This window comes from Schistocerca cancellata, chromosome 2 (genome assembly GCF_023864275.1).
Source record: "Schistocerca cancellata isolate TAMUIC-IGC-003103 chromosome 2, iqSchCanc2.1, whole genome shotgun sequence".
NCBI classification, from domain to species: Eukaryota; Metazoa; Arthropoda; class Insecta; order Orthoptera; family Acrididae; genus Schistocerca; species Schistocerca cancellata.
In genome coordinates, this window is record NC_064627.1 from 3,092,232 (window position 1) to 3,164,320 (window position 72,089).

Consider the following 72,089-nt stretch of genomic DNA (forward strand, 5'->3'; position numbering starts at 1 on the left):
AAAAACTGATTGTGAATTGTAACGTTCAGGGCCTCCTAATGACGATGGATCACTCAAATTGCGTCCCGATTCAATACATCGTCCCCAGCCGACTTGACTCCATGGGACTATTGCTGCCTCGGGCACCTTATGGCCGTTCTGCTGTGAGTCTAGATTATAGAATGGGATGAAAAACTGATAGTGAATTGTAACGTTCAGGGCCACCTAATGACGATGGATCACTCAAATTGCGTCCCGATTCAATACATCGTCCTCCGGCAGACTTGTCTCCATGGGTCTATTGCTGCGTCGGGCACCTTATGGCAGGCATGATGTGACTCAAAGATTTTCGAATCGGACGAAAAACTGATAGTGAATTGTAACGTTCAGGGCCTCCTAATGACGATGGAACACTCAAATTGCGTCCCGATTCAATACATTGTCCTCCAGCAGACTTGTCTCCATGCGTCTATTGCTGCCTCGGGCACCTTATGGCCGTTCTGCTGTGAGTCAAAGATTTTCGAATCGGACGAAAAACTGATAGTGTATTGTAACGTTCAGGGCCACCTAATGACGATGGATCACTCAAATTGCGTCCCGATTCAATACATCGTCCTCCAGCCGACTTGACTCCATGGGTCTATTGCTGCCTCGGGCACCTTATGGCCGTTCTGCTGTGAGTCTAGATTATCGAATGGGACAAAAAACTGATAGTGAATTGTAACGTTTTGTAACGTTCAGGGCCTCCTAATGACGATGGATCACTCAAATTGCGTCCCGATTCAATACATCGTCCTCCAGCAGACTTGTCTCCATGTGTCTATTGCTGCCTCGGGCACCTTATGGCCGTTCTGCTGTGAGTCTAGATTATCGAATGGGACGAAAAACTGATAGTGAATTGTAACGTTCAGGGCCACCTAATGACGATGGATCTCTCAAATTGCGTCCCGATTCAATACATCGTCCTCCAGCCGACTTGACTCCATGGGTCTATTGCTGCCTCGGGCACCTTATGTCCGTTCTGCTGTGAGTCTAGATTATCGAATGGGACGAAAAACTGATAGTGAATTGTAACGTTCAGGGCCTCCTAATGACGATGGATCACTCAAATTGCGTCCCGATTCAATACATCGTCCTCCAGCCGAGTTGACTCCATGGGTCTATTGCTGCCTCGGGCACCTTATGGGCGTTCTGCTGTGAAACTAGATTATCGAATGGGACGAAAAACTGATAGTGAATTGTAACGTTCAGGGCCACCTAATGACGATGGATCACTCAAATTGCGTCCCGATTCAATACATCGTCCCAGCCGACTTGTCTCCATGGGTCTATTGCTGCCTCGGGCACCTTATGGCCGTTCTGCTGTGAGTCTAGATTATCGAATGGGACGAAAAACTGATAGTGAATTGTAACGTTCAGGGCCACCTAATGACGATGGATCACTGAAATTGCGTCCTGATTCAATACATCGTCCTCCAGACGTCTTGACTTCATGGGTCTGTTGCTGCCTCGGGCACCTTATGGCCGTTCTGCTGTGAGTCAAAGATTTTCGAATCGGACGAAAAACTGATAGTGAATTGTAACGTTCAGGGCCACCTAATGACGATGGATCACTCAAATTGCGTCCCGATTCAATACATCGTCCTCCAGCCGACTTGACTCCATGGGTCTACTGCTGCCTCGGGCACCTTATGGCCGTTCTGCTGTGAGTCTAGATTATCGAATGGGACGAAAAACCGATAGTGAATTGTAACGTTCAGGGCCACCTAATGACGATGGATCACTCAAATTGCGTCCCGATTCAATACATCGTCCTCCAGCCGACTTGACTCCATGGGTCTATTGCAACCTCGGGCACCTTATGGCCGTTCTCATGTGAGTCTAGATTATCGAATGGGACGAAAAACTGATAGTGAATTGTAACGTTCAGGGCCTCCTAATGACGATGGATCACTCAAATTGCGTCCCGATTCAATACATCGTCCTCCAGCAGACTTGTCTCCATGGGTCGATTGCTGCCTCGGGCACCTAATGGCCGTTCTGCTGTGAGTCAAAGATTTTCGAATCGGACGAAAAACTGATAGTGATTTGTAACAATCAGGGCCACCTAATGACGATGGACCACGCAAATTGCGTCCCGATTCAATACATCGCCCTCCAGCCGAGTTGACTCCATGGGTCTATTGCTGCCTCGGGCACCTTATGGCCTTTCTGCTGTGAATCTAGATTATCGAATGGGACGAAAAACTGATAGTGAATTGTAACTTTCAGGGCAACCTAATGACGATGGATCAGTCAAATTGCGTCCCGATTCAATACATCGTCCTCCAGCCGACTTGTCTCCATGGGTCTATTGCTGCCTCGGGCACCTTATGGCCGTTCTGCTGTGAGTCAAAGATTTTCGAATCGGACGAAAAACTGATAGTAAATTGGAACGTTCAGGGGCTCCTAAGGACGATGGAACACTCAAATTGCGTCCCGATTCAATACATCGTCCTCCAGCGGACTTGTCTCCATTGGTCTATTGCTGCCTCGGGCACCTAATGGCCGTTCTGCTGTGGGTCAAAGACTTTCGAATCGGACGAAAAATTGATAGTTAATTGTAACATTCAGGGCCACCTAATGACGATGGACCACGCAAATTGCGTCCCGATTCAATACATCGTCCTCAAGCCGATTTGACTCCATGGGTCTATTGCTGCCTCGGGCACCTTATGGCCGTTCTACTGTGAGTCTAGATTATCGAATGGGACGAAAAACTGATAGTGAATTGTAACGTTCAGGGCCTCCTAATGACGATGGATCACTCAAATTGCGTCCCGATTCAATACATCGTCCTCCAGCAGACTTGTCTCCATGGGTCGATTGCTGCCTCGGGCACCTCATGGCCGTTCTGCTGTGAGTCTAGATTATCGAATGGGACAAAAAACTGATAGTGAATTGTAACTTTCAGGGCCACCTAATGACGATGGATCTCTCAAATTGCGTCCCGATTCAATACATCGTCCTCCAGCCGACCTGACTCCATGGGTCTATTGCTGCCTCGGGCACCTTATGGCCGTTCTGCTGTGAGTCTAGATTATCGAATGGGACGAAAAACTGATAGTGAATTGTAACGTTCAGGGCCACCTAATGACGATGGATCACTCAAATTGCGTCCCGATTCAATACATCGTCCTCCAGCCGACTTGACTCCATGGGTCTATTGCAACCTCGGGCACCTTATGGCCGTTCTGCTATGAGTCTAGATTACAGAATGGGACGAAAAACTGATAGTGAATTGTAACGTTCAGGGCCTCCTAATGACGATGGATCACTCAAATTGCGTCCCGATTCAATACATCCTATTCCAGCCGACTTGACTCCATGGGTCTATTGCTGCCTCGGGCACCTTATGGCCGTTCTGCTGTGAGTCTAGATTATCGAATGGGACGAAAAACTGATAGTGAATTGTAACGTTCAGGGCCTCCTAATAACGATGGATCACTCAAATTGCGTCCCGATTCAATACATCGTCCTCCAGCAGGCTTGTCTCCATGGGTCGATTGCTGCCTCGGGCACCTAATGGCCGTTCTGCTGTGAGTCAAAGATTTTCGAATCGGACGAAAAACTGATAGTGAATTGTAACATTCAGGGCCACCTAATGACGATGGACCACGCAAATTGCGTCCCGATTCAATACATCGTCCTCCAGCCGAGTTGACTGCATGGGTCTATTGCTGCCTCGGGCACCTTATGGCCGTTCTGCTGTGAATCTAGATTATCGAATGGGACGAAAAACTGATAGTGAATTGTAACTTTCAGGACCACCTAATGACGATGGATCACTCAAATTGCGTCCCGATTCAATACATCGTCCTCCAGCAGACTTGTCTCCATGGGTCGATTGCTGCCTCGGGCACCTTATGGCCGTTCTGCTGTGAGTCAAAGATTTTCGAATCGGACGAAAAACTGATAGTGATTTGTATCATTCAGGGCCACCTAATGACGATGGACCACAGAAATTGCGTCCCGATTCAGTACATCGTCCACTAGCCGACTTGACTCCATGGGTCTATTGCTGCCTCGGGCACCTTATGGCCGTTCTGCTGTGAGTCTAGATTATAGAATGGGATGAAAAACTGATAGTGAATTGTAACGTTCAGGGCCACCTAATGACGATGGATCACTCAAATTGCGTCCCGATTCAATACATCGTCCTCCAGCAGACTTGCCTCCACGGGTCTATTGCTGCCTCGGGCACCTTATGGCCGTTCTGCTGTGAGTCTAGATTATCGAATGGGACGAAAAACTGATAGTGAATTGTAACGTTCAGGGCCTCCTAATGACGATGGATCACTCAAATTGCGTCCTGATTCAATACATCGTCCTCCAGCAGACTTGTCTCCATGGGTCGATTGCTGCCTCGGGCACCTAATGGCCGTTCTGCTGTGACTCAAAGATTTTCGAATCGGACGAAAAACTGATAGTGAATTGTAACGTTCAGGGCCTCCTAATGACGATGGAACACTCAAATTGCGTCTCGATTCAATACATCGTCCTCCAGCAGACTTGTCTCCATGGGTCTATTGCTGCCTCGGGCACCTTATGGCCGTTCAGCTGTGAGTCTAGATTATCGAATGGGACGAAAAACTGATAGTGAATTGTAACGTTCAGGGCCACCTAATGACGATGGATCACTCAAATTGCGTCCCGATTCAATACATCGTCCTCCAGCCGACTTGACTCCATGGGTCTATTGCTGCCTCGGGCACCTTATGGCCGTTCTGCTGTGAGTCTAGATTATCGAATGGGACGAAAAACTGATAGTGAATTGTAACGTTCAGGGCCTCCTAATGACGATGGATCACTCAAATTGCGTCCCGATTCAATACATCGTCCTCCAGCAGACTTGTCTCCATGGGTCGATTGCTGCCTCGGGCACCTAATGGCCGTTCTGCTGTGAGTCAAAGATTTTCGAATCGGACGAAAAACTGATAGTGAATTGTAACATTCAAGGCCACCTAATGACGATGGACCACGCAAATTGCGTCCCGATTCAATACATCGTCCTCCAGCCGAGTTGACTCCATGGGTCTATTGCTGCCTCGGGCACCTTATGGGCGTTCTGCTGTGAAACTAGATTATCGAATGGGACGAAAAACTGATAGTGAATTGTAACGTTCAGGGCCACCTAATGACGATGGATCACTCAAATTGCGTCCCGATTCAATACATCGTCCCAGCCGACTTGTCTCCATGGGTCTATTGCTGCCTCGGGCACCTTATGGCCGTTCTGCTGTGAGTCTAGATTATCGAATGGGACGAAAAACTGATAGTGAATTGTAACGTTCAGGGCCACCTAATGACGATGGATCACTGAAATTGCGTCCTGATTCAATACATCGTCCTCCAGACGTCTTGACTTCATGGGTCTGTTGCTGCCTCGGGCACCTTATGGCCGTTCTGCTGTGAGTCAAAGATTTTCGAATCGGACGAAAAACTGATAGTGAATTGTAACGTTCAGGGCCACCTAATGACGATGGATCACTCAAATTGCGTCCCGATTCAATACATCGTCCTCCAGCCGACTTGACTCCATGGGTCTATTGCTGCCTCGGGCACCTTATGGCCGTTCTGCTGTGAGTCTAGATTATCGAATGGGACGAAAAACTGATAGTGAATTGTAACGTTCAGGGCCACCTAATGACGATGGATCACTCAAATTGCGTCCCGATTCAATACATCGTCCTCCAGCCGACTTGACTCCATGGGTCTATTGCAACCTCGGGCACCTTATGGCCGTTCTCATGTGAGTCTAGATTATCGAATGGGACGAAAAACTGATAGTGAATTGTAACGTTCAGGGCCTCCTAATGACGATGGATCACTCAAATTGCGTCCCGATTCATTACATCGTCCTCCAGCAGACTTGTCTCCATGGGTCGATTGCTGCCTCGGGCACCTAATGGCCGTTCTGCTGTGAGTCAAAGATTTTCGAATCGGACGAAAAACTGATAGTGATTTGTAACAATCAGGGCCACCTAATGACGATGGACCACGCAAATTGCGTCCCGATTCAATACATCGCCCTCCAGCCGAGTTGACTCCATGGGTCTATTGCTGCCTCGGGCACCTTATGGCCTTTCTGCTGTGAATCTAGATTATCGAATGGGACGAAAAACTGATAGTGAATTGTAACTTTCAGGGCAACCTAATGACGATGGATCACTCAAATTGCGTCCCGATTCAATACATCGTCCTCCAGCCGACTTGTCTCCATGGGTCTATTGCTGCCTCGGGCACCTTATGGCCGTTCTGCTGTGAGTCAAAGATTTTCGAATCGGACGAAAAACTGATAGTAAATTGGAACGTTCAGGGCCTCCTAAGGACGATGGAACACTCAAATTGCGTCCCGATTCAATACATCGTCCTCCAGCGGACTTGTCTCCATTGGTCTATTGCTGCCTCGGGCACCTAATGGCCGTTCTGCTGTGAGTCAAAGACTTTCGAATCGGACGAAAAATTGATAGTTAATTGTAACATTCAGGGCCACCTAATGACGATGGACCACGCAAATTGCGTCCCGATTCAATACATCGTCCTCAAGCCGATTTGACTCCATGGGTCTATTGCTGCCTCGGGCACCTTATGGCCGTTCTACTGTGAGTCTAGATTATCGAATGGGACGAAAAACTGATAGTGAATTGTAACGTTCAGGGCCTCCTAATGACGATGGATCACTCAAATTGCGTCCCGATTCAATACATCGTCCTCCAGCAGACTTGTCTCCATGGGTCGATTGCTGCCTCGGGCACCTAATGGCCGTTCTGCTGTGAGTCAAAGATTTTCGAATCGGACGAAAAACTGGTAGTGAACTGTAACATTCAAGGCCACCTAATGACGATGGACCACGCAAATTGCGTCCCGATTCAATACATCGTCCTCCAGCCGAGTTGACTCCATGGGTCTATTGCTGCCTCGGGCACCTTATGGGCGTTCTGCTGTGAATCTAGATTATCGAATTGGACGAAAAACTGATAGTGAATTGTAACGTTCAGGGCCACCTAATGACGATGGATCACTCAAATTGCGTCCCGATTCAATACATCGTCCCCAGCCGACTTGTCTCCATGGGTCTATTGCTGCCTCGGGCACCTTATGGCCCATCTGCTGTGAGTCTAGATTATCGAATGGGACGAAAAACTGATAGTGAATTGTAACGTTCAGGGCCACCTAATGACGATGGATCACTCAAATTGCGTCCTGATTCAATACATCGTCCTCCAGAAGACTTGACTTCATGGGTCTATTGCTGCCTCGGGCACCTTATGGCCGTTCTGCTGTGAGTCTAGATTATCGAATGGGACAAAAAACTGATAGTGAATTGTAACGTTCAGGGCCACCTAATGACGATGGATCTCTCAAATTGCGTCCCGATTCAATACATCGTCCTCCAGCCGACCTGACTCCATGGGTCTATTGCTGCCTCGGGCACCTTATGGCCGTTCTGCTGTGAGTCTAGATTATCGAATGGGACGAAAAACTGATAGTGAATTGTAACGTTCAGGGCCACCTAATGACGATGGATCACTCAAATTGCGTCCCGATTCAATACATCGTCCTCCAGCCGACTTGACTCCATGGGTCTATTGCAACCTCGGGCACCTTATGGCCGTTCTGCTATGAGTCTAGATTATAGAATGGGACGAAAAACTGATAGTGAATTGTAACGTTCAGGGCCTCCTAATGACGATGGATCACTCAAATTGCGTCCCGATTCAATACATCCTATTCCAGCCGACTTGACTCCATGGGTCTATTGCTGCCTCGGGCACCTTATGGCCGTTCTGCTGTGAGTCTAGATTATCGAATGGGACGAAAAACTGATAGTGAATTGTAACGTTCAGGGCCTCCTAATAACGATGGATCACTCAAATTGCGTCCCGATTCAATACATCGTCCTCCAGCAGACTTGTCTCCATGGGTCGATTGCTGCCTCGGGCACCTAATGGCCGTTCTGCTGTGAGTCAAAGATTTTCGAATCGGACGAAAAACTGATAGTGAATTGTAACATTCAGGGCCACCTAATGACGATGGACCACGCAAATTGCGTCCCGATTCAATACATCGTCCTCCAGCCGAGTTGACTGCATGGGTCTATTGCTGCCTCGGGCACCTTATGGCCGTTCTGCTGTGAATCTAGATTATCGAATGGGACGAAAAACTGATAGTGAATTGTAACGTTCAGGGCCACCTAATGACGATGGATCACTCAAATTGCGTCCCGATTCAATACATCGTCCTCCAGCAGATGGCCGTTCTGCAGTGAGTCAAAGATTTTCGAATCGGACGAAAAACTGATAGTGAATTGTAACTTTCAGGGCCACCTAATGACGATGGATCACTCAAATTGCGTCCCGATTCAATACATCGTCCTCCAGCAGACTTGTCTCCATGGGTCGATTGCTGCCTCGGGCACCTTACGGCCGTTCTGCTGTGAGTCAAAGATTTTCGAATCGGACGAAAAACTGATAGTGATTTGTATCATTCAGGGCCACCTAATGACGATGGACCACACAAATTGCGTCCCGATTCAGTACATCGTCCACTAGCCGACTTGACTCCATGGGTCTATTGCTGCCTCGGGCACCTTATGGCCGTTCTGCTGTGAGTCTAGATTATAGAATGGGATGAAAAACTGATAGTGAATTGTAACGTTCAGGGCCACCTAATGACGAAGGATCACTCAAATTGCGTCCCGATTCAATACATCGTCCTCCAGCAGACTTGCCTCCACGGGTCTATTGCTGCCTCGGGCACCTTATGGCAGGCCTGCTGTGACTCAAAGATTTTCGAATCGGACGAAAAACTGATAGTGAATTGTAACGTTCAGGGCCTCCTAATGACGATGGAACACTCAAATTGCGTCTCGATTCAATACATCGTCCTCCAGCAGACTTGTCTCCATGGGTCTATTGCTGCCTCGGGCACCTTATGGCCGTTCAGCTGTGAGTCTAGATTATCGAATGGGACGAAAAACTGATAGTGAATTGTAACGTTCAGGGCCACCTAATGACGATGGATCACTCAAATTGCGTCCCGATTCAATACATCGTCCTCCAGCCGACTTGACTCCATGGGTCTATTGCTGCCTCGGGCACCTTATGGCCGTTCTGCTGTGAGTCTAGATTATCGAATGGGACGAAAAACTGATAGTGAATTGTAACGTTCAGGGCCTCCTAATGACGATGGATCACTCAAATTGCGTCCCGATTCAATACATCGTCCTCCAGCAGACTTGTCTCCATGGGTCGATTGCTGCCTCGGGCACCTAATGGCCGTTCTGCTGTGAGTCAAAGATTTTCGAATCGGACGAAAAACTGATAGTGAATTGTAACATTCAAGGCCACCTAATGACGATGGACCACGCAAATTGCGTCCCGATTCAATACATCGTCCTCCAGCCGAGTTGACTCCATGGGTCTATTGCTGCCTCGGGCACCATATGGGCGTTCTGCTGTGAATCTAGATTATCGAATTGGACGAAAAACTGATAGTGAATTATAACGTTCAGGGCCACCTAATGACGATGGATCACTCAAATTGCGTCCCGATTCAATACATCGTCCCCAGCCGACTTGTCTCCATGGGTCTATTGCTGAATCGGGGACCTTATGGCCCATCTGCTGTGAGTCTAGATTATCGAATGGGACGAAAAACTGATAGTGAATTGTAACGTTCAGGGCCACCTAATGACGATGGATCACTCAAATTGCGTCCTGATTCAATACATCGTCCTCCAGAAGACTTGACTTCATGGGTCTATTGCTGCCTCGGGCACCTTATGGCCGTTCTGCTGTGAGTCTAGATTATCGAATGGGACAAAAAACTGATAGTGAATTGTAACGTTCAGGGCCTCCTAATGACGATGGATCACTCAAATTGCGTCCCGATTCAATACATCGTCCTCCAGCAGACTTGTCTCCATGGGTCTATTGCTGCCTCGGGCACCTTATGGCCGTTCTGCTGTGAGTCTAGATTATCGAATGGGACGAAAAACTGATAGTGAATTGTAACGTTCAAGGCCACCTATTGACGATGGATCTCTCAAATTGCGTCCCGATTCAATACATCGTCCTCCAGCCGACTTGACTCCATGGGTCTATTGCTGCCTCGGGCACCTTATGGCCGTTTTGCTGTGAGTCTAGATTATCGAATGGGACGAAAAACTGATAGTGAATTGTAACGTTCAGGGCCTCCTAATGACGATGGATCACTCAAATTGCGTCCCGATTCAATACATCGTCCTCCAGCCGACTTGACTCCATGGGTCTATTGCTGCCTCGGGCACCTTATGGCCGTTCTGCTGTGAGTCTAGATTATCGAATGGGACGAAAAACTGATAGTGAATTGTAACGTTCAGGGCCTCCTAATGACGATGGATCACTCAAATTGCGTCCCGATTCGATACATCGTCCTCCAGCAGAATTGTCTCCATGGGTCGATTGCTGCCTCGGGCACCTAATGGCCGTTCTGCAGTGAGTCAAAGATTTTCGAATCGGACGAAAAACTGATAGTGAATTGTAACGTTCAAGGCCACCTATTGACGATGGATCTCTCAAATTGCGTCCCGATTCAATACATCGTCCTCCAGCCGACTTGACTCCATGGGTCGATTGCTGCCTCGGGCACCTAATGGCCGTTCTGCTGTGAGTCAAAGATTTTCGAATCGGACGAAAAACTGATAGTGAATTGTAACATTCAGGGCCACCTAATGACGATGGACCACGCAAATTGCGTCCCGATTCAATACATCGTCCTCCAGCCGAGTTGACTCCATGGGTCTATTACAACCTCGGGCACCTTATGGCCGTTCTGCTGTGAGTCTAGATTATCGAATGGGACGAAAAACTGATAGTGAATTGTAACGTTCAGGGCCTCCTAATGACGATGGATCACTCAAATTGCGTCCCGATTCAATACATCGTCCTCCAGCAGACTTGTCTCCATGGGTCGATTGCTGCCTCGGGCACCTAATGGCCTTTCTGCTGTGAGTCAAAGATTTTCGAATCGGACGAAAAACTGATAGTGATTTGTAACAATCAGGGCCACCTAATGACGATGGAACACGCAAATTGCGTCCCGATTCAATACATCGTCCTCCAGCCGAGTTGACTCCATGGGTCTATTGCTGCCTCGGGCACCTTATGGCCGTTCTGCTGTGAATCTAGATTATCGAATGGGACGAAAAACTGATAGTGAATTGTAACTTTCAGGGCAACCTAATGACGATGGATCACTCAAATTGCGTCCCGATTCAATACATCGTCCTCCAGCCGACTTGTCTCCATGGGGCTATTGCTGCCTCGGGCACCTTATGGCCGTTCTGCTGTGAGTCAAAGATTTTCGAATCGGACGAAAAACTGATAGTAAATTGGAACGTTCAGGGCCTCGTAAGGACGATGGAACACTCAAATTGCGTCCCGATTCAATACATCGTCCTCCAGCGGACTTGTCTTCATTGGTCTATTGCTGCCTCGGGCTCCTAATGGCCGTTCTGCTGTGAGTCAAAGACTTTCGAATCGGATGAAAAACTGATAGTGAATTGTAACATTCAGGGCCACCTAATGACGATGGACCACGCAATTTGCGTCCCGATTCAATACATCGTCCTCCAGCCGAGTTGACTCCATGGGTCTATTGCTGCCTCGGGCACCTTATGGCCGTTCTGCTGTGAATCTAGATTATCGAATGGGACGAAAAACTGGTAGTGAATTGTAACGTTCAGGGCCACCTAATGACGATGGATCACTGAAATTGCGTCCCGATTCAATACATCGTCCTCCAGCCGACTTGTCTCCATGGGTCTATTGCTGCCTCGGCCACCTTATGGCCGTTCTGCTGTGAGTCTAGATTATCGAATGGGACGAAAAACTGATAGTGAATTGTAACGTTCAGGGCCTCCTAATGACGATGGATCACTCAAATTGCGTCCCGATTCAATACATCGTCCTCCAGCAGACTTGTCTCCATGGCTCGATTGCTGCCTCGGGCACCTAATGGCCGTTCTGCTGTGAGTCAAAGATTTTCGAATCGGACGAAAAACTGATAGTGAATTGTAACATTCAAGGCCACCTAATGACGATGGACCACGCAAATTGCGTCACGATGCAATACATCGTCCTCCAGCCAAGTTGACTCCATGGGTCTATTGCTGCCTCGGGCACCTTATGGGCGTTCTGCTGTGAATCTAGATTATCGAATTGGACGAAAAACTGATAGTGAATTGTAACGTTCAGGGCCACCTAATGACGATGGATCTCTCAAATTGCGTCCCGATTCAATACATCGTCCTCCAGCCGACTCGACTCCATGGGTCTATTGCTGCCTCGGGCACCTTATGGCCGTTCTGCTGTGAGTCTAGATTATCGAATGGGACGAAAAACTGATAGTGAATTGTAACGTTCAGGGTCACCTAATGACGATGGATCACTCAAATTGCGTCCCGATTCAATACATCGTCCTCCAGCCGACTTGACTCCATGGGTCTATTACAACCTCGGGCACCTTATGGCCGTTCTGCTGTGAGTCTAGATTATCGAATGGGACGAAAAACTGATAGTGAATTGTAACGTTCAGGGCCTCCTAATGACGATGGATCACTCAAATTGCGTCCCGATTCAATACATCGTCCTCCAGCAGACTTGTCTCCATGGGTCGATTGCTGCCTCGGGCAATTAATGGCCGTTCTGCTGTGAGTCAAAGATTTTCGAATCGGACGAAAAACTGATAGTGATTTGTAACGTTCAGGGCCACCTAATGACGATGGACCACGCAAATTGGGTCCCGATTCAATACATCGTCCTCCAGCCGAGTTGACTCCATGGGTCTATTGCTGCCTCGGGCACCTTATGGCCGTTCTGCTGTGAATCTAGATTATCGAATGGGACGAAAAACTGATAGTGAATTGTAACGTTCAGGGCCACCTAATGACGATGGATCACTCAAATTGCGTCCCGATTCAATACATCATCCCAGCCGACTTGTCTCCATGGGTCTATTGCTGCCTCGGGCTCCTTACGGCCGTTCTGCTGTGAGTCTAATTTATCGAATGGGACGAAAAACTGATAGTGAATTGTAACGTTCAGAGGCACCTAATGACGATGGATCACTCAAATTGCGTCCTGATTCAATACATCGTCCTCCAGCAGACTTCACTTCATGGGTCTATTGCTGCCTCGGGCACCTTATGGCAGGCCTGCTGTGACTCAAAGATTTTCGAATCGGACGAAAAACCGATAGTGAATTGTAACGTTCAGGGCCTCCAAATGACGATGGAACACTCAAATTGCGTCCCGATTCAATACATCGTCCTCCAGCAGACTTGTCTCCATGCGTCTATTGCTGCCTCGGGCACCTTATGGCCGTTCTGCTGTGAGTCAAAGATTTTCGAATCGGACGAAAAACTGATAGTGATTTGTAACATTCAGGGCCACCTAATGACGATGGACCACACAAATTGCGTCCCGATTCAGTACATCGTCCTCCAGCCGACCTGATCCATGGGTCTATTGCTGCCTCAGGCACCTTATGGCCGTTCTGCTGTGAGTCTAGATTATCGAATGGGACGAAAAACTGATAGTGAATTGTAACGTTCAGGGCCACCTAATGACGATGGATCACTCAAATTGCGTCCCGATTCAATATATCGTCCTCCAGCAGACTTGTTTCCATGGGTCTATAGTTGCCTCGGGCACCTTATGGCCGTTCTGCTGTGAGTCAAACATTTTCGAATCGGACGAAAAACTGAAAGTGAATTGTAACTTTCAGGGCAACCTAATGACGATGGATCACTCAAATTGCGTCCCGATTCAATACATCGTCCTCCAGCCGACTTGTCTCCATGGGTCTATTGCTGCCTCGGGCACCTTATGGCCGTTCTGCTGTGAGTCAAAGATTTTCGAATCGGACGAAAAACTGATAGTAAATTGGAACGTTCAGGGCCTCCTAAGGACGATGGAACACTCAAATTGCGTCCCGATTCAATACATCGTACTCCAGCGGACTTGTCTCCATTGGTCTATTGCTGCCTCGGGCACCTAATGGCCGTTCTGCTGTGAGTCAAAGACTTTCGAATCGGACGAAAAACTGATAGTGAATTGTAACATTCAGGGCCACCTAATGACGATGGACCACGCAAATTGCGTCCCGATTCAATACATCGTCCTCCAGCCGAGTTCACTCCATGGGTCTATTGCTGCCTCGGGCACCTTATGGCCGTTCTGCTGTGAATCTAGATTATCGAATGGGACGAAAAACTGGTAGTGAATTGTAACGTTCAGGGCCACCTAATGACGATGGATCACTCAATTTGCGTCCCGATTCAATACATCGTCCTCCAGCCGACTTGTCTCCATGGGTCTATTGCTGCCTCGGCCACCTTATGGCCGTTCTGCTGTGAGTCTAGATTATCGAATGGGACGATAAACTGGTAGTGAATTGTAACGTTCAGGGCCACCTAATGACGATGGATCACTCAAATTGCGTCCCGATTCAATACATCGTCCCCAGCCGACTTGTCTCCATGGGTCTATTGCTGAATCGGGCACCTTATGGCCCATCTGCTGTGAGTCTAGATTATCGAATGGGACGAAAAACTGATAGTGAATTGTAACGTTCAGGGCCACCTAATGACGATGGATCACTCAAATTGCGTCCTGATACAATACATCGTCCTCCAGAAGACTTGACTTCATGGGTCTATTGCTGCCTCGGGCACCTTATGGCCGTACTGCTGTGAGTCTAGATTATCGAATGGGACAAAAAACTGATAGTGAATTGTAACGTTCAGGGCCTCCTAATGACGATGGATCACTCAAATTGCGTCCCGATTCAATACATCGTCCTCCAGCAGACTTGTCTCCATGGGTCTATTGCTGCCTCGGGCACCTTAAGGCCGTTCTGCTGTGAGTCTAGATTATCGAATGGGACGAAAAACTGATAGTGAATTGTAACGTTCAGGGCCACCTATTGACGATGGATCTCTCAAATTGCGTCCCGATTCAATACATCGTCCTCCAGCCGACTTGCCTCCATGGGTCTATTGCTGCCTCGGGCACCTTATGGCCGTTCTGCTGTGAGTCTAGATTATCGAATGGGACGAAAAACTGATAGTGAATTGTAACGTTCAGGGCCTCCTAATGACGATGGATCACTCAAATTGCGTCCCGATTCAATACATCGTCCTCCAGCCGACTTGACTCCATGGGTCTATTGCTGCCTCGGGCACCTTATGGCCGTTCTGCTGTGAGTCTAGATTATCGAATGGGACGAAAAAGTGATAGTGAATTGTAACTTTCAGGGCCTCCTAATGACGATGGATCTCTCAAATTGCGTCCCGATTCAATACATCGTCCTCCAGCCGACTCGACTCCATGGGTCTATTGCTGCCTCGGGCACCTTATGGCCGTTTTGCTGTGAGTCTAGATTATCGAATGGGACGAAAAACTGATAGTGAATTGTAACGTTCAGGGTCACCTAATGACGATGGATCACTCAAATTGCGTCCCGATTCAATTCATCGTCCTCCAGCCGACTTGACTCCATGGGTCTATTACAACCTCGGGCACCTTATGGCCGTTCTGCTGTGAGTCAAAGATTTTCGAATCGGACGAAAAACTGATAGTGATTTGTAACATTCAGGGCCACCTAATGACGATGGACCACACAAATTGCGTCCCGATTCAGTACATCGTCCTCCAGCCGACCTGATCCATGGGTCTATTGCTGCCTCAGGCACCTTATGGCCGTTCTGCTGTGAGTCTAGATTTTCGAATGGGACGAAAAACTGATAGTGAATTGTAACGTTCAGGGCACCCTAATGACGATGGATCACTCAAATTGCGTCCCGATTCAATATATCGTCCTCCAGCAGACTTGTTTCCATGGGTCTATAGTTGCCTCGGGCACCTTATGGCCGTTCTGCTGTGAGTCAAAGATTTTCGAATCGGACGAAAACTGATAGTGAATTGTAACTTTCAGGGCAACCTAATGACGATGGATCACTCAAATTGCGTCCCGATTCAATACATCGTCCTCCAGCCGACTTGTCTCCATGGGTCTATTGCTGCCTCGGCCACCTTATGGCCGTTCTGCTGTGAGTCTAGGTTATCGAATGGGACGAAAAACTGATAGTGAATTGTAACGTTCAGGGCCTCCTAATGACGATGGATCACTCAAATTGCGTCCCGATTCAATACATCGTCCTCCAGCAGACTTGTCTCCAAGGGTCGATTGCTGCCTCGGGCACCTAATGGCCGTTCTGCTGTGAGTCAAAGATTTTAGAATCGGACGAAAAACTGATAGTGAATTGTAACGTTCAGGGCCACCTATTGACGATGGATCTCTCAAATTGCGTCCCGATTCAATACATCGTCCTCCAGCCGACTTGACTCCATGGGTCTATTGCTGCCTCGGGCACCTTATGGCCGTTCTGCTGTGAGTCTAGATTATCGAATGGGACGAAAAACTGATGGTGAATTGTAACGTTCAGGGCCTCGTTATGACGGTGGATCACTCAAATTGCGTCCCGATTCAATACATCGTCCTCCAGCCGACTTGACTCCATGGGTCTATTGCTGCCTCGGGCACCTTATGGCCGTTCTGCTGTGAGTCTAGATTATAGAATGGTATGAAAAACTGATAGTGAATTGTAACGTTCAGGGCCACCTAATGACGATGGATCACTCAAATTGCGTCCCGATTCAATACATCGTCCTCCAGCAGACTTGTCTCCATGGGTCTATTGCTGCCTCGGGCACCTTATGGCCGTTCTGCTGTGAGTCAAAGATTTTCGAATCGGACGAAAAACTGATAGTGTATTGTATCGTTCAGGGCCACCTAATGACGATGGATCACTCAAATTGCGTCCCGATTCAATACATCTTCCTCCAGCCGACTTGACTCCATGGGTCTATTGCTGCCTCGGGCACATTATGGCCGTTCTGCTGTGAGTCTAGATTATCGAATGGGACAAAAAACTGATAGTGAATTCTAACGTTTTGTATCGTTCAGGGCCTCCTAATGACGATGGATCACTCAAATTGCGTCCCGATTCAATACATCGTCCTCCAGCCGACTTGACTCCATGGGTCTATTGCAACCTCGGGCACCTTATGGCCGTTCTGCTGTGAGTCTAGATTATCGAATGGGACGAAAAACTGATAGTGAATTGTAACGTTCAGGGCCTCCTAATGACGATGGATCACTCAAATTGCGTCCCGATTCAATACATCGTCCTCCAGCAGACTTGTCTCCATGGGTCGATTGCTGCCTCGGGCACCTAATGGCCGTTCTGCTGTGAGTCAAAGATTTTCGAATCGGACGAAAAACTGATAGTGAATTGTAACATTCAGGGCCACCTAATGACGATGGACCACGCAAATTGCGTCCCGATTCAATACATCGTCCTCCAGCCGAGTTGACTCCATGGGTCTATTGCTGCCTCGGGCACCTTATGGCCGTTCTGCTGTGAATCTAGATTATCGAATGGGACGAAAAACTGATAGTGAATTGTAACGTTCAGGGCCACCTAATGACGATGGATCACTCAAATTGCGTCCTGATTCAATACATCGTCCTCCAGCAGACTTGACTTCATGGGTCGATTGCTGCCTCGGGCACCTTACGGCCGTTCTGCTGTGAGTCAAAGATTTTCGAATCGGACGAAAAACCTAATAGTGATTTGTAACATTCAGGGCCACCTAATGTCGATGGACCACACAAATTGCGTCCCGATTCAGTACATCGTCCACTAGCCGACTTGTCTCCATGCGTCTATTGCTGCCTCGGGCACCTTATGGCCGTTCTGCTGTGAGTCAAAGATTTTCGAATCGGACGAAAAACTGATAGTAAATTGGAACGTTCAGGGCCTCCTAAGGACGATGGAACACTCAAATTGCGTCCCGATTCAATACATCGTCCTCCAGCGGACTTGTCTCCATTGGTCTATTGCTGCCTCGGGCACCTAATGGCCGTTCTGCTGTGAGTCAAACACTTTCGAATCGGACGAAAAACTGATAGTGAATTGTAACATTCAGGGCCACCTAATGCCGATGGACCACGCAAATTGCGTCCCGATTCAATACATCGTCCTCTTGCCGAGTTGACTCCATGGGTCTATTGCTGCCTCGGGAACCTTATGGCCGTTCTGCTGTGAATCTAGATTATCGAATGGGACGAAAAACTGGTAGTGAATTGTAACTTTCAGGGCCACCTAATGACGATGGATCACTCAAATTGCGTCCCGATTCAATACATCGTCCTCCAACAGACTTGTCTCCATGGGTCGATTGCTGCCTCGGGCACCTTATGGCCGTTCTGCTGTGAGTCAAAGATTTTCGAATCGGACGAAAAACTGATAGTGAATTGTAACGTTCAGGGCCTCCTAATGACGATGGAACACTCAAATTGCGTCCCGATTCAATACATCGTCCACCAGCCGACTTGTCTCCATGGGTCTACTGCTGCCTCAGGCACCTTATGGCCGTTCTGCTGTGAGTCAAAGATTTTCGAATCGGACGAAAAACTGATAGTGAATTGTAACGTTCAGGGCCACCTAATGACGATGGATCACTCAAATTGCGTCCCGATTCAATACATTGTCCTCCAGCAGACTGTCACCATGGGTCTATTGCAGCCTCGGGCACCTTATGGCCGTTCAGCTGTGACTCAAAGATTTTCGAATCGGACGAAAAACTGATAGTGAATTGTAACGTTCAGGGCCTCCTAATGATGATGGAACACTCAATTTGCGTCCCGATTCAATACATCGTCCTCCAGCCGACTTGTCTCCATGGGTATATTGCTGCCTCGGGCACCTTATGGCCGTTGTGCTGTGAGTCTAGATTATCGAATGGGACTAAAAACTGATAGTGAATTGTAACGTTCAGGGCCACCTAATGACGATGGATCTCTCAAATTGCGTCCCGATTCAATACATCGTCCTCCAGCCGACTTGACTCCATGGGTCTATCGCTGCCTCGGGCACCTTATGGCCGTTCTGCTGTGAGTCTAGATTATCGAATGGGACGAAAAACTGATAGTGAATTGTAACGTTCAGGGCCTCCTAATGACGATGGATCACTCAAATTGCGTCCCGATTCAATACATCGTCCTCCAGCAGACTTTTCTCCATGGGTCTATTGCTGCCTCGGGCACCTTATGGCAGGCCTGCAGTGACTCAAAGATTTTCGAATCGGACGAAAAACTGATAGTGAATTGTAACGTTCAGGGCCTCCTAATGACGATGGAACACTCAAATTGCGTCCCGATTCAATACATCGTCCACCAGCCGACATGGCTCCATGGGTCTATTGCTGCCTTGGCACCTTATGGCCGTTCTGCTGTGAGTCAAAGATTTTCGAATCGGACGAAAAACTGATAGTGAATTGTAACTTTCAGGGCCACCTAATGACGATGGATCACTCAAATTGCGTCCCGATTCAATACATCGTCCTCCAACAGACTTGTCTCCATGGGTCGATTGCTGCCTCGGGCACCTTATGGCCGTTCTGCTGTGAGTCAAAGATTTTCGAATCGGACGAAAAACTGATAGTGAATTGTAACGTTCAGGGCCTCCTAATGACGATGGAACACTCAAATTGCGTCCCGATTCAATACATCGTCCACCAGCCGACTTGTCTCCATGGTTCTACTGCTGCCTCGGGCACCTTATGGCCGTTCTGCTGTGAGTCAAAGATTTTCGAATCGGACGAAAAACTGATAGTGAATTGTAACGTTCAGGGCCACCTAATGACGATGGATCACTCAAATTGCGTCCCGATTCAATACATTGTCCTCCAGCAGACTGTCACCATGGGTCTATTGCAGCCTCGGGCACCTTATGGCCGTTCAGCTGTGACTCAAAGATTTTCGAATCGGACGAAAAACTGATAGTGAATTGTAACGTTCAGGGCCTCCTAATGACGATGGAACACTCAAATTGCGTCCCGATTCAATACATCGTCCACCAGCCGACTTGTCTCCATGGGTCTACTGCTGCCTCGGGCACCTTATGGCCGTTCTGCTGTGAGTCAAAGATTTTCGAATCGGACGAAAAACTGATAGTGATTTGTAACGTTCAGGGCCACCTAATGACGATGGATCACTCAAATTGCGTCCCGATTCAATACATTGTCCTCCAGCAGACTATCACCATGGGTCTATTGCAGATTCGGGCACCTTATGGCCGTTCAGCTGTGACTTAAAGATTTTCGAATCGGACGAAAAACTGATAGTGAATTGTAACGTTCAGGGCCTCCTAATGATGATGGAACACTCAATTTGCGTCCCGATTCAATACATCGTCCTCCAGCCGACTTGTCTCCATGGGTATATTGCTGCCTCGGGCACCTTATGGCCGTTCTGCTGTGAGTCTAGATTATCGAATGGGACTAAAAACTGATAGTGAATTGTAACGTTCAGGGCCACCTAATGACGATGGATCTCTCAAATTGCGTCCCGATTCAATACATCGTCCTCCAGCCGACTTGACTCCATGGGTCTATTGCTGCCTCGGGCACCTTATGGCCGTTCTGCTGTGAGTCTAGATTATCGAATGGGACGAAAAACTGATAGTGAATTGTAACGTTCAGGGCCTCCTAATGACGATGGATCACTCAAATTGCGTCCCGATTCAATACATCGTCCTCCAGCAGACTTGTCTCCATGGGTCTATTGCTGCCTCGGGCACCTTATGGCAGGCCTGCAGTGACTCAAAGATTTTCGAATCGGACGAAAAACTGATAGTGAATTGTAACGTTCAGGGCCTCCTAATGACGATGGAACACTCAAATTGCGTCCCGATTCAATACATCGTCCTCCAGCAGACTTGTCTTCATGGGTCTATTGCTGCCTCGGGCACCTTATGGCCGTTCTGCTGTGAGTCTAGATTATAGAATGGGATGAAAAACTGATAGTGAATTGTAACGTTCAGGGCCACCTAATGACGATGGATCACTCAAATTGCGTCCCGATTCAATACATTGTCCTCCAGCAGACTGTCTCCATGGGTCTATTGCAGCCTCGGGCACCTTATGGCCGTTTTGCTGTGAGTCTAGATTATAGAATGGGACGAAAAACTGATAGTGAATTGTAACGTTCAGGGCCACCTAATGACGATGGATCACTAAAATAGCGTCCCGATTCAATACATCGTCCTCCAGCAGACTTGTCTCCATGGGTCTATTGCTGCCTCGGGCACCTTATGGCAGGCCTGCTGTGACTCAAAGATTTTCGAATCGGACGAAAAACTGATAGTGAATTGTAACGTTCAGGGCCTCCTAATGACGATGGATCACTCAATTTGCGTCCCGATTCAATACATCGTCCTCCAGCAGACTTGTCTCCATGGGTCTATTGCTGCCTCGGGCACCATATGGCCGTTCTGCTGTGAGTCTAGATTATCGAATGGGACGAAAAACTGATAGTGAATTGTAACGTTCAGGATCTCTCTAATTGCGTCCCGATTCAATACATCGTCCTCCAGCCGACTTGACTCCATGGGTCTATTGATGCCTCGGGCACCTTATGGCCGTTCTGCTGTGAGTCTAGATTATCGAATGGGACGAAAAACTGATAGTGAATTGTAACGTTCAGGGCCTCCTAATGACGATGGATCACTCAAATTGCGTCCCGATTCAATACATCGTCCTCCAGCAGACTTGTCTCCATGGGTCTATTGCTGCCTCGGGCACCTTATGGCAGGCCTGCAGTGACTCAAAGATTTTCGAATCGGACGAAAAACTGATAGTGAATTGTAACGTTCAGGGCCTCCTAATGACGATGGACCACGCAAATTGCGTCCCGATTCAATACATCGTCCACCAGCCGACATGTCTCCATGGGTCTATTGCTGCCTTGGCACCTTATGGCCGTTCTGCTGTGAGTCAAAGATTTTCGAATCGGACGAAAAACTGATAGTGAATTGTAACGTTCAGGGCCTCCTAATGACGATGGAACACTCAAATTGCGTCCCGATTCAATACATCGTCCTCCAGCAGACTTGTCTTCATGGGTCTATTGCTGCCTCGGGCACCTTATGGCCGTTCTGCTGTGAGTCTAGATTATAGAATGGGATGAAAAACTGATAGTGAATTGTAACGTTCAGGGCCACCTAATGACGATGGATCACTCAAATTGCGTCCCGATTCAATACATTGTCCTCCAGCAGACTGTCTCCATTGGTCTATTGCAGCCTCGGGCACCTTATGGCCGTTTTGCTGTGAGTCTAGATTATAGAATGGGATGAAAAACTGATAGTGAATTGTAACGTTCAGGGCCACCTAATGACGATGGATCACTAAAATAGCGTCCCGATTCAATACATCGTCCTCCAGCAGACTTGTCTCCATGGGTCTATTGCTGCCTCGGGCACCTTATGGCAGGCCTGCTGTGACTCAAAGATTTTCGAATCGGACGAAAAACTGATAGTGAATTGTAACGTTCAGGGCCTCCTAATGACGATGGATCACTCAAATTGCGTCCCGATTCAATACATCGTCCTCCAGCAGACTTGTCTCCATGGGTCTATTGCTGCCTCGGGCACCATATGGCCGTTCTGCTGTGAGTCTAGATTATCGAATGGGACGAAAAACTGATAGTGAATTGTAACGTTCAGGATCTCTCTAATTGCGTCCCGATTCAATACATCGTCCTCCAGCCGACTTGACTCCATGGGTCTATTGCTGCCTCGGGCACCTTATGGCCGTTCTGCTGTGAGTCAAAGATTTTCGAATCGGACGAAAAACTGATAGTGAATTGTAACTTTCAGGGCCACCTAATGACGATGGATCACTCAAATTACGTCCCGATTAAATACATCGTCCTCCAGCCGACTTGTCTCCATGGGTCTATTGCTGCCTCGGGCACCTTATGGCCGTTCTGCTGTGAGTCAAAGATTTTCGAATCGGACGAAAAACTGATAGTGAATTGCGTCCCGATTCAATACATCGTCCTCCAGCCGACTTGACTCCATGGGTCTATTGCTGCCTCGGGAACCTTATGGCCGTTCTGCTGTGAGTCTAGATTATCGAATGGGACAAAAAACTGATAGTGAATTGTAACGTTCAAGGCCTCCTAATGACGATGGATCACTCAAATTGCGTCCCGATTCAATACATCGTCCTCCAGCAGACTTGTCTCCATGGGTCTATTGCTGCCTCGGGAACCTTATGGCCGTTCTGCTGTGAGTCTAGAATATCGAATGGGACGAAAAACTGATAGTGAATTGTAACGTTCAGGGCCACCTAATGACGATGGATCTCTCAAATTGCGTCCCGATTCAATACATCGTCCTCCAGCCGAGTTGACTGCATGGGTCTATTGCTGCCTCGGGCACCTTATGGCCGTTCTGCTGTGAGTCTAGATTATCGAATGGGACGAAAAACTGATAGTGAATTGTAACGTTCAGGGCCTCCTAATGACGATGGATCACTCAAATTGCGTCCCGATTCAATACATCGTCCTCCAGCAGACTTGTCTCCATGGGTCTATTGCTGCCTCGGGCACCTAATGGCCGTTCTGCTGTGAGTCAAAGATTTTCGAATCGGACGAAAAACTGATAGTGAATTGTAACATTCAGGGCCACCTAATGACGACTGACCACTCAAATTGCGTCCCGATTCAATACATCGTCCTCCAGCCGAGTTGACTCCATGGGTCTATTGCTGCCTCGGGCACCTTATGGCCGTTCTGCTGTGAATCTAGATTATCGAATGGGACGAAAAACTGATAGTGAATTGTAACGTTCAGGGCCACCTAATGACGATGGATCACTCAAATTGCGTCCTGATTCAATACATCGTCCTCCAGCAGATTTGACTTCATGGGTCTATTGCTGCCTCGGGCACCTTACGGCCGTTCTGCTGTGAGTCAAAGATTTTCGAATCGGACGAAAAACTGATAGTGAATTGTAACTTTCAGGGCCACCTAATGACGATGGATCACTCAAATTGCGTCCCGATTCAATACATCGTCCTCCAGCAGACTTGTCTCCATGGGTGGATTGCTGCCTCGGGCACCTTATGGCCGTTCTGGTGTGAGTCAAAGATTTTCGAATCGGACGAAAAACTGATAGTGATTTGTAACATTCAGGGGCACCTAATGACGATGGACCACACAAATTGCGTCCCGATTCAGTACATCGTCCACTAGCCGACTTGACTCCATGGGACTATTGCTGCCTCGGGCACCTTATGGCCGTTCTGCTGTGAGTCTAGATTATAGAATGGGATGAAAAACTGATAGTGAATTGTAACGTTCAGGGCCACCTAATGACGATGGATCACTCAAATTGCGTCCCGATTGAATACATCGTCCTCCAGCAGACTTGTCTCCATGGGTCTATTGCTGCCTCGGGCACCTTATGGCAGGCCTGCTGTGACTCAAAGATTTTCGAATCGGACAAAAACTGATAGTGAATTGTAACGTTCAGGGCCTCCTAATGACGATGGAACACTCAAATTGCGTCCCGATTCAATACATCGTCCCCCAGCAGACTTGTCTTCATGGGTCTATTGCTGCCTCGGGCACCTTATGGCCGTTCTGCTGTGAGTCTAGATTATAGTATGGGATGAAAAACTGATAGTGAATTGTAACGTTCAGGGCCACCTAATGACGATGGATCACTCAAATTGCGTCCCGATTCAATACATCGTCCTCCAGCCGACTTGACTCCATGGGTCTATTGCTGCCTCGGGCACCTTATGGCCGTTCTGCTGTGAGTCTAGATTATCGAATGGGACGAAAAACTGATAGTGAATTGTAACGTTCAGGGCCTCCTAATGACGATGGATCACTCAAATTGCGTCCCGATTCAATACATCGTCCTCCAGCAGACTTGTCTCCATGGGTCGATTGCTGCCTCGGGCACCTAAAGGCCGTTCTGCTGTGAGTCAAAGATTTTCGAATCGGACGAAAAACTGATAGTGAATTGTAACATTCAGGGCCACCTAATGACGATGGACCACGCAAATTGCGTCCCGATTCAATACATCGTCCTCCAGCCGAGTTGACTCCATGGGTCTATTGCTGCCTCGGGCACCTTATGGCCGTTCTGTAGTGAATCTAGATTATCGAATGGGACGAAAAACTGATAGTGAATTGTAACGTTCAGGGCCACCTAATGACGATGGATCACTCAAATTGCGTCCTGATTCAATACATCGTCCTCCAGCAGACTTGTCTCCATGGGTCGATTGCTGCCTCGGGCACCTTATGGCCGTTCTGCTGTGAGTCAAAGATTTTCGAATCGGACGAAAAACTGATAGTGAATTGTAACGTTCAGGGCCTCCTAATGACGATGGAACACTCAAATTGCGTCCCGATTCAATACATCGTCCTCCAGCAGACTTGTCTTCATGGGTCTATTGCTGCCTCGGGCACCTTATGGCCGTTCTGCTGTGAGTCTAGATTATAGAATGGGATGAAAAACTGATAGTGAATTGTAACGTTCAGGGCCACCTAATGACGATGGATCACTCAAATTGCGTCCCGATTCAATACATTGTCCTCCGGCAGACTGTCTCCATGGGTCTATTGCAGCCTCGGGCACCTTATGGCCGTTTTGCTGTGAGTCTAGATTATAGAATGGGATGAAAAACTGATAGTGAATTGTAACGTTCAGGGCCACCTAATGACGATGGATCACTAAAATAGCGTCCCGATTCAATACATCGTCCTCCAGCAGACTTGTCTCCATGGGTCTATTGCTGCCTCGGGCACCTTATGGCAGGCCTGCTGTGACTCAAAGATTTTCGAATCGGACGAAAAACTGATAGTGAATTGTAACGTTCAGGGCCTCCTAATGACGATGGATCACTCAATTTGCGTCCCGATTCAATACATCGTCCTCCAGCAGACTTGTCTCCATGGGTCTATTGCTGCCTCGGGCACCATATGGCCGTTCTGCTGTGAGTCTAGATTATCGAATGGGACGAAAAACTGATAGTGAATTGTAACGTTCAGGATCTCTCTAATTGCGTCCCGATTCAATACATCGTCCTCCAGCCGACTTGACTCCATGGGTCTATTGCTGCCTCGGGCACCTTATGGCCGTTCTGCTGTGAGTCAAAGATTTTCGAATCGGACGAAAAACTGATAGTGAATTGTAACTTTCAGGGCCACCTAATGACGATGGATCACTCAAATTACGTCCCGATTAAATACATCGTCCTCCAGCCGACTTGTCTCCATGGGTCTATTGCTGCCTCGGGCACCTTATGGCCGTTCTGCTGTGAGTCAAAGATTTTCGAATCGGACGAAAAACTGATAGTGAATTGCGTCCCGATTCAATACATCGTCCTCCAGCCGACTTGACTCCATGGGTCTATTGCTGCCTCGGGAACCTTATGGCCGTTCTGCTGTGAGTCTAGATTATCGAATGGGACAAAAAACTGATAGTGAATTGTAATGTTCAAGGCCTCCTAATGACGATGGATCACTCAAATTGCGTCCCGATTCAATACATCGTCCTCCAGCAGACTTGTCTCCATGGGTCTATTGCTGCCTCGGGAACCTTATGGCCGTTCTGCTGTGAGTCTAGAATATCGAATGGGACGAAAAACTGATAGTGAATTGTAACGTTCAGGGCCACCTAATGACGATGGATCTCTCAAATTGCGTCCCGATTCAATACATCGTCCTCCAGCCGACTTGACTCCATGGGTCTATTGCTGCCTCGGGCACCTTATGGCCGTTCTGCTGTGAGTCTAGATTATCGAATGGGACGAAAAACTGATAGTGAATTGTAACGTTCAGGGCCTCCTAATGACGATGGATCACTCAAATTGCGTCCCGATTCAATACATCGTCCTCCAGCAGACTTGTCTCCATGGGTCGATTGCTGCCTCGGGCACCTAATGGCCGTTCTGCTGTGAGTCAAAGATTTTCGAATCGGACGAAAAACTGATAGTGAATTGTAACATTCAGGGCCACCTAATGACGACTGACCACTCAAATTGCGTCCCGATTCAATACATCGTCCTCCAGCCGAGTTGACTCCATGGGTCTATTGCTGCCTCGGGCACCTTATGGCCGTTCTGCTGTGAATCTAGATTATCGAATGGGACGAAAAACTGATAGTGAATTGTAACGTTCAGGGCCACCTAATGACGATGGATCACTCAAATTGCGTCCTGATTCAATACATCGTCCTCCAGCAGATTTGACTTCATGGGTCTATTGCTGCCTCGGGCACCTTATGGCCGTTCTGCTGTGAGTCAAAGATTTTCGAATCGGACGAAAAACTGATAGTGAATTGTAACTTTCAGGGCCACCTAATGACGATGGATCACTCAAATTGCGTCCCGATTCAATACATCGTCCTCCAGCAGACTTGTCTCCATGGGTGGATTGCTGCCTCGGGCACCTTATGGCCATTCTGGTGTGAGTCAAAGATTTTCGAATCGGACGAAAAACTGATAGTGATTTGTAACATTCAGGGGCACCTAATGACGATGGACCACACAAATTGCGTCCCGATTCAGTACATCGTCCACTAGCCGACTTGACTCCATGGGACTATTGCTGCCTCGGGCACCTTATGGCCGTTCTGCTGTGAGTCTAGATTATAGAATGGGATGAAAAACTGATAGTGAATTGTAACGTTCAGGGCCACCTAATGACGATGGATCACTCAAATTGCGTCCCGATTCAATACATCGTCCTCCAGCAGACTTGACTCCATGGGTCTATTGCTGCCTCGGGCACCTTATGGCAGGCCTGCTGTGACTCAAAGATTTTCGAATCGGACAAAAACTGATAGTGAATTGTAACGTTCAGGGCCTCCTAATGACGATGGAACACTCAAATTGCGTCCCGATTCAATACATCGTCCCCCAGCAGACTTGTCTTCATGTGTCTATTGCTGCCTCGGGCACCTTATGGCCGTTCTGCTGTGAGTCTAGATTATAGAATGGGATGAAAAACTGATAGTGAATTGTAACGTTCAGGGCCACCTAATGACGATGGATCTCTCAAATTGCGTCCCGATTCAATACATCGTCCTCCAGCCGACTTGACTCCATGGGTCTATTGCTGCCTCGGGCACCTTATGGCCGTTCTGCTGTGAGTCTAGATTATCGAATGGGACGAAAAACTGATAGTGAATTGTAACGTTCAGGGCCTCCTAATGACGATGGATCACTCAAATTGCGTCCCGATTCAATACATCGTCCTCCAGCAGACTTGTCTCCATGGGTCGATTGCTGCCTCGGGCACCTAAAGGCCGTTCTGCTGTGAGTCAAAGATTTTCGAATCGGACGAAAAACTGATAGTGAATTGTAACATTCAGGGCCACCTAATGACGATGGACCACGCAAATTGCGTCCCGATTCAATACATCGTCCTCCAGCCGAGTTGACTCCATGGGTCTATTGCTGCCTCGGGCACCTTATGGCCGTTCTGTAGTGAATCTAGATTATCGAATGGGACGAAAAACTGATAGTGAATTGTAACGTTCAGGGCCACCTAATGACGATGGATCACCCAAATTGCGTCCTGATTCAATACATCGTCCTCCAGCAGACTTGACTTCATGGGTCTATTGCTGCCTCGGGCACCTTATGGCCGTTCTGCTGTGAGTCAAAGATTTTCGAATCGGACGAAAAACTGATAGTGAATTGTTACTTTCAGGGCCACCTAATGACGATGGATCACTCAAATTGCGTCCCGATTCAATACATCGTCCTCCAGCAGACTTGTCTCCATGGGTCGATTGCTGCCTCGGGCACCTTATGGCCGTTCTGCTGTGAGTCAAAGATTTTCGAATCGGACGAAAAACTGATAGTGAATTGTAACGTTCAGGGCCTCCTAATGACGATGGAACACTCAAATTGCGTCCCGATTCAATACATCGTCCTCCAGCAGACTTGTCTTCATGGGTCTATTGCTGCCTCGGGCACCTTATGGCCGTTCTGCTGTGAGTCTAGATTATAGAATGGGATGAAAAACTGATAGTGAATTGTAACGTTCAGGGCCACCTAATGACGATGGATCACTCAAATTGCGTCCCGATTCAATACATTGTCCTCCAGCAGACTGTCTCCATGGGTCTATTGCAGCCTCGGGCACCTTATGGCCGTTTTGCTGTGAGTCTAGATTATAGAATGGGATGAAAAACTGATAGTGAATTGTAACGTTCAGGGCCACCTAATGACGATGGATCACTAAAATAGCGTCCCGATTCAATACATCGTCCTCCAGCAGACTTGTCTCCATGGGTCTATTTCTGCCTCGGGCACCTTATGGCAGGCCTGCTGTGACTCAAAGATTTTCGAATCGGACGAAAAACTGATAGTGAATTGTAACGTTCAGGGCCTCCTAATGACGATGGATCACTCAATTTGCGTCCCGATTCAATACATCGTCCTCCAGCAGACTTGTCTCCATGGGTCTATTGCTGCCTCGGGCACCATATGGCCGTTCTGCTGTGAGTCTAGATTATCGAATGGGACGAAAAACTGATAGTGAATTGTAACGTTCAGGATCTCTCTAATTGCGTCCCGATTCAATACATCGTCCTCCAGCCGACTTGACTCCATGGGTCTATTGCTGCCTCGGGCACCTTATGGCCGTTCTTCTGTGAGTCAAAGATTTTCGAATCGGACGAAAAACTGATAGTGAATTGTAACTTTCAGGGCCACCTAATGACGATGGATCACTCAAATTACGTCCCGATTAAATACATCGTCCTCCAGCCGACTTGTCTCCATGGGTCTATTGCTGCCTCGGGCACCTTATGGCCGTTCTGCTGTGAGTCAAAGATTTTCGAATCGGACGAAAAACTGATAGTGAATTGCGTCCCGATTCAATACATCGTCCTCCAGCCGACTTGACTCCATGGGTCTATTGCTGCCTCGGGAACCTTATGGCCGTTCTGCTGTGAGTCTAGATTATCGAATGGGACAAAAAACTGATAGTGAATTGTAACGTTCAAGGCCTCCTAATGACGATGGATCACTCAAATTGCGTCCCGATTCAATACATCGTCCTCCAGCAGACTTGTCTCCATGGGTCTATTGCTGCCTCGGGAACCTTATGGCCGTTCTGCTGTGAGTCTAGAATATCGAATGGGACGAAAAACTGATAGTGAATTGTAACGTTCAGGGCCACCTAATGACGATGGATCTCTCAAATTGCGTCCCGATTCAATACATCGTCCTCCAGCCGACTTGACTCCATGGGTCTATTGCTGCCTCGGGCACCTTATGGCCGTTCTGCTGTGAGTCTAGATTATCGAATGGGACGAAAAACTGATAGTGAATTGTAACGTTCAGGGCCTCCTAATGACGATGGATCACTCAAATTGCGTCCCGATTCAATACATCGTCCTCCAGCAGACTTGTCTCCATGGGTCGATTGCTGCCTCGGGCACCTAATGGCCGTTCTGCTGTGAGTCAAAGATTTTCGAATCGGACGAAAAACTGATAGTGAATTGTAACATTCAGGGCCACCTAATGACGACTGACCACTCAAATTGCGTCCCGATTCAATACATCGTCCTCCAGCCGAGTTGACTCCATGGGTCTATTGCTGCCTCGGGCACCTTATGGCCGTTCTGCTGTGAATCTAGATTATCGAATGGGACGAAAAACTGATAGTGAATTGTAACGTTCAGGGCCACCTAATGACGATGGATCACTCAAATTGCGTCCTGATTCAATACATAGTCCTCCAGCAGATTTGACTTCATGGGTCTATTGCTGCCTCGGGCACCTTATGGCCGTTCTGCTGTGAGTCAAAGATTTTCGAATCGGACGAAAAACTGATAGTGAATTGTAACTTTCAGGGCCACCTAATGACGATGGATCACTCAAATTGCGTCCCGATTCAATACATCGTCCTCCAGCAGACTTGTCTCCATGGGTGGATTGCTGCCTCGGGCACCTTATGGCCATTCTGGTGTGAGTCAAAGATTTTCGAATCGGACGAAAAACTGATAGTGATTTGTAACATTCAGGGGCACCTAATGACGATGGACCACACAAATTGCGTCCCGATTCAGTACATCGTCCACTAGCCGACTTGACTCCATGGGAATATTGCTGCCTCGGGCACCTTATGGCCGTTCTGCTGTGAGTCTAGATTATAGAATGGGATGAAAAACTGATAGTGAATTGTAACGTTCAGGGCCACCTAATGACGATGGATCACTCAAATTGCGTCCTGATTCAATACATCGTCCGCCAGCAGACTTGTCTCCATGGGTCTATTGCTGCCTCGGGCACCTTATGGCAGGCCTGCTGTGACTCAAAGATTTTCGAATCGGACAAAAACTGATAGTGAATTGTAACGTTCAGGGCCTCCTAATGACGATGGAACACTCAAATTGCGTCCCGATTCAATACATCGTCCCCCAGCAGACTTGTCTTCATGGGTCTATTGCTGCCTCGGGCACCTTATGGCCGTTCTGCTGTGAGTCTAGATTATAGAATGGGATGAAAAACTGATAGTGAATTGTAACGTTCAGGGCCACCTAATGACGATGGATCACTCAAATTGCGTCCCGATTCAATACATCGTCCTCCAGCCGACTTGACTCCATGGGTCTATTGCTGCCTCGGGCACCTTATGGCCGTTCTGCTGTGAGTCTAGATTATCGAATGGGACGAAAAACTGATAGTGAATTGTAACGTTCAGGGCCTCCTAATGACGATGGATCACTCAAATTGCGTCCCGATTCAATACATCGTCCTCCAGCAGACTTGTCTCCATGGGTCGATTGCTGCCTCGGGCACCTAAAGGCCGTTCTGCTGTGAGTCAAAGATTTTCGAATCGGACGAAAAACTGATAGTGAATTGTAACATTCAGGGCCACCTAATGACGATGGACCACGCAAATTGCGTCCCGATTCAATACATCGTCCTCCAGCCGAGTTGACTCCATGGGTCTATTGCTGCCTCGGGCACCTTATGGCCGTTCTGTAGTGAATCTAGATTATCGAATGGGACGAAAAACTGATAGTGAACTGTAACGTTCAGGGCCACCTAATGACGATGGATCACTCAAATTGCGTCCCGATTCAATACATCGTCCTCCAGCAGACTTGTCTCCATGGGTCTATTGCTGCCTCGGGCACCTTATGGCCGTTCTGCTGTGAGTCAAAGATTTTCGAATCGGACGAAAAACTGATAGTGAATTGTAACGTTCAGGGCCACCTAATGACGATGGATCACTCAAATTGCGTCCCGATTCAATACATCGTCCTCCAGCCGACTTGTCTCCATGGGTCTATTGCTGCCTCGGGCACCTTATGGCTGTTCTGCTGTGAGTCAAAGATTTTCGAATCGGACGAAAAACTGATAGTGAATTGTAACTTTCAGGGCCACCTAATGACGATGGATCACTCAAATTGCGTCCCGATTAAATACATCGTCCTCCAGCCGACTTGTCTCCATGGGTCTATTGCTGCCTCGGGCACCTTATGGCCGTTCTGCTGTGAGTCAAAGATTTTCGAATCGGACGAAAAACTGATAGTGAATTGCGTCCCGATTCAATACATCGTCCTCCAGCCGACTTGACTCCATGGTTCTATTGCTGCCTCGGGCACCTTATGGCCGTTCTGCTGTGAGTCTAGATTATCGAATGGGACAAAAAACTAATAGTGAATTGTAACGTTCAAGGCCTCCTAATGACGATGGATCACTCAAATTGCGTCCCGATTCAATACATCGTCCTCCAGCCGACTTGACTCCATGGGTCTATTGCTGCCTCGGGCACCTTATGGCCGTTCTGCTGTGAGTCTAGATTATCGAATGGGACGAAAAACTGATAGTGAATTGTAACGTTCAGGGCCTCCTAATGACGATGGATCACTCAAATTGCGTCCCGATTCAATACATCGTCCTCTAGCAGACTTGTCTCCATGGGTCTATTGCTGCCTCGGGCACCTCATGGCAGGCCTGCTGTGACTCAAAGATTTTCGAATCGGACGAAAAACTGATAGTGAATTGTAACGTTCAGGGCCTCCTAATGACGATGGAACACTCAAATTGCGTCCTGATTCAATACATCGTCCGCCAGCAGACTTGTCTCCATGGGTCTATTGCTGCCTCGGGCACCTTATGGCAGGCCTGCTGTGACTCAAAGATTTTCGAATCGGACGAAAAACTGATAGTGAATTGTAACGTTCAGGGCCTCCTAATGACGATGGAACAATCAAATTGCGTCCCGATTCAATACATCGTCCTCCAGCAGACTTGTCTCCATGGGTCGATTGCTGCCTCGGGCACCTAATGGCCGTTCTGCTGTGAGTCAAAGATTTTCGAATCGGACGAAAAACTGATAGTGAATTGTAACATTCAGGGCCACCTAATGACGATGGACCACTCAAATTGCGTCCCGATTCAATACATCGTCCTCCAGCCGAGTTGACTCCATGGGTCTATTGCTGCCTCGGGCACCTTATGGCCGTTCTGCTGTGAGTCTAGATTATCGAATGGGACGAAAAACTGATAGTGAATTGTAACGTTCAGGGCCTCCTAATGACGATGGATCACTCAAATTGCGTCCCGATTCAATACATCGTCCTCCAGCAGACTTGTCTCCATGGGTCGATTGCTGCCTCGGGCACCTAAAGGCCGTTCTGCTGTGAGTCAAAGATTTTCGAATCGGACGAAAAACTGATAGTGAATTGTAACATTCAGGGCCACCTAATGACGATGGACCACGCAAATTGCGTCCCGATTCAATACATCGTCCTCCAGCCGAGTTGACTCCATGGGTCTATTGCTGCCTCGGGCACCTTATGGCCGTTCTGTAGTGAATCTAGATTATCGAATGGGACGAAAAACTGATAGTGAATTGTAACGTTCAGGGCCACCTAATGACGATGGATCACTCAAATTGCGTCCCGATTCAATACATCGTCCTCCAGCAGACTTGTCTCCATGGGTCTATTGCTGCCTCGGGCACCTTATGGCCGTTCTGCTGTGAGTCAAAGATTTTCGAATCGGACGAAAAACTGATAGTGAATTGTAACGTTCAGGGCCACCTAATGACGATGGATCACTCAAATTGCGTCCCGATTCAATACATCGTCCTCCAGCCGACTTGTCTCCATGGGTCTATTGTTGCCTCGGGCACCTTATGGCTGTTCTGCTGTGAGTCAAAGATTTTCGAATCGGACGAAAAACTGATAGTGAATTGTAACTTTCAGGGCCACCTAATGACGATGGATCACTCAAATTGCGTCCCGATTAAATACATCGTCCTCCAGCCGACTTGTCTCCATGGGTCTATTGCTGCCTCGGGCACCTTATGGCCGTTCTGCTGTGAGTCAAAGATTTTCGAATCGGACGAAAAACTGATAGTGAATTGCGTCCCGATTCAATACATCGTCCTCCAGCCGACTTGACTCCATGGTTCTATTGCTGCCTCGGGCACCTTATGGCCGTTCTGCTGTGAGTCTAGATTATCGAATGGGACAAAAAACTAATAGTGAATTGTAACGTTCAAGGCCTCCTAATGACGATGGATCACTCAAATTGCGTCCCGATTCAATACATCGTCCTCCAGCCGACTTGACTCCATGGGTCTATTGCTGCCTCGGGCACCTTATGGCCGTTCTGCTGTGAGTCTAGATTATCGAATGGGACGAAAAACTGATAGTGAATTGTAACGTTCAGGGCCTCCTAATGACGATGGATCACTCAAATTGCGTCCCGATTCAATACATCGTCCTCTAGCAGACTTGTCTCCATGGGTCTATTGCTGCCTCGGGCACCTTATGGCAGGCCTGCTGTGACTCAAAGATTTTCGAATCGGACGAAAAACTGATAGTGAATTGTAACGTTCAGGGCCTCCTAATGACGATGGAACACTCAAATTGCGTCCTGATTCAATACATCGTCCGCCAGCAGACTTGTCTCCATGGGTCTATTGCTGCCTCGGGCACCTTATGGCAGGCCTGCTGTGACTCAAAGATTTTCGAATCGGACGAAAAACTGATAGTGAATTGTAACGTTCAGGGCCTCCTAATGACGATGGAACACTCAAATTGCGTCCCGATTCAATACATCGTCCTCCAGCAGACTTGTCTCCATGGGTCGATTGCTGCCTCGGGCACCTAATGGCCGTTCTGCTGTGAGTCAAAGATTTTCGAATCGGACGAATAACTGATAGTGAATTGTAACATTCAGGGCCACATAATGACGATGGACCACTCAAATTGCGTCCCGATTCAATACATCGTCCTCCAGCCGAGTTGACTCCATGGGTCTATTGCTGCCTCGGGCACCTTATGGCCGTTCTGCTGTGAATCTAGATTATCGAATGGGACGAAAAACTGATAGTGAATTGTAACGTTCAGGGCCACCTAATGACGATGGATCACTCAAATTGCGTCCTGATTCAATACATCGTCCTCCAGCAGACTTGACTTCATGGGTCTATTGCTGCCTCGGGCACCTTATGGCCGTTCTGCTGTGAGTCAAAGATTTTCGAATCGGACGAAAAACTGATAGTGAATTGTTACTTTCAGGGCCACCTAATGACGATGGATCACTCAAATTGCGTCCCGATTCAATACATCGTCCTCCAGCAGACTTGTCTCCATGGGTCGATTGCTGCCTCGGGCACCTTATGGCCGTTCTGCTGTGAGTCAAAGATTTTCGAATCGGACGAAAAACTGATAGTGATTTGTAACATTCAGGGGCACCTAATGACGATGGACCACACAAATTTCGTCCCGATTCAATACATCGTCCTCCAGCCGACTTGACTCCATGGGCCTACTGCTGCCTCGGGCACCTTATGGCCGTTCTGCTGTGAGTCAAAGATTTTCGAATCGGACGAAAAACTGATAGTGAATTGTAACGTTCAGGGCCACCTAATGACGATGGATCACTCAAATTGCGTCCCGATTCAATACATCGTCCTCCAGCCGACTTGTCTCCATGGGTCTATTGCTGCCTCGGGCACCTTATGGCTGTTCTGCTGTGAGTCAAAGATTTTTGAATCGGACGAAAAACTGATAGTGAATTGTAACTTTCAGGGCCACCTAATGACGATGGATCACTCAAATTGCGTCCCGATTAAATACATCGTCCTCCAGCCGACTTGTCTCCATGGGTCTATTGCTGCCTCGGGCACCTTATGGCCGTTCTGCTGTGAGTCAAAGATTTTCGAATCGGACGAAAAACTGATAGTGAATTGCGTCCCGATTCAATACATCGTCCTCCAGCCGACTTGACTCCATGGGTCTATTGCTGCCTCGGGCACCTTATGGCCGTTCTGCTGTGAGTCTAGATTATCGAATGGGACAAAAAACTAATAGTGAATTGTAACGTTCAAGGCCTCCTAATGACGATGGATCACTCAAATTGCGTCCCGATTCAATACATCGTCCTCCAGCCGACTTGACTCCATGGGTCTATTGCTGCCTCGGGCACCTTATGGCCGTTCTGCTGTGAGTCTAGATTATCGAATGGGACGAAAAACTGATAGTGAATTGTAACGTTCAGGGCCTCCTAATGACGATGGATCACTCAAATTGCGTCCCGATTCAATACATCGTCCTCCAGCAGACTTGTCTCCATGGGTCTATTGCTGCCTCGGGCACCTTATGGCAGGCCTGCTGTGACTCAAAGATTTTCGAATCGGACGAAAAACTGATAGTGAATTGTAACGTTCAGGGCCTCCTAATGACGATGGAACACTCAAATTGCGTCCCGTTTCAATACATCGTCCGCCAGCAGACTTGTCTCCATGGGTCTATTGCTGCCTCGGGCACCTTATGGCAGGCCTGCTGTGACTCAAAGATTTTCGAATCGGACGAAAAACTGATAGTGAATTGTAACGTTCAGGGCCTCCTAATGACGATGGAACACTCAAATTGCGTCCCGATTCAATACATCGTCCTCCAGCAGACTTGTCTCCATGGGTCGATTGCTGCCTCGGGCACCTAATGGCCGTTCTGCTGTGAGTCAAAGATTTTCGAATCGGACGAAAAACTGATAGTGAATTGTAACATTCAGGGCCACCTAATGACGATGGACCACTCAAATTGCGTCCCGATTCAATACATCGTCCTCCAGCCGAGTTGACTCCATGGGTCTATTGCTGCCTCGAGCACCTTATGGCCGTTCTGCTGTGAATCTAGATTATCGAATGGGACGAAAAACTGATAGTGAATTGTAACGTTCAGGGCCACCTAATGACGATGGATCACTCAAATTGCGTCCTGATTCAATACATCGTCCTCCAGCAGACTTGACTTCATGGGTCTATTGCTGCCTCGGGCACCTTATGGCCGTTCAGCTGTGACTCAAAGATTTTCGAATCGGACGAAAAACTGATAGTGAATTGTAACGTTCAGGGCCTCCTAATGACGATGGAACTCTCAATTTGCGTCCCGATTCAATACATCGTCCTCCAGCCGACTTGTCTCCATGGGTCTATTGCTGCCTCGGGCACCATATGGCCGTTCTGCTGTGAGTCTAGATTATCGAATGGGACGAAAAACTGATAGTGAATTGTAACGTTCAGGGCCACCTAATGACGATGGATCTCTCTAATTGCGTCCCGATTCAATACATCGTCCTCCAGCCGACTTGACTCCATGGGTCTATTGCTGCCTCGGGCACCTTATGGCCGTTCTGCTGTGAGTCTAGATTATCGAATGGGACGAAAAACTGATAGTGAATTGTAACGTTCAGGGCCTCCTAATGACGATGGATCACTCAAATTGCGTCCCGATTCAATACATCGTGCTCCAGCCGACTTGACTCCATGGGTCTATTGATGCCTCGGGCACCTTATGGCCGTTCTGCTGTGAGTCTAGATTATCGATTGGGACGAAAAACTGATAGTGAATTGTAACGTTCAGGGCCTCCTAATGACGATGGATCACTCAAATTGCGTCCCGATTCGATACATCGTCCTCCAGCAGACTTGTCTCCATGCGTCTATTGCTGCCTCGGGCACCTTATGGCCGTTCCGCTATGAGTCAAAGATTTTCGAATCGGACGAAAAACTGATAGTGAATTGTAACTTTCAGGGCCTCCTAATGACGATGGAACACTCAAATTGCGTCCCGATTCAATACATCGTCCTCCAGCAGACTTGTCTCCATGGGTCTATTGCTGCCTCGGGCACCTTATGGCCGTTCTGCTGTGAGTCAAAGATTTTCGAATCGGACGAAAAACTGATAGTGAATTGTAACGTTCAGGGCCACCTAATGACGATGGATCGCTCAAATTGCGTCCCGATTCAATACATCGTCCTCCAGCCGACTTGTCTCCATGGGTCTATTGCTGCCTCGGGCACCTTATGGCCGTTCTGCTGTGAGTCAAAGATTTTCGAATCGGACGAAAAACTGATAGTGAATTGTAACTTTCAGGGCCTCCTAATGACGATGGAACACTCAAATTGCGTCCCGATTCAATACATCGTCCTCCAGCAGACTTGTCTCCATGGGTCTATTGCTGCCTCGGGCACCTTATGGCCGTTCTGCTGGGAGTCAAAGATTTTCGAATCGGACGAAAAACTGATAGTGAATTGTAACGTTCAGGGCCACCTAATGACGATGGATCACTCAAATTGCGTCCCGATTCAATACATCGTCCTCCAGCCGACTTGTCTCCATGGGTCTATTGCTGCCTCGGGCACCTTATGGCCGTTCTGCTGTGAGTCTAGATTATCGAAAGGGACGAAAAACTGATAGTGAATTGTAACGTTCAGGGCCTCCTAATGACGATGGATCACTCAAATTGCGTCCCGATTCAATACATCGTCCTCCAGCAGACTTGTCTCCATGGGGCTATTGCTGCCTCGGGCACCTTATGGCAGGCCTGCTGTGACTCAAAGATTTTCGAATCGGACGAAAAACTGATAGTGAATTGTAACGTTCAGGGCCTCCTAATGACGATGGAACACTCAAATTGCGTCCCGATTCAATACATCGTCCTCCAGCAGACTTGTCTCCATGGGTCTATTGCTGCCTCGGGCACCTTATGGCAGGCCTGCTGTGACTCAACGATTTTCGAATCGGACGAAAAACTGATAGTGAATTGTAACGTTCAGGGCCTCCTAATGACGATGGAACTCTCAATTTGCGTCCCGATTCAATACATCGTCCTCCAGCCGACTTGTCTCCATGGGTCTATTGCTGCCTCGGGCACCATATGGCCGTTCTGCTGTGAGTCTAGATTATCGAATGGGACGAAAAACTGATAGTGAATTGTAACGTTCAGGGCCACCTAATGACGATGGATCTCTCTAATTGCGTCCCGATTCAATACATCGTCCTCCAGCCGACTTGACTCCATGGGTCTATTGCTGCCTCGGGCACCTTATGGCCGTTCTGCTGTGAGTCTAGATTATCGAATGGGACGAAAAACTGATAGTGAATTGTAACGTTCAGGGCCTCCTAATGACGATGGATCACTCAAATTGCGTCCCGATTCAATACATCGTCCTCCAGCCGACTTGACTCCATGGGTCTATTGCTGCCTCGGGCACCTTATGGCCGTTCTGCTGTGAGTCTAGATTATCGAATGGGACGAAAAACTGATAGTGAATTGTAACGTTCAGGGCCTCCTAATGACGATGGATCACTCAAATTGCGTCCCGATTCAATACATCGTCCTCCAGCAGACTTGTCTCCATGGGTCTATTGCTGCCTCGGGCACCTTATGGCAGGCCTGCTCTGACTCAAAGATTTTCGAATCGGACGAAAAACTGATAGTGAATTGTAACGTTCAGGGCCTCCTAATGACGATGGAACACTCAAATTGCGTCCTGATTCAATACATCGTCCGCCAGCAGACTTGTCTCCATGGGTCTATTGCTGCCTCGGGCACCTTATGGCAGGCCTGCTGTGACTCAAAGATTTTCGAATCGGACGAAAAACTGATAGTGAATTGTAACGTTCAGGGCCTCCTAATGACGATGGAACACTCAAATTGCGTCCCGATTCAATACATCGTCCTCCAGCAGACTTGTCTCCATGGGTCGATTGCTGCCTCGGGCACCTAATGGCCGTTCTGCTGTGAGTCAAAGATTTTCGAATCGGACGAAAAACTGATAGTGAATTGTAACATTCAGGGCCACCTAATGACGATGGACCACTCAAATTGCGTCCCGATTCAATACATCGTCCTCCAGCCGAGTTGACTCCATGGGTCTATTGCTGCCTCGGGCACCTTATGGCCGTTCTGCTGTGAATCTAGATTATCGAATGGGACGAAAAACTGATAGTGAATTGTAACGTTCAGGGCCACCTAATGACGATGGATCACTCAAATTGCGTCCTGATTCAATACATCGTCCTCCAGCAGACTTGACTTCATGGGTCTATTGCTGCCTCGGGCACCTTATGGCCGTTCTGCTGTGAGTCAAAGATTTTCGAATCGGACGAAAAACTGATAGTGAATTGTTACTTTCAGGGCCACCTAATGACGATGGATCACTCAAATTGCGTCCCGATTCAATACATCGTCCTCCAGCAGACTTGTCTCCATGGGTCGATTGCCGCCTCGGGCACCTTATGGCCGTTCTGCTGTGAGTCAAAGATTTTCGAATCGGACGAAAAACTGATAGTGATTTGTAACATTCAGGGGCACCTAATGACGATGGACCACACAAATTGCGTCCCGATTCAATACATCGTCCTCCAGCCGACTTGACTCCATGGGCCTATTGCTGCCTCGGGCACCTTATGGCCGTTCTGCTGTGAGTCAAAGATTTTCGAATCGGTCGAAAAACTGATAGTGAATTGTTACGTTCAGGGCCACCTAATGACGATGGATCACTCAAATTGCGTCCCGATTCAATACATCGTCCTCCAGCAGACTTGTCTCCATGGGTCTATTGCTGCCTCGGGCACCTTATGGCCGTTCTGCTGTGAGTCAAAGATTTTCGAATCGGACGAAAAACTGATAGTGAATTGTAACGTTCAGGGCCTCTTAATGACGATGGAACACTCAAATTGCGTCCCGATTCAATACATCGTCCTCCAGCAGACTTGTCTCCATGCGTCTATTGCTGCCTCGGGCACCTTATGGCCGTTCTGCTGTGAGTCAAAGATTTTCGAATCGGACGAAAAACTGATAGTGAATTGTAACTTTCAGGGCCTCCTAATGACGATGGAACACTCAAATTGCGTCCCGATTCAATACATCGTCCTCCAGCAGACTTGTCTCCATGGGTCTATTGCTGCCTCGGGCACCTTATGGCCGTTCTGCTGTGAGTCAAAGATTTTCGAATCGGACGAAAAACTGATAGTGAATTGTAACGTTCAGGGCCACCTAATGACGATGGATCACTCAAATTGCGTCCCGATTCAATACATCGTCCTCCAGCCGACTTGTCTCCATGGGTCTATTGCTGCCTCGGGCACCTTATGGCTGTTCTGCTGTGAGTCAAAGATTTTCGAATCGGACGAAAAACTGATAGTGAATTGTAACTTTCAGGGCCACCTAATGACGATGGATCACTCAAATTGCGTCCCGATTAAATACATCGTCCTCCAGCCGACTTGTCTCCATGGGTCTATTGCTGCCTCGGGCACCTTATGGCCGTTCTGCTGTGAGTCAAAGATTTTCGAATCGGACGAAAAACTGATAGTGAATTGCGTCCCGATTCAATACATCGTCCTCCAGCCGACTTGACTCCATGGGTCTATTGCTGCCTCGGGCACCTTATGGCCGTTCTGCTGTGAGTCTAGATTATCGAATGGGACAAAAAACTAATAGTGAATTGTAACGTTCAAGGCCTCCTAATGACGATGGATCACTCAAATTGCGTCCCGATTCAATACATCGTCCTCCAGCCGACTTGACTCCATGGGTCTATTGCTGCCTCGGGCACCTTATGGCCGTTCTGCTGTGAGTCTAGATTATCGAATGGGACGAAAAACTGATAGTGAATTGTAACGTTCAGGGCCTCCTAATGACGATGGATCACTCAAATTGCGTCCCGATTCAATACATCGTCCTCCAGCAGACTTGTCTCCATGGGTCTATTGCTGCCTCGGGCACCTTATGGCAGGCCTGCTGTGACTCAAAGATTTTCGAATCGGACGAAAAACTGATAGTGAATTGTAACGTTCAGGGCCTCCTAATGACGATGGAACACTCAAATTGCGTCCCGTTTCAATACATCGTCCGCCAGCAGACTTGTCTCCATGGGTCTATTGCTGCCTCGGGCACCTTATGGCAGGCCTGCTGTGACTCAAAGATTTTCGAATCGGACGAAAAACTGATAGTGAATTGTAACGTTCAGGGCCTCCTAATGACGATGGAACACTCAAATTGCGTCCCGATTCAATACATCGTCCTCCAGCAGACTTGTCTCCATGGGTCGATTGCTGCCTCGGGCACCTAATGGCCGTTCTGCTGTGAGTCAAAGATTTTCGAATCGGACGAAAAACTGATAGTGAATTGTAACATTCAGGGCCACCTAATGACGATGGACCACTCAAATTGCGTCCCGATTCAATACATCGTCCTCCAGCCGAGTTGACTCCATGGGTCTATTGCTGCCTCGGGCACCTTATGGCCGTTCTGCTGTGAATCTAGATTATCGAATGGGACGAAAAACTGATAGTGAATTGTAACGTTCAGGGCCACCTAATGACGATGGATCACTCAAATTGCGTCCTGATTCAATACATCGTCCTCCAGCAGACTTGACTTCATGGGTCTATTGCTGCCTCGGGCACCTTATGGCCGTTCAGCTGTGACTCAAAGATTTTCGAATCGGACGAAAAACTGATAGTGAATTGTAACGTTCAGGGCCTCCTAATGACGATGGAACTCTCAATTTGCGTCCCGATTCAATACATCGTCCTCCAGCCGACTTGTCTCCATGGGTCTATTGCTGCCTCGGGCACCATATGGCCGTTCTGCTGTGAGTCTAGATTATCGAATGGGACGAAAAACTGATAGTGAATTGTAACGTTCAGGGCCACCTAATGACGATGGATCTCTCTAATTGCGTCCCGATTCAATACATCGTCCTCCAGCCGACTTGACTCCATGGGTCTATTGCTGCCTCGGGCACCTTATGGCCGTTCTGCTGTGAGTCTAGATTATCGAATGGGACGAAAAACTGATAGTGAATTGTAACGTTCAGGGCCTCCTAATGACGATGGATCACTCAAATTGCGTCCCGATTCAATACATCGTGCTCCAGCCGACTTGACTCCATGGGTCTATTGATGCCTCGGGCACCTTATGGCCGTTCTGCTGTGAGTCTAGATTATCGATTGGGACGAAAAACTGATAGTGAATTGTAACGTTCAGGGCCTCCTAATGACGATGGATCACTCAAATTGCGTCCCGATTCGATACATCGTCCTCCAGCAGACTTGTCTCCATGCGTCTATTGCTGCCTCGGGCACCTTATGGCCGTTCCGCTATGAGTCAAAGATTTTCGAATCGGACGAAAAACTGATAGTGAATTGTAACTTTCAGGGCCTCCTAATGACGATGGAACACTCAAATTGCGTCCCGATTCAATACATCGTCCTCCAGCAGACTTGTCTCCATGGGTCTATTGCTGCCTCGGGCACCTTATGGCCGTTCTGCTGTGAGTCAAAGATTTTCGAATCGGACGAAAAACTGATAGTGAATTGTAACGTTCAGGGCCACCTAATGACGATGGATCACTCAAATTGCGTCCCGATTCAATACATCGTCCTCCAGCCGACTTGTCTGCATGGGTCTATTGCTGCCTCGGGCACCTTATGGCCGTTCTGCTGTGAGTCAAAGATTTTCGAATCGGACGAAAAACTGATAGTGAATTGTAACTTTCAGGGCCTCCTAATGACGATGGAACACTCAAATTGCGTCCCGATTCAATACATCGTCCTCCAGCAGACTTGTCTCCATGGGTCTATTGCTGCCTCGGGCACCTTATGGCCGTTCTGCTGGGAGTCAAAGATTTTCGAATCGGACGAAAAACTGATAGTGAATTGTAACGTTCAGGGCCACCTAATGACAATGGATCACTTAAATTGCGTCCCGATTCAATACATCGTCCTCCAGCCGACTTGTCTCCATGGGTCTATTGCTGCCTCGGGCACCTTATGGCCGTTCTGCTGTGAGTCAAAGATTTTCGAATCGGACGAAAAACTGATAGTGAATTGCGTCCCGATTCAATACATCGTCCTCCAGCCGACTTGACTCCATGGGTCTATTGCTGCCTCGGGCACCTTATGGCCGTTCTGCTGTGAGTCTAGATTATCGAATGGGACAAAAAACTAATAGTGAATTGTAACGTTCAAGACCTCCTAATGACGATGGATCACTCAAATTGCGTCCCGATTCAATACATCGTCCTCCAGCCGACTTGACTCCATGGGTCTATTGCTGCCTCGGGCACCTTATGGCCGTTCTGCTGTGAGTCTAGATTATCGAAAGGGACGAAAAACTGATAGTGAATTGTAACGTTCAGGGCCTCCTAATGACGATGGATCACTCAAATTGCGTCCCGATTCAATACATCGTTCTCCAGCAGACTTGTCTCCATGGGGCTATTGCTGCCTCGGGCACCTTATGGCAGGCCTGCTGTGACTCAAAGATTTTCGAATCGGACGAAAAACTGATAGTGAATTGTAACGTTCAGGGCCTCCTAATGACGATGGAACACTCAAATTGCGTCCCGATTCAATACATCGTCCTCCAGCAGACTTGTCTCCATGGGTCTATTGCTGCCTCGGGCACCTTATGGCAGGCCTGCTGTGACTCAACGATTTTCGAATCGGACGAAAAACTGATAGTGAATTGTAACGTTCAGGGCCTCCTAATGACGATGGAACTCTCAATTTGCGTCCCGATTCAATACATCGTCCTCCAGCCGACTTGTCTCCATGGGTCTATTGCTGCCTCGGGCACCATATGGCCGTTCTGCTGTGAGTCTAGATTATCGAATGGGACGAAAAACTGATAGTGAATTGTAACGTTCAGGGCCACCTAATGACGATGGATCTCTCTAATTGCGTCCCGATTCAATACATCGTCCTCCAGCCGACTTGACTCCATGGGTCTATTGCTGCCTCGGGCACCTTATGGCCGTTCTGCTGTGAGTCTAGATTATCGAATGGGACGAAAAACTGATAGTGAATTGTAACGTTCAGGGCCTCCTAATGACGATGGATCACTCAAATTGCGTCCCGATTCAATACATCGTCCTCCAGCCGACTTGACTCCATGGGTCTATTGATGCCTCGGGCACCTTATGGCCGTTCTGCTGTGAGTCTAGATTATCGAATGGGACGAAAAACTGATAGTGAATTGAAACGTTCAGGGCCTCCTAATGACGATGGATCACTCAAATTGCGTCCCGATTCGATACATCGTCCTCCAGCAGACTTGTCTCCATGGGTCGATTTCTGGCTCGGGCAGCCGTTCTGCTGTGAGTCAAAGATTTTCGAATCGGACGAAAATCTGATAGTGAATTGTAACATTCAGGGCCACCTAATGACGATGGACCACGCAAATTGCGTCCCGATTCAATACATCGTCCTCCAGCCGAGTTGACTCCATGGGTCTATTGCTGCCTCGGGCACCTTATGGCCGTTCTGCTGTAAATCTAGATTATCGAATGGGACGAAAAACTGATAGTGAATTGTAACGTTCAGGGCCACCTAATGACGATGGATCACTCAAATTGTGTCCCGATTCAATACATCGTCCTCCAGCAGACTTGTCTCCATGGGTCTATTGCTGCCTCGGGCACCTTATGGCAGTCCTGCTGTGACTCAAAGATTTTCGAATCGGACGAAAAACTGATAGTGAATTGTAACGTTCAGGGCCTCCTAATGACGATGGAACACTCAAATTGCGTCCCGATTCAATACCTCGTCCTCCAGCAGACGTGTCTCCATGGGTCTATTGCTGCCTCGGGCACCTTATGGCCGTTCTGCTGTGAGTCAAAGATTTTCGAATCGGACGAAAAACTGATAGTGAATTGTAACATTCAGGGCCACCTAATGACGATGGACCACACAAATTGCGTCCCGATTCAGTACATCGTTCTCCAGCCGACCTGACTCCATGGGTCTATTGCTGCCTCGGGCTCCTTATGGCCGTTCTGCTGTGAGTCTAGATTATCGAATGGGACGAAAAACTGATAGTGAATTGTAACGTTCAGGGCCACCTAATGACGATGGATCATTCAAATTGCGTCCCGATTCAATACATCGTCCACCAGCCGACTTGTCTCCATGGGTCTATTGCTACCTCGGGCACCTTATGGCCGTTCTGCTGTGAGTCAAAGATTTTCGAATGGGACGAAAAACTGATAGTGAATTGTAACTTTCAGGGCCTCCTAATGACGATGGAACACTCAAATTGCGTCCCGATTCAATACATCGTCCTCCAGCAGACTTGTCTCCATGGGTCTATTGCTGCCTCGGGCACCTTATGGCCGTTCTGCTGTGAGTTAAAGATTTTTGAATCGGACGAAAAACTGATAGTGAATTGTAATGTTCAGGGCCACCTAATGACGATGGATCACTCAAATTGCGTCCCGATTCAATACATCGTCCTCCAGCCGACTTGTCTCCATGGGTCTATTGCTGCCTCGGGCACCTTATGGCCGTTCTGCTGTGAGTCAAAGATTTTCGAATCGGACGAAAACTGATAGTGAATTGTAACTTTCAGGGCCACCTAATGACGATGGATCACTCAAATTACGTCCCGATTAAATACATCGTCCTCCAGCCGACTTGTCTCCATGGGTCTATTGCTGCCTCGGGCACCTTATGGCCGTTCTGCTGTGAGTCAAAGATTTTCGAATCGGACGAAAAACTGATAGTGAATTGTAACTTTCAGGGCCACCTAATGACGCTGGATCACTCAAATTGCGTCCCGATTAAATACATCGTCCTCCAGCCGACTTGTCTCCATGGGTCTATTGCTGCCTCGGGCACCTTATGGCCGTTCTGCTGTGAGTCAAAGATTTTCGAATCGGACGAAAAACTGATAGTGAATTGCGTCCCGATTCAATACATCGTCCTCCAGCCGACTTGACTCCATGGGTCTATTGCTGCCTCGGGCACCTTATGGCCGTTCTGCTGTGAGTCTAGATTATCGAATGGGACAAAAAACTGATAGTGAATTGTAACGTTCAAGGCCTCCTAATGACGATGGATCACTCAAATTGCGTCCCGATTCAATACATCGTCCTCCAGCAGACTTGTCTCCATGGGTCTATTGCTGCCTCGGGCACCTTATGGCCGTTCTGCTGTGACTCAAAGATTTTCGAATCGGACGAAAAACTGATAGTGATTTGTAACATTCAGGGGCACCTAATGACGATGGACCACACAAATTGCGTCCCGATTCAGTACATCGTCCACTAGCCGACTTGACTCCATGAGACTATTGCTGCCTCGGGCACCTTATGGCCGTTCTACTGTGAGTCTAGATTATAGAATGGGATGAAAAACTGATAGTGAATTGTAACGTTCAGGGCCACCTAATGACGATGGATCACTCAAATTGCGTCCCGATTCAATACATCGTCCTCCAGCAGACTTGTCTCCATGGGTCTATTGCTGCCTCGGGCACCTTATGGCAGGCCTGCTGTGACTCAAAGATTTTCGAATCGGACGAAAAACTGATAGTGAATTGTAACGTTCAGGGCCTCCTAATGACGATGGAACACTCAAATTGCGTCCCGATTCAATACATCGTCCTCCAGCCGACTTGACTCCATGGGTCTATTGCTGCCTCGGGCACCTTATGGCCGTTCTGCTGTGAGTCTAGATTATCGAATGGGACAAAAAACTGATAGTGAATTGTAACGTTCAAGGCCTCCTAATGACGATGGATCACTCAAATTGCGTCCCGATTCAATACATCGTCCTCCAGCAGACTAGTCTCCATGGGTCTATTGCTGCCTCGGGCACCTTATGGCCGTTCTGCTGTTAGTCTAGATTATCGAATGGGACGAAAAACTGATAGTGAAATGTAACGTTCAGGGCCACCTAATGACGATGGATCACTCAAATTGCGTCCCGATTCAATACATCGTCCTCCAGCCGACTTGACTCCATGGGTCTATTGCTGCCTCGGGCACCTTATGGCCGTTCTGCTGTGAGTCTAGATTATCGAATGGGACGAAAAACTGATAGTGAATTGTAACGTTCAGGGCCTCCTAATGACGATGGATCACTCAAATTGCGTCCCGATTCAATACATCGTCCTCCAGCAGACTTGTCTCCATGGGTCGATTGCTGCCTCGGGCACCTAATGGCCGTTGTGCTGTGAGTCACAGATTTTCGAATCGGACGAAAAACTGATAGTGAATTGGAACATTCAGGGCCACCTAATGACGATGGACCACGCAAATTGCGTCCCGATGCAATACATCGTCCTCCAGCCGAGTTGACTCCATGGGTCTATTGCTGCCTCGGGCACCTTATGGCCGTTCTGCTGTGAATCTAGATTATCGAATGTGACGAAAAACTGATAGTGAATTGTAACGTTCAGGGCCACCTAATGACGATGGATCACTCAAATTGCGTCCTGATTGAATACATCGTCCTCCAGCAGACTTGACTTCATGGGTCTATTGCTGCCTCGGGCACCTTATGGCCGTTCTGCTGTGAGTCAAAGATTTTCGAATCGGACGAAAAACTGATAGTGAATTGTAACTTTCAGGGCCACCTAATGACGATGGATCACTCAAATTGCGTCCCGATTCAATACATCGTCCTCCAGCAGACTTGTCTCCATGGGTCGATCGCTGCCTCGGGCACCTTATGGCCGTTCTGCTGTGAGTCAAAGATTTTCGAATCGGACGAAAAACTGATAGTGAATTGTAACATTCAGGGGCACCTAATGACGATGGACCACAGAAATTGCGTCCCGATTCAATACATCGTCCATTAGCCGACTTGACTCCATGGGACTATTGCTGCCCTGGGCACCTTATGGCCGTTCTGCTGTGAGTCTAGATTATAGAATGGGATGAAAAACTGATAGTGAATTGTAACGTTCAGGGCCACCTAATGACGATGAATCAGTCAAATTGCGTCCCGATTCTATACATCGTCCTCCAGCAGACTTGTCTCCATGGGCATATTGCTGCCTCGGGCACCTTATGGCCGTTCTGCTGTGAGTCAAAGATTTTCGAATCGGACGAAAAACTGATAGTGAATTGTAACGTTCAGGGCCTCCTAATGACGATGGAACACTCAAATTGCGTCCCGATTCAATACATCGTCCTCCAGCAGACTTGTCTCCATGGGTCTATTGCTGCCTCGGGCACCTTATGGCCGTTCTGCTGTGAGTCTAGATTATCGAATGGGACGAAAAACTGATAGTGAAATGTAACGTTCAGGGCCACCTAATGACGATGGATCACTCAAATTGCCTCCCGATTCAATACATCGTCCTCCAGCCGACTTGACTCCATGGGTCTATTGCTGCCTCGGGCACCTTATGGCCGTTCTGCTGTGTGTCTAGATTATCGAATGGGACGAAAAACTGATAGTGAATCGTAACGTTCAGGGCCTCCTAATGACGATGGATCACTCAAATTGCGTCCCGATTCAATACATCGTCCTCCAGGAGACTTGTCTCCATGGGTCGTTCGCTGCCTCGGGCACCTAATGGCCGTTCTGCTGTGAGTCAAAGATTTTCGAATCGGACGAAAAACCGATAGTGAATTGTAACATTCAGGGCCACCTAATGACGATGGACCACGCAAATTGCGTCCCGATTCAATACATCGTCCTCCAGCCGAGTTGACTCCATGGGTCTATTGCTGCCTCGGGCACCTTATGGCCGTTCTGCTGTGAATCTAGATGATCGAATGTGACGAAAAACTGATAGTGAATTGTAACGTTCAGGGCCACCTAATGACGATGGATCACTCAAATTGCGTCCTGATTGAATACATCGTCCTCCAGCAGACTTGACTTCATGGGTCTATTGCTGCCTCGGGCACCTTATGGCCGTTCTGCTGTGAGTCAAAGATTTTCGAATCGGACGAAAAACTGATAGTGAATTGTAACTTTCAGGGCCACCTAATGATGGATCACTCAAATTGCGTCCCGATTCAATACATCGTCCTCCAGCAGACTTGTCTCCATGGGTCGATCGCTGCCTCGGGCACCTTATGGCCGTTCTGCTGTGAGTCAAAGATTTTCGAATCGGACGAAAAACTGATAGTGAATTGTAACATTCAGGGGCACCTAATGACGATGGACCACAGAAATTGCGTCCCGATTCAGTACATCGTCCACTAGCCGACTTGACTCCATGGGACTATTGCTGCCCTGGGCACCTTATGGCCGTTCTGCTGTGAGTCAAGATTATAGAATGGGATGAAAAACTGATAGTGAATTGTAACGTTCAGGGCCACCTAATGACGATGGATCAGTCAAATTGCGTCCCGATTCAATACATCGTCCTCCAGCAGACTTGTCTCCATGGGCATATTGCTGCCTCGGGCACCTTATGGCCGTTCTGCTGTGAGTCAAAGATTTTCGAATCGGACGAAAAACTGATAGTGAATTGTAACGTTCAGGGCCTCCTAATGACGATGGAACACTCAAATTGCGTCCCGATTCAATACATCGTCCTCCAGCAGACTTGTCTCCATGGGTCTATTGCTGCCTCGGGCACCTTATGGCCGTTCTGCTGTGAGTCTAGATTATCGAATGGGACGAAAAACTGATAGTGAATTGTAACGTTCAGGGCCACCTAATGACGATGGATCACTCAAATTGCGTCCCGATTCAATACATCGTCCTCCAGCCGACTTGACTCCATGGGTCTATTGCTGCCTCGGGCACCTTATGGCCGTTCTGCTGTGAGTCTAGATTATCGAATGGGACGAAAAACCGATAGTGAATTGTAACATTCAGGGCCACCTAATGACGATGGACCACGCAAATTGCGTCCCGATTCAATACATCGTCCTCCAGCAGACTTGTCTCCATGGGTCGATTGCTGCCTCGGGCACCTAATGGCCGTTCTGCTGTGAGTCAAAGATTTTCGAATCGGACGAAAAACTGATAGTGAATTGGAACATTCAGGGCCACCTAATGACGATGGAACACGCAAATTGCGTCCCGATTCAATACATCGTCCTCCAGCCGAGTTGACTCCATGGGTCTATTGCTGCCTCGGGCACCTTATGGCCGTTCTGCTGTGAATCTAGATTATCGAATGGGACGAAAAACTGATAGTGAATTGTAACGTTCAGGGCCACCTAATGACGATGGATCACTCAAATTGCGTGATGATTGAATACATCGTCCTCCAGCAGACTTGACTTCATGGGTCTATTGCTGCCTCGGGCACCTTATGGCCGTTCTGTTGTGAGTCAAAGATTTTCGAATCGGACGAAAAACTGATAGTGATTTGTAACATTCAGGGGCACTTAATGACGATGGACCACACAAATTGCGTCCCGATTCAGTACATCGTCCACTAGCCGACTTGACTCCATGGGACTATTGCTGCCTCGGGCACCTTATGGCCGTTCTGCTGTGAGTCTAGATTATAGAATGGGATGAAAAACTGATAGTGAATTGTAACGTTCAGGGCCACCTAATGACGATGGATCACTCAAATTGCGTCCCGATTCAATACATCGTCCTCCAGCAGCCTTGTCTCCATGGGTCTATTGCTGCCTCGGGCACCTTATGGCAGGCCTGCTGTGACTCAAAGATTTTCGAATCGGACGAAAAACTGATAGTGAATTGTAACGTTCAGGGCCTCCTAATGACGATGGAACACTCAAATTGCGTCCCGATTCAATACATCGTCCTCCAGCCGACTTGACTCCATGGGTCTATTGCTGCCTCGGGCACCTTATGGCCGTTCTGCTGTAAGTCCAGATTATCGAATGGGACAAAAAACTGATAGTGAATTGTAACGTTCAGGGCCTCCTAAAGACGATGGATCACTCAAATTGCGTCCCTATTCAATACATCGTCCTCCAGCAGACTTGTCTCCATGGGTCGATTGCTGCCTCGGGCACCTAATGGCCGTTCTGCTGTGAGTCAAAGATTTTCGAATCGGACGAAAAACTGATAGTGAATTGTAACATTCAGGGCCACCTAATGACGATGGACCACGCAAATTGCGTCCCGATTCAATACATCGTCCTCCAGCCGAGTTGACTCCATGGGTCTATTGCTGCCCCGGGCACCTTATGGCCGTTCTGCTGTGAATCTAGATTATCGAATGTGACGAAAAACTGATAGTGAATTGTAACGTTCAGGGCCACCTAATGACGATGGATCACTCAAATTGCGTCCTGATTGAATACATCGTCCTCCAGCAGACTTGACTTCATGGGTCTATTGCTGCCTCGGGCACCTTATGGCCGTTCTGCTGTGAGTCAAAGATTTTCGAATCGGACGAAAAACTGATAGTGAATTGTAACTTTCAGGGCCACCTAATGACGATGGATCACTCAAATTGCGTCCCGATTCAATACATCGTCCTCCAGCAGACTTGTCTCCATGGGTCGATCGCTGCCTCGGGCACCTTATGGCCGTTCTGCTGTGAGTCAAAGATTTTCGAATCGGACGAAAAACTGATAGTGAATTGTAACATTCAGGGGCACCTAATGACGATGGACCACAGAAATTGCGTCCCGATTCAGTACATCGTCCACTAGCCGACTTGACTCCATGGGACTATTGCTGCCCTGGGCACCTTATGGCCGTTCTGCTGTGAGTCTAGATTATAGAATGGGATGAAAAACTGATAGTGAATTGTAACGTTCAGGGCCACCTAATGACGATGGATCAGTCAAATTGCGTCCCGATTCAATACATCGTCCTCCAGCAGACTTGTCTCCATGGGCATATTGCTGCCTCGGGCACCTTATGGCCGTTCTGCTGTGAGTCAAAGATTTTCGAATCGGACGAAAAACTGATAGTGAATTGTAACGTTCAGGGCCTCCTAATGACGATGGAACACTCAAATTGCGTCCCGATCCAATACATCGTCCTCCAGCAGACTTGTCTCCATGGGTCTATTGCTGCCTCGGGCACCTTATGGCCGTTCTGCTGTGAGTCTAGATTATCGAATGGGACGAAAAACTGATAGTGAAATGTAACGTTCAGGGCCACCTAATGACGATGGATAACTCAAATTGCGTCCCGATTCAATACATCGTCCTCCAGCCGACTTGACTCCATGGGTCTATTGCTGCCTCGGGCACCTTATGGCCGTTCTGCTGTGTGTCTAGATTATCGAATGGGACGAAAAACTGATAGTGAATTGTAACGTTCAGGGCCTCCTAATGATGATGGATCACTCAAATTGCGTCCCGATTCAATACATCGTCCTCCAGCAGACTTGTCTCCATGGGTCGATTGCTGCCTCGGGCACCTAATGGCCGTTCTGCTGTGAGTCAAAGATTTTCGAATCGGACGAAAAACTGATAGTGAATTGTAACATTCAGGGCCACCTAATGACGATGGACCACGCAAATTGCGTCCCGATTCAATACATCGTCCTCCAGCCGAGTTGACTCCATGGGTCTATTGCTGCCTCGGGCACCTTATGGCCGTTCTGCTGTGAATCTAGATTATCGAATGTGACGAAAAACTGATAGTGAATTGTAACGTTCAGGGCCACCTAATGACGATGGATCACTCAAATTGCGTCCTGATTGAATACATCGTCCTCCAGCAGACTTGACTTCATTGGTCTATTGCTGCCTCGGGCACCTTATGGCCGTTCTGCTGTGAGTCAAAGATTTTCGAATCGGACGAAAAACTGATAGTGAATTGTAACTTTCAGGGCCACCTAATGACGATGGATCACTCAAATTGCGTCCCGATTCAATACATCGTCCTCCAGCAGACTTGACTTCATGGGTCTATTGCTGCCTCGGGCACCTTACGGCCGTTCTGCTGTGAGTCAAAGATTTTCGAATCGGACGAAAAACTGATAGTGAATTGTAACTTTCAGGGCCACCTAATGACGATGGATCACTCAAATTGCGTCCCGATTCAATACATCGTCCTCCAGCAGACTTGTCTCCATGGGTCGATCGCTGCCTCGGGCACCTTATGGCCGTTCTGCTGTGAGTCAAAGATTTTCGAATCGGACGAAAAAGTGATAGTGAATTGTAACATTCAGGGGCACCTAATGACGATGGACCACAGAAATTGCGTCCCGATTCAGTACATCGTCCACTAGCCGACTTGACTCCATGGGACTATTGCTGCCCTGGGCACCTTATGGCCGTTCTGCTGTGAGTCTAGATTATAGAATGGGATGAAAAACTGATAGTGAATTGTAACGTTCAGGGCCACCAAATGACGATGGATCAGTCAAATTGCGTCCCGATTCAATACATCGTCCTCCAGCAGACTTGTCTCCATGGGCATATTGCTGCCTCGGGCACCTTTTGTCCGTTCTGCTGTGAGTCAAAGATTTTCGAATCGGACGAAAAACTGATAGTGAATTGTAACGTTCAGGGCCTCCTAATGACGATGGAACACTCAAATTGCGTCCCGATTCAATACATCGACTTCCAGCCGAGTTGACTCCATGGGTCTATTGCTGCCTCGGGCACCTTATGGCCGTTCTGCTGTGAATCTAGATTATCGAATGGGACGAAAAACTGATAGTGAATTGTAACGTTCAGGGCCACCTAATGACGATGGATCACTCAAATTGCGTCCTGATTGAATACATCGTCCTCCAGCAGACTTGACTTCATGGGTCTATTGCTGCCTCGGGCACCTTATGGCCGTTCTGTTGTGAGTCAAAGATTTTCGAATCGGACGAAAAACTGATAGTGATTTGTAACATTCAGGGGCACTTAATGACGATGGACCACACAAATTGCGTCCCGATTCAGTACATCGTCCACTAGCCGACTTGACTCCATGGGACTATTGCTGCCTCGGGCACCTTATGGCCGTTCTGCTGTGAGTCTAGATTATAGAATGGGATGAAAAACTGATAGTGAATTGTAACGTTCAGGGCCACCTAATGACGATGGATCACTCAAATTGCGTCCCGATTCAATACATCGTCCTCCAGCAGACTTGTCTCCATGGGTCTATTGCTGCCTCGGGCACCTTATGGCAGGCCTGCTGTGACTCAAAGATTTTCGAATCGGACGAAAAACTGATAGTGAATTGTAACGTTCAGGGCCTCCTAATGACGATGGAACACTCAAATTGCGTCCCGATTCAATACATCGTCCTCCAGCCGACTTGACTCCATGGGTCTATTGCTGCCTCGGGCACCTTATGGCCGTTCTGCTGTGAGTCCAGATTATCGAATGGGACAAAAACCTGATAGTGAATTGTAACGTTCAAGGCCTCCTAATGACGATGGATCACTCAAATTGCGTCCCGATTCAATACATCGTCCTCCAGCAGACTTGTCTCCATGGGTCTATTTCTGCCTCGGGCACCTTATGGCCGTTCTGCTGTGAGTCTAGATTATCGAATGGGACGAAAAACTGATAGTGAATTGTAACGTTCAGGGCCACCTAATGACGATGGATCACTCAAATTGCGTCCCGATTCAATACATCGTCCTCCAGCCGACTTGACTCCATGGGTCTATTGCTGCCTCGGGCACCTTATGGCCGTTCTGCTGTGAGTCTAGATTATCGAATGGGACGAAAAACTGATAGTGAATTGTAACGTTCAGGGCCTCCTAATGACGATGGATCACTCAAATTGCGTCCCGATTCAATACATCGTCCTCCAGCCGACTTGACTCCATGGGTCTATTGCTGCCTCAGGCACCTTATGGCCGTTCTGCTGTGAGTCTAGATTATCGAATGGGACGAAAAACTGATAGTGAATTGTAACGTTCAGGGCCACCTAATGACGATGGATCACTCAAATTGCGTCCCGATTCAATACATCGTCCTCCAGCAGACTTGTCTCCATGGGTCGATTGCTGCCTCGGGCACCTAATGGCCGTTCTGCTGTGAGTCAAAGATTTTCGAATCGGACGAAAAACTGATAGTGAATTGTAACATTCAGGGCCACCTAATGACGATGGACCACGCAAATTGCGTCCCGATTCAATACATCGTCCTCCAGCCTAGTTGACTCCATGGGTCTATTGCTGCCTCGGGCACCTTATGGCCGTTCTGCTGTGAGTCTAGATTATTGAATGGGACGAAAAACTGATAGTGAATTGTAACGTTCAGGGCCACCTAATGACGATGGATCACTCAAATTGCGTCCCGATTCAATACATCGTCCCCAGCCGACTTGTCTCCATGGGTCTATTGCTGACTCGGGCACCTTATGGCCGTTCTGCTGTGAGTCTAGATTATCGAATGGGACGAAGAACTGATAGTGAATTGTATCGTTCAGGGCCACCTAATGACGATGGATCACTCAAATTGCGTCCTGATTCAATACATCGTCCTCCAGCAGACTTGACTTCATGGGTCTATTGCTGCCTCGGGCACCTTATGGCCGTTCTGCTGTAAGTCAAAGATTTTCGAATCGGACGAAAAACTGATAGTGAATTGTTACGTTCAGGGCCTCCTAATGACGATGGATCACTCAAATTGCGTCCCGATTCAATACATCGTCCTCCAGCTGACTTGACTCCATGGGTCTATTGCTGCATCGGGCACCTTATGGCCGTTCTGCTGTGAGTCTAGATTATCGAATGGGACGAAAAACTGATAGTGAATTGTAACATTCAGGGCCACCTAATGACGATGGACCACGCAAATTGCGTCCCGATTCAATACATCGTCCTCCAGCCGAGTTGACTCCATGGGTGCCTCGGGCACCTTATGGCCGTTCTGCTGTGAATCTAGATTATCGAATGGGACGAAAAACTGATAGTGAATTATAACGTTCAGGGAAAACCTAATTACGATGGATCACTCAAATTGCGTCCCGATTCAATACATCGTCCCCAGCCGACTTGTCTCCATGGGTCTATTGCTGCCTCGGGCACCTTATGGCCGTTCTGCTGTGGGTCTAGATTATCGAATGGGACGAAAAACTGATAGTGAATTCTAACGTTCAGGGCCACCTAATGACGATGGATCACTCAAATTGTGTCCTGATTCAATACATCGTCCTCCAGCAGACTTGACTTCATGGGTCTATTGCTGCCTCGGGCACCTTATGGCCGTTCTGCTGTGACTCAAAGATTTTCGAATCGGACGAAAAACTGATAGTGAATTGTAACTTTCAGGGCCACCTAATGACGATGGATCACTCAAATTGCGTCCCGATTCAATACATCGTCCTCCAGCAGACTTGACTCCATGGGTCGATTGCTGCCTCGGGCACATTATGGCCGTTCTGCTGTGAGTCAAAGATTTTCGAATCGGACGAAAAACTGATAGTGATTTGTAACATTCAGGGCCACCTAATGACGATGGACCACACAAATTGCGTCCGGATTCAGTACATCGTCCACTATCCGACTTGACACCATGGGACTATTGCTGCCTCGGGCACCTTATGGCCGTTCTGCTGTGAGTCTAGATTATAGAATGGGATGAAAAACTGATAGTGAATTGTAACGTTCAGGGCCACCTAATGACGATGGATCACTCAAATTGCGTCCCGAATCAATACATCGTCCTCCAGCAGACTTGTCTCCATGGGTCTATTGCTGCCTCGGGCACCTTATGGCAGGCTTGCTGTGACTCAAAGATTTTCGAATCGGACGAAAAACTGATAGTGAATTGTAACGTTCAGGGCCTCCTAATGACGATGGAACACTCAAATTGCGTCCCGATTCAATACATCGTCCTCCAGCAGACTTGTCTCCATGCGTCTATTGCTGCCTCGGGCACCTTATTGCCGTTCTGCTGTGAGTCAAAGATTTTCGAATCGGACGAAAAACTGATAGTGAATTGTAACGTTCAGGGCCACCTAATGACGATGGATCACTCAAATTGCGTCCCGATTCAATACATCGTCCTCCAGCCGACTCGACTCCATGGGTCTATTGCTGCCTCGGGCCCCTTATGGCCGTTCTGCTGTGAGTCTAGATTATCGAATGGGACAAAAAACTGATAGTGATTTGTAACATTCAGGGCCACCTAATGACGATGGACCACACAAATTGCGTCCCGATTCAGTACATCGTCCACTAGCCGACCTGACTCCATGGGACTATTGCTGTCTCGGGCACATTATGGCCGTTCTGCTGTGAGTCTAGATTATAGAATGGGATGAAAAACTGATAGTGAATTGTAACGTTCAGGGCCACCTAATGACGATGGATCACTCAAATTGCGTCCCGATGCAATACATCGTCCTCCAGCAGACTTGTCTCCATGGGTCTATTGCTGCCTCGGGCACCTTATGGCAGGCCTGCTGTGACTCAAAGATTTTCGAATCGGACGAAAAACTGATAGTGAATTGTAACGTTCAGGGCCACCTAATGACGATGGATCACTCAAATTGCGTCCCGATTCAATACATCGTCCTCCAGCCGAATTGACTCCATGGGTCTATTGCTGCCTCGGGCACCTTATGGCCGTTCTGCTGTGAGTCTAGATTATCGAATGGGACAAAAAACTGATAGTGAATTGTAACGTTCAGGGCCTCCTAATGACGATGGATCACTCAAATTGCGTCCCGATTCAATACATCGTCCTCCAGCAGACTTGTCTCCATGGGTCGATTGCTGCCTCGGGCACGTAATGGCCGTTCTGCTGTGAGTCAAAGATTTTCGAATCGGACGAAAAACTGATAGTGAATTGTAACATTCAGGGCCACCTAATGACGATGGACCACGCAAATTGCGTCCCGATTCAATACATCGTCCTCCAGCCGAGTTGACTCCATGGGTCTATTGCTGCCTCGGGCACCTTATGGCCGTTCTGCTGTGACTCTAGATTATCGAATGGGACGAAAAACTTATAGTGAATTGTAACGTTTAGGGCCACCTAATGACGATGGATCACTCAAATTGCGTCCCGATTCAATACATCGTCCCCAGCCGACTTGTCTCCATGGGTCTATTGCTGACTCGGGCACCTTATGGCCGTTCTGCTGTGAGTCTAGATTATCGAATGGGACGAAGATCTGATAGTGAATTGTATCGTTCAGGGCCACCTAATGACGATGGGTCACTCAAATTGCGTCCTGATTCAATACATCGTCCTCCAGCAGACTTGACTTCATGGGTCTATTGCTGCCTCGGGCACCTTATGGCCGTTCTGCTGTGAGTCAAAGATTTTCGAATCGGACGAAAAACTGATAGTGAATTGTAACGTTCAGGGCCTCCTAATGACGATGTTTCACTCAAATTGCGTCCCGATTCAATACATCGTCCTCCAGCCGACTTGACTCCATGGGTCTATTGCTGCATCGGGCACCTTATGGCCGTTCTGCTGTGAGTCTAGATTATCGAATGGGACGAAAAACTGGTAGTGAATAGTAACATTCAGGGCCACCTAATGACGATGGACCACGCAAATTGCGTCCCGATTCAATACATCGTCCTCCAGCCGAGTTGACTCCATGGGTTTATTGCTGCCTCGGGCACCTTATGGCCGTTCTGCTGTGAGTCAAAGATTTTCGAATCGGACGAAAAACTGATAGTGATTTGTAACATTCAGGGCCACCTAATGACGATGGACCACACAAATTGCGTCCGGATTCAGTACATCGTCCACTATCCGACTTGACACCATGGGACTATTGCTGCCTCGGGCACCTTATGGCCGTTCTGCTGTGAGTCTAGATTATCGAATGGGACAAAAAACTGATAGTGATTTGTAACATTCAGGGCCACCTAATGACGATGGACCACACAAATTGCGTCCCGATTCAGTACATCGTCCACTAGCCGACCTGACTCCATGGGACTATTGCTGATACGGGCACCTTATGGCCGTTCTGCTGTGAGTCTAGATTATAGAATGGGATGAAAAACTGATTGTGAATTGTAACGTTCAGGGCCACCTAATGACGATGGATCACTCAAATTGCGTCCCGATGCAATACATCGTCCTCCAGCAGACTTGCCTCCATGGGTCTATTGCTGCCTCGGGCACCTTATGGCAGGCCTGGTGTGACTCAAAGATTTTCGAATCGGACGAAAAACTGATAGTGAATTGTAACGTTCAGGGCCACCTAATGACGATGGATCACTCAAATTGCGTCCCGATTCAATACATCGTCCTCCAGCCGAATTGACTCCATGGGTCTATTGCTGCCTCGGGCACCTTATGGCCGTTCTGCTGTGAGTCTAGATTATCGAATGGGACAAAAAACTGATAGTGAATTGTAACGTTCAGGGCCTCCTAATGACGATGGATCACTCAAATTGAGTCCCGATTCAATACATCGTCCTCCAGCAGACTTGTCTCCATGGGTCTATTGCTGCCTCGGGCACCTTACGGCAGGCCTGCTGTGACTCAAAGATTTTCGAATCGGACGAAAAACTGATAGTGAATTGTAACGTTCAGGGCCTCCTAATGACGATGGAACACTCAAATTGCGTCCCGATTCATTACATCGTCATCCAGCAGACTTGTCTCCACGCGTCTATTGCTGCCTCGGGCACCTGATGGCCGTTCTGCTGTGAGTCAAAGATTTTCGAATCGGACGAAAAACTGATAGTGAATTCTAACGTTCAGGGCCACCTAATGACGATGGATCACTCAAATTGCGTCCCGATTCAATACATCGTCCTCCAGCAGACTTGTCTCCATGGGTCGATTGCTGCCTCGGGCACCTTATGGCCGTTCTGCTGTGAGTCAAAGATTTTCGAATCGGACGAAAAACTGATAGTGATTTGTAACATTCAGGGCCACCTAATGAGGATGGATCACTCAAATTGCGTCCCGATTCAATACATCGTCCGCCAGCAGACTTGTCTCCATGGGTCGATTGCTGCCTCGGGCACCTTATGGCCGTTCTGCTGTGAGTCTAGATTATCGAACCGCACGAAAAACTGATAGTGAATTGTAACATTCAGGGCCACCTAATGACGCTGGACCACGCAAATTGCGTCCCGATTCAATACATCGTCCTCCAGCCGAGTTGACTCCATGGGTCTATTGCTGCCTCGGGCACCTTATGGCCGTTCTGCTGTGAATCTAGATGATCGAATGGGACGAAAAACTGATAGTGAATTGTAACGTTCAGGGCCACCTAATGACGATGAATCACTCAAATTGCGTCCCGATTCAATACATCGTCCCCAGCCGACTTGACTCCATGGGACTATTGCTGCCTCGGGCACCTTATGGCCGTTCTGCTGTGAGTCTAGATTATAGAATGGGATGAAAAACCGATAGTGAATTGTAACGTTCAGGGCGACCTAATGACGATGGATCACTCAAATTGCGTCCCGATTCAATACATCGTCCTCCAGCCGACTTGACTCCTTGGGTCTATTGCTGCCTCGGGCACCTTATGGCCGTTCTGCTGTGAGTCTAGATTATCGAACGGGACGAAAAACTGATAGTGAATTGTAACGTTCAGGGCCTCCTAATGACGATGGATCACTCAAATTGCGTCCCGATTCAATACATCGACCTCCTGCCGACTTGACTCCATGGGTCTATTGCTGCCTCGGGCACCTTATGGCCGTTCTGCTGTGAGTCTAGATTATCGAATGGGACGAAAAACTGATAGTGAATTGTAACGTTCAGGGCCTCCTAATGACGATGGATCACTCAAATTGCGTCCCGATTCAATACATCGTCCTCCAGCAGACTTGTCTCCATGGGTCGATTGCTGCCTCGGGCACCTAATGGCCGTTCTGCTGTGAGTCAAAGATTTTCGAACCGCACGAAAAACTGATAGTGAATTGTAACATTCAGGGCCACCTAATGACGCTGGACCACGCAAATTGCGTCCCGATTCAATACATCGTCCTCCAGCCGAGTTGACTCCATGGGTCTATTGCTGCCTCGGGCACCTTATGGCCGTTCTGCTGTGAATCTAGATGACCGAATGGCACGAAAAACTGATAGTGAATTGTAACGTTCAGGGCCACCTAATGACGATGAATCACTCAAATTGCGTCCCGATTCAATACATCGTCCCCAGCCGACTTGACTCCATGGGACTATTGCTGCCTCGGGCACCTTATGGCCGTTCTGCTGTGAGTCTAGATTATAGAATGGGATGAAAAACCGATAGTGAATTGTAACGTTCAGGGCGACCTAATGACGATGGATCACTCAAATTGCGTCCCGATTCAATACATCGTCCTCCAGCAGACTTGTCTCCATGGGTCTATTGCTGCCTCGGGCACCTTATGGCAGGCCTGCTGTGACTCAAAGATTTTCGAATCGGACGAAAAACTGATAGTGAATTGTAACGTTCAGGGCCTCCTAATGACGATGGAACACTCAAATTGCGTCCCGATTCAATACATCGTCCTCCAGCCGAGTTGACTCCATGGGTCTATTGCTGCCTCGGGCACCTTATGGCCGTTCTGCTGTGAATCTAGATGATCGAATGGGACGAAAAACTGATAGTGAATTGTAACGTTCAGGGCCACCTAATGACGATGAATCACTCAAATTGCGTCCCGATTCAATACATCGTCCCCAGCCGACTTGACTCCATGGGACTATTGCTGCCTCGGGCACCTTATGGCCGTTATGCTGTGAGTCTAGATTATAGAATGGGATGAAAAACCGATAGTGAATTGTAACGTTCAGGGCGACTTAATGACGATGGATCACTCATATTGCGTCCCGATTCAATACATCGTCCTCCAGCAGACTTGTCTCCATGGGTCTATTGCTGCCTCGGGCACCTTATGGCACGCCTGCTGTGACTCAAAGATTTTCGAATCCGACGAAAAACTGATAGTGAATTGTAACGTTCAGGGCCTCCTAATGACGATGGAACACTCAAATTGCGTCCCGATTCAATACATCGTCCTCCAGCCGACTTGACTCCATGGGTCTATTGCTGCCTCGGGCACCTTATGGCCGTTCTGCTGTGAGTCTAGATTATCGAATGGGACAAAAAACTGATAGTGAATTGTAACGTTCAGGGCCTCCTAATGACGATGGATCACTCAAATTGCGTCCCGATTCAATATATCGTCCTCCAGCAGACTTGTCTCAATGGGTCTATTGCTGCCTCGGGCACCTTATGGCCGTCCTGCTGTGAGTCTAGATTATCGAATGGGACGAAAAACTGATAGTGAATTGTAACGTTCAGGGCCACCTAATGACGATGGATCTCTCAAATTTCGTCCCGATTCAATACATCGTCCTCCAGCCGACTTGACTCCATGGGTCTATTGCTGCCTCGGGCACCTTATGGCCGCTCTGCTGTGAGTCTAGATTATCGAATGGGACGAAAAACTGATAGTGAATTGTAACGTTCAGGGCCTCCTTATGACGATGGATCACTCAAATTGCGTCCCGATTCAATACATCGTCCTCCTGCCGACTTGACTCCATGGGTCTATTGCTGCCTCGGGCACCTAATGGCCGTTCTGCTGTGAGTCTAGATTATCGAATGGGACGAAAAAGTGATAGTGAATTGTAACGTTCAGGGCCTCCTAATGACGATGGATCACTCAAATTGCGTCCCGATTCAATACATCGTCCTCCAGCAGACTTCTCTCCATGGGTCGATTGCTGCCTCGGGCACCTTATGGCCGTTCTGCTGTGAGTCAAAGATTTTCGAATCGGACGAAAAACTGATAGTGATTTGTAACATTCAGGGCCACCTAATGACGATGGACCACACAAATTGCGTCCCGATTCAGTACATCGTCCACTAGCCGACTTGACTCCATGGGACTATTGCTGCCTCGGGCACCTTATGGCCGTTCTGCTGTGAGTCTAGATTATAGAATGGGATGAAAAACTGATAGTGAATTGTAACGTACAGGGCCACCTAATGACGATGGATCACTCAAATTGCGTCCCGATTCAATACATCGTCTTCCAGCAGACTTGTCTCCATGGGTCTATTGCTGCCTCGGGCACCTTATGGCCGTTCTGCTGTGAGTCTAGATTATCGAATGGGACGAAAAACTGATAGTGAATTGTAACGTTCAGGGCCTCCTAATGACGATGGATCACTCAAATTGCGTCCCGATTCAATACATCGTCCTCCAGCCGACTTGACTCCATGGGTCTATTGCTGCCTCGGGCACCTTATGGCCGTTCTGCTGTGAATCTAGATTATCGAATGGGACGAAAAACTGATAGTGAATTGTAACGTTCAGGGCCACCTAATGACGATGGATCACTGAAATTGCGTCCCGATTCAATACATCGTCCCCAGCCGACTTGACTCCATGGGACTATTGCTGCCTCGGGCACCTTATGGCCGTTCTGCTGTGAGTCTAGATTATCGATTGGCACGAAAAACTGATAGTGAATTGTAACTTTCAGGGCCACCTAATGACGATGGATCACTCAAATTGCGTCCCGATTCAATACATCGTCCTCCAGCTGACTTGACTTCATGGGTCTATTGCTGCCTCGGGCACCTTATGGCCGTTCTGCTGTGAGTCAAAGATTTTCGAATCGGACGAAAAACTGATAGTGAATTGTAACTTTCAGGGCCACCTAATGACGATGGATCACTCAAATTGCGTCCCGATTCAATACATCGTCCTCCAGCAGACTTGTCTCCATGGGTCGATTGCTGCCTCGGGCACCTTATGGCCGTTCTGCTGTGAGTCTAGATTATAGAATGGGATGAAAAACTGATAGTGAATTGTAACGTTCAGGGCCACCTAATGACGATGGATCACTCAAATTGCGTCCCGATTCAATACATCGTCTTCCAGCAGACTTGTCTCCTTGGGTCGATTGCTGCCTCGGGCACCTAATGGCCGTTCTGCTGTGAGTCAAAGATTTTCGAACCGCACGAAAAACTGATAGTGAATTGTAACATTCAGGGCCACCTAATGACGCTGGACCACGCAAATTGCGTCCCGATTCAATACATCGTCCTCCAGCCGAGTTGACTCCATGGGTCTATTGCTGCCTCGGGCACCTTATGGCCGTTCTGCTGTGAATCTAGATGATCGAATGGGACGAAAAACTGATAGTGAATTGTAACGTTCAGGGCCACCTAATGACGATGAATCACTCAAATTGCGTCCCGATTCAATACATCGTCCGCAGCCGACTTGACTCCATGGGACTATTGCTGCCTCGGGCACCTTATGGCCGTTCTGCTGTGAGTCTAGATTATAGAATGGGATGAAAAACCGATAGTGAATTGTAACGTTCAGGGCGACCTAATGACGATGGATCACGCAAATTGCGTCCCGATTCAATACATCGTCCTCCAGCAGACTTGTCTCCATGGGTCTATTGCTGCCTCGGGCACCTTATGGCAGGCCTGCTGTGACTCAAAGATTTTCGAATCGGACGAAAAACTGATAGTGAATTGTAACGTTCAGGCCTCCTAATGACGATGGAACACTCAAATTGCGTCCCGATTCAATACATCGTCCTCCAGCCGACTTGACTCCATGGGTCTATTGCTGCCTCGGGCACCTTATGGCCGTTCTGCTGTGAATCTAGATTATCGAATGGGACGAAAAACTGATAGTGAATTGTAACGTTCAGGGCCTCCTAATGACGATGGATCACTCAAATTGCGTCCCGATTCAATACATCGTCCTCCAGCAGACTTGTCTCCATGGGTCGATTGCTGCCTCGGGCACCTAATAGCCGTTCTGCTGTGAGTCAAAGATTTTCGAATCGGACGAAAAACTTATAGTGAATTGTAACATTCAGGGCCACCTAATGACGATGGACCACGCAAATTGCGTCCCGATTCAATACATCGTCCTCCAGCCGAGTTGACTCCATGGGTCTATTGCTGCCTCGGGCACCTTATGGCCGTTCTGGTGTGAATCTAGATTATCGAATGGGACGAAAAACTGATAGTGAATTGTAACGTTCAGGGCCACCTAATGACGATGGATCACTGAAATTGCGTCCCGATTCAATGCATCGTCCCCAGCCGACTTGACTCCATGGGACTATTGCTGCCTCGGGCACCTTATGGCCGTTCTGCTGTGAGTCTAGATTATAGAATGGAATGAAAAACTGATAGTGAATTGTAACGTTCAAGTCCACCTAATGACGATGGATCACTCAAATTGCGTCCCGATTCAATACATCGTCCTCCAGCAGACTTGTCTCCATGGGTCTATTGCTGCCTCGGGCACCTTATGGCAGGCCTGCTATGACTCAAAGATTTTCGAATCGGACGAAAAACTGATAGTGAATTGTAACGTTCAGGGCCTCCTAATGACGATGGATCTCTCAAATTTCGTCCCGATTCAATACATCGTCCTCCAGCCGACTTGACTCCATGGGTCTATTGCTGCCTCGGGCACCTTATGGCCGTTCTGCTGTGAATCTAGATGATCGAATGGGACGAAAAACTGATAGTGAATTGTAACGTTCAGGGCCACCTAATGACGATGAATCACTCAAATTGCGTCCCGATTCAATACATCGTCCCCAGCCGACTTGACTCCATGGGACTATTGCTGCCTCGGGCACCTTATGGCCGTTCTGCTGTGAGTCTAGATTATAGAATGGGATGAAAAACCGATAGTGAATTGTAACGTTCAGGGCGACCTAATGACGATGGATCACTCAAATTGCGTCCCGATTCAATACATCGTCCTCCAGCCGACTTGACTCCATGGGTCTATTGCTGCCTCGGGCACCTTATGGCCGTTCTGCTGTGAGTCTAGATTATCGAACGGGACGAAAAACTGATAGTGAATTGTAACGTTCAGGGCCTCCTAATGACGATGGATCACTCAAATTGCGTCCCGATTCAATACATCGACCTCCTGCCGACTTGACTCCATGGGTCTATTGCTGCCTCGGGCACCTTATGGCCGTTCTGCTGTGAGTCTAGATTATCGAATGGGACGAAAAACTGATAGTGAATTGTAACGTTCAGGGCCTCCTAATGACGATGGATCACTCAAATTGCGTCCCGATTCAATACATCGTCCTCCAGCAGACTTGTCTCCATGGGTCGATTGCTGCCTCGGGCACCTAATGGCCGTTCTGCTGTGAGTCAAAGATTTTCGAACCGCACGAAAAACTGATAGTGAATTGTAACATTCAGGGCCACCTAATGACGCTGGACCACGCAAATTGCGTCCCGATTCAATACATCGTCCTCCAGCCGAGTTGACTCCATGGGTCTATTGCTGCCTCGGGCACCTTATGGCCGTTCTGCTGTGAATCTAGATGACCGAATGGGACGAAAAACTGATAGTGAATTGTAACGTTCAGGGCCACCTAATGACGATGAATCACTCAAATTGCGTCCCGATTCAATACATCGTCCCCAGCCGACTTGACTCCATGGGACTATTGCTGCCTCGGGCACCTTATGGCCGTTCTGCTGTGAGTCTAGATTATAGAATGGGATGAAAAACCGATAGTGAATTGTAACGTTCAGGGCGACCTAATGACGATGGATCACTCAAATTGCGTCCCAATACATCGTCCTCCAGCAGACTTGTCTCCATGGGTCTATTGCTGCCTCGGGCACCTTATGGCAGGCCTGCTGTGACTCAAAGATTTTCGAATCGGACGAAAAACTGATAGTGAATTGTAACGTTCAGGGCCTCCTAATGACGATGGAACACTCAAATTGCGTCCCGATTCAATACATCGTCCTCCAGCCGACTTGACTCCATGGGTCTATTGCTGCCTCGGGCACCTTATGGCCGTTCTGCTGTGAGTCTAGATTATCGAATGGGACGAAAAACTGATAGTGAATTGTAACGTTCAGGGCCTCCTAATGACGATGGATCACTCAAATTGCGTCCCGATTCAATACATCGTCCTCCAGCAGACTTGTCTCCATGGGTCGATTGCTGCCTCGGGCACCTAATGGCCGTTCTGCTGTGAGTCAAAGATTTTCGAACCGCACGATAAACTGATAGTGAATTGTAACATTCAGGGCCACCTAATGACGCTGGCCCACGCAAATTGCGTCCCGATTCAATACATCGTCCTCCAGCCGAGTTGACTCCATGGGTCTATTGCTGCCTCGGGCACCTTATGGCCGTTCTGCTGTGAATCTAGATGATCGAATGGGACGAAAAACTGATAGTGAATTGTAACGTTCAGGGCCACCTAATGACGATGAATCACTCAAATTGCGTCCCGATTCAATACATCGTCCCCAGCCGACTTGACTCCATGGGACTATTGCTGCCTCGGGCACCTTATGGCCGTTATGCTGTGAGTCTAGATTATAGAATGGGATGAAAAACCGATAGTGAATTGTAACGTTCAGGGCGACTTAATGACGATGGATCACTCATATTGCGTCCCGATTCAATACATCGTCCTCCAGCAGACTTGTCTCCATGGGTCTATTGCTGCCTCGGGCACCTTATGGCACGCCTGCTGTGACTCAAAGATTTTCGAATCCGACGAAAAACTGATAGTGAATTGTAACGTTCAGGGCCTCCTAATGACGATGGAACACTCAAATTGCGTCCCGATTCAATACATCGTCCTCCAGCCGACTTGACTCCATGGGTCTATTGCTGCCTCGGGCACCTTATGGCCGTTCTGCTGTGAGTCTAGATTATCGAATGGGACAAAAAACTGATAGTGAATTGTAACGTTCAGGGCCTCCTAATGACGATGGATCACTCAAATTGCGTCCCGATTCAATACATCGTCCTCCAGCAGACTTGTCTCAATGGGTCTATTGCTGCCTCGGGCACCTTATGGCCGTCCTGCTGTGAGTCTAGATTATCGAATGGGACGAAAAACTGATAGTGAATTGTAACGTTCAGGGCCACCTAATGACGATGGATCTCTCAAATTTCGTCCCGATTCAATACATCGTCCTCCAGCCGACTTGACTCCATGGGTCTATTGCTGCCTCGGGCACCTTATGGCCGCTCTGCTGTGAGTCTAGATTATCGAATGGGACGAAAAACTGATAGTGAATTGTAACGTTCAGGGCCTCCTTATGACGATGGATCACTCAAATTGCGTCCCGATTCAATACATCGTCCTCCTGCCGACTTGACTCCATGGGTCTATTGCTGCCTCGGGCACCTAATGGCCGTTCTGCTGTGAGTCTAGATTATCGAATGGGACGAAAAACTGATAGTGAATTGTAACGTTCAGGGCCTCCTAATGACGATGGATCACTCAAATTGCGTCCCGATTCAATACATCGTCCTCCAGCAGACTTCTCTCCATGGGTCGATTGCTGCCTCGGGCACCTTATGGCCATTCTGCTGTGAGTCAAAGATTTTCGAATCGGACGAAAAACTGATAGTGATTTGTAACATTCAGGGCCACCTAATGACGATGGACCACACAAATTGCGTCCCGATTCAGTACATCGTCCACTAGCCGACTTGACTCCATGGGACTATTGCTGCCTCGGGCACCTTATGGCCGTTCTGCTGTGAGTCTAGATTATAGAATGGGATGAAAAACTGATAGTGAATTGTAACGTACAGGGCCACCTAATGACGATGGATCACTCAAATTGCGTCCCGATTCAATACATCGTCTTCCAGCAGACTTGTCTCCATGGGTCTATTGCTGCCTCGGGCACCTTATGGCCGTTCTGCTGTGAGTCTAGATTATCGAATGGGACGAAAAACTGATAGTGAATTGTAACGTTCAGGGCCTCCTAATGACGATGGATCACTCAAATTGCGTCCCGATTCAATACATCGTCCTCCAGCCGACTTGACTCCATGGGTCTATTGCTGCCTCGGGCACCTTATGGCCGTTCTGCTGTGAATCTAGATTATCGAATGGGACGAAAAACTGATAGTGAATTGTAACGTTCAGGGCCACCTAATGACGATGGATCATTGAAATTGCGTCCCGATTCAATACATCGTCCCCAGCCGACTTGACTCCATGGGACTATTGCTGCCTCGGGCACCTTATGGCCGTTCTGCTGTGAGTCTAGATTATCGATTGGCACGAAAAACTGATAGTGAATTGTAACTTTCAGGGCCACCTAATGACGATGGATCACTCAAATTGCGTCCCGATTCAATACATCGTCCTCCAGCTGACTTGACTTCATGGGTCTATTGCTGCCTCGGGCACCTTATGGCCGTTCTGCTGTGAGTCAAAGATTTTCGAATCGGACGAAAAACTGATAGTGAATTGTAACTTTCAGGGCCACCTAATGACGATGGATCACTCAAATTGCGTCCCGATTCAATACATCGTCCTCCAGCAGACTTGTCTCCATGGGTCGATTGCTGCCTCGGGCACCTTATGGCCGTTCTGCTGTGAGTCTAGATTATAGAATGGGATGAAAAACTGATAGTGAATTGTAACGTTCAGGGCCACCTAATGACGATGGATCACTCAAATTGCGTCCCGATTCAATACATCGTCTTCCAGCAGACTTGTCTCCATGGGTCGATTGCTGCCTCGGGCACCTAATGGCCGTTCTGCTGTGAGTCAAAGATTTTCGAACCGCACGAAAAACTGATAGTGAATTGTAACATTCAGGGCCACCTAATGACGCTGGACCACGCAAATTGCGTCCCGATTCAATACATCGTCCTCCAGCCGAGTTGACTCCATGGGTCTATTGCTGCCTCGGGCACCTTATGGCCGTTCTGCTGTGAATCTAGATGATCGAATGGGACGAAAAACTGATAGTGAATTGTAACGTTCAGGGCCACCTAATGACGATGAATCACTCAAATTGCGTCCCGATTCAATACATCGTCCCCAGCCGACTTGACTCCATGGGACTATTGCTGCCTCGGGCACCTTATGGCCGTTCTGCTGTGAGTCTAGATTATAGAATGGGATGAAAAACCGATAGTGAATTGTAACGTTCAGGGCGACCTAATGACGATGGATCACTCAAATTGCGTCCCGATTCAATACATCGTCCTCCAGCAGACTTGTCTCCATGGGTCTATTGCTGCCTCGGGCACCTTATGGCAGGCCTGCTGTGACTCAAAGATTTTCGAATCGGACGAAAAACTGATAGTGAATTGTAACGTTCAGGCCTCCTAATGACGATGGAACACTCAAATTGCGTCCCGATTCAATACATCGTCCTCCAGCCGACTTGACTCCATGGGTCTATTGCTGCCTCGGGCACCTTATGGCCGTTCTGCTGTGAATCTAGATTATCGAATGGGACGAAAAACTGATAGTGAATTGTAACGTTCAGGGCCTCCTAATGACGATGGATCACTCAAATTGCGTCCCGATTCAATACATCGTCCTCCAGCAGACTTGTCTCCATGGGTCGATTGCTGCCTCGGGCACCTAATAGCCGTTCTGCTGTGAGTCAAAGATTTTCGAATCGGACGAAAAACTTATAGTGAATTGTAACATTCAGGGCCACCTAATGACGATGGACCACGCAAATTGCGTCCCGATTCAATACATCGTCCTCCAGCCGAGTTGACTCCATGGGTCTATTGCTGCCTCGGGCACCTTATGGCCGTTCTGGTGTGAATCTAGATTATCGAATGGGACGAAAAACTGATAGTGAATTGTAACGTTCAGGGCCACCTAATGACGATGGATCACTGAAATTGCGTCCCGATTCAATGCATCGTCCCCAGCCGACTTGACTCCATGGGACTATTGCTGCCTCGGGCACCTTATGGCCGTTCTGCTGTGAGTCTAGATTATAGAATGGAATGAAAAACTGATAGTGAATTGTAACGTTCAAGTCCACCTAATGACGATGGATCACTCAAATTGCGTCCCGATTCAATAAATCGTCCTCCAGCAGACTTGTCTCCATGGGTCTATTGCTGCCTCGGGCACCTTATGGCAGGCCTGCTATGACTCAAAGATTTTCGAATCGGACGAAAAACTGATAGTGAATTGTAACGTTCAGGGCCTCCTAATGACGATGGAACACTCAAATTGCGTCCCGATTCAATACATCGTCCTCCAGCAGACTTGTCTCCAAGCGTCTATTGCAGCCTCGGGCACCATATGGCTGTTCTGCTGTGAGTCAAAGATTTTCGAATCGGACGAAAAACTGATAGTGAATTGTAGCGTTCAGGGCCACCTAATGACGATGGATCACTGAAATTGCGTCCCGATTCAATACATCGTCCCCAGCCGACTTGACTCCATGGGTCTATTGCTGCCTCGGGCACCTTATGGCCGTTCTGCTGTGAGTCTAGATTATCGAATGGCACGAAAAA